The sequence below is a fragment of the Conger conger genome, chromosome 3 (assembly GCF_963514075.1).
Source record: "Conger conger chromosome 3, fConCon1.1, whole genome shotgun sequence".
Classification (NCBI taxonomy): Eukaryota; Metazoa; Chordata; class Actinopteri; order Anguilliformes; family Congridae; genus Conger; species Conger conger.
This window is the reverse complement of record NC_083762.1, coordinates 15,247,963-15,318,762: the sequence shown is the minus strand read 5'-3', so window position 1 is coordinate 15,318,762 and position 70,800 is coordinate 15,247,963. Positions and strand designations below refer to the sequence as shown.

At 45.7% G+C, this 70,800-nt stretch overlaps 6 protein-coding genes across 11 annotated transcripts in view; 2 read left to right on the top strand and 4 right to left on the bottom strand.

The window, feature by feature from the left end:
• The window catches only part of drap1 (DR1-associated protein 1 (negative cofactor 2 alpha)), an 8,299-nt gene extending 7,078 nt beyond the window's left edge, over window positions 1–1,221 (bottom strand). For 2 of the 3 annotated variants that reach the window (XM_061235060.1, XM_061235061.1), the window contains exon 1: window positions 753–1,221. In XM_061235060.1, coding sequence (XP_061091044.1) covers window positions 753–794 — 42 coding nt within the window. In that variant the 5' untranslated portion in view covers window positions 795–1,221. The remainder of the gene's footprint in view (window positions 1–752) is intronic. The other variant, XM_061235062.1, reaches the window with a different exon arrangement.
• Window positions 28–4,192, top strand: c3h11orf68 (chromosome 3 C11orf68 homolog). Of its 4 annotated transcripts, none has more exons than XM_061235058.1 (3): window positions 28–728; window positions 871–936; window positions 2,699–4,192. In XM_061235058.1, the coding sequence occupies exon 3, from the start codon at window positions 2,726–2,728 to the stop codon at window positions 3,470–3,472; it is 747 nt and encodes a 248-aa protein (XP_061091042.1). In that variant the 5' UTR covers window positions 28–728; window positions 871–936; window positions 2,699–2,725; the 3' UTR covers window positions 3,473–4,192. The 4 variants fall into 4 exon arrangements, with proteins under 4 accessions (XP_061091042.1, XP_061091040.1, XP_061091041.1 ...); XM_061235056.1 differs by having other exon boundaries at window positions 614–732; XM_061235057.1 differs by lacking the exons at window positions 28–728; window positions 871–936 and adding an exon at window positions 1,000–1,303.
• Window positions 4,193–6,110: 1,918 nt separating this feature from the next.
• Window positions 6,111–21,221, bottom strand: rela (v-rel avian reticuloendotheliosis viral oncogene homolog A). The gene is made up of 11 exons (XM_061234647.1): window positions 21,010–21,221; window positions 14,625–14,657; window positions 13,954–14,090; window positions 13,068–13,213; window positions 12,135–12,226; window positions 11,692–11,826; window positions 11,206–11,310; window positions 10,060–10,275; window positions 9,269–9,346; window positions 8,471–8,557; window positions 6,111–7,897 (listed from the first exon to the last, which is right to left on the bottom strand). Exons 1-11 carry the CDS (start codon window positions 21,014–21,016, stop codon window positions 7,029–7,031), a joined length of 1,905 nt encoding a protein of 634 aa, XP_061090631.1. The 5' UTR covers window positions 21,017–21,221; the 3' UTR covers window positions 6,111–7,028.
• A 6,195-nt stretch (window positions 21,222–27,416) lies between these two features.
• Window positions 27,417–50,216, top strand: LOC133123765 (serine/threonine-protein phosphatase PP1-beta catalytic subunit). The gene is made up of 8 exons (XM_061234280.1): window positions 27,417–27,568; window positions 43,816–43,947; window positions 46,367–46,597; window positions 46,934–47,038; window positions 47,308–47,379; window positions 48,182–48,333; window positions 48,911–49,045; window positions 49,659–50,216. Exons 1-8 carry the CDS (start codon window positions 27,517–27,519, stop codon window positions 49,761–49,763), a joined length of 984 nt encoding a protein of 327 aa, XP_061090264.1. The 5' UTR covers window positions 27,417–27,516; the 3' UTR covers window positions 49,764–50,216.
• LOC133123764 (equilibrative nucleoside transporter 2-like) lies at window positions 50,213–66,190 on the bottom strand. Its single transcript, XM_061234279.1, has 13 exons — window positions 65,703–66,190; window positions 64,255–64,309; window positions 62,603–62,684; window positions 60,772–60,917; window positions 59,536–59,675; window positions 57,950–58,084; window positions 57,548–57,645; window positions 56,957–57,029; window positions 55,820–55,995; window positions 54,927–55,029; window positions 54,356–54,441; window positions 53,678–53,877; window positions 50,213–52,807 (listed from the first exon to the last, which is right to left on the bottom strand). The coding sequence occupies exons 2-13, from the start codon at window positions 64,278–64,280 to the stop codon at window positions 52,696–52,698; spliced, it is 1,377 nt and encodes a 458-aa protein (XP_061090263.1). The 5' UTR covers window positions 64,281–64,309; window positions 65,703–66,190; the 3' UTR covers window positions 50,213–52,695.
• A 3,934-nt stretch (window positions 66,191–70,124) lies between these two features.
• LOC133123378 (calpain-1 catalytic subunit-like) overlaps window positions 70,125–70,800 on the bottom strand; it is a 31,223-nt gene continuing 30,547 nt past the window's right edge. Inside the window, exon 22 of the mRNA XM_061233824.1 lies at window positions 70,125–70,800. This exon is cut by the window's right edge and continues 186 nt beyond it. The gene's annotated coding sequence lies outside the window, so the exon portion shown is untranslated.

Below are 70,800 nucleotides of genomic sequence, written 5' to 3'. Positions count from 1 at the left end.
AATTATTATAGCTAGCTACATTTACATTTAGTTACAATTTACCCGAGAAGACGTGTTATAAGGAACCATTTTCACGATAGCGAACAGTGGCTGCCTAACATTACTTGTTTTGTCAGAGTTTAGTAGTACCAAGCTAACCCTAAATCGCTTTCTACCCAGATAGCCTGTATCACAGCGCATTGGTAGGCTAATTAAATGTGGAAAGAAGTACAGCAAACGTTAGCTAGCAATCTGTTTAACACCTTCTATCATGCAGACAAGTTGGCAAACTAGCTATAATCGAATAGTTTAAATGTTCAATTGGACCATTCGTTGTAATTTCCACACAAAGAAAGGCCAAGTTCAGTTTTAATGGAGAATTCCCTACCAACACCAAATAGCTAGCTAACAATCTAGTTTACTCCAACTAGCGAGTGCTAGCATTTTTTCCCCCTTTTGGGTAAACCAGCTTGCTAAGATGAAACTTTTTAAAATAGCAAGTTTTTCTGAGTGCAACGATACCCGTTTCATCACCCTGAAAAGTCCTATGTTTCAGTTTCTTATCTTTTAAACGTGACTCGCTTAGATATTAACGATAATTTATGTTTCCAATAGCTAGATTTAACACGAACAGGCCCGGCAAACGTCTTAATAGAGCCCGTGGCTCTGAAGTGGACGGCTAGCTAACAGAGGCTGAACTAGGCCTGACGACTATGCCCACCCAGGATAATGTTTTTCACGTCTGAAAAGTGTGTGCGTTTCCGCTTACTCACCGGAGGAAATCTGGCGTTGTATTTCTTTTTTTTACTTGGCATTTTTCATACAAAAAATCCGTATTTTCTGAAGATTTAGGCTTTTATTGTTATTATTTCCCCTTCTCTTCGAACACAGTCCCAAACAGCGACGCCTCCTCTCGGGCAGTTTCGGGGGACACCGCGGGATCTCGTCGCTCGACAGGTTTGGATATTTGTCTGTACCGGTCGGATTGGACAGGGATAAAACAATCAGTAACTACAGGAGCTGAGTGATACCCTCCTCATAGTATCTAGATGGTTATCCATTTCGTTTTGTAACTTATCCCGAACATCTAGCAATTTATTAGACGATGTTGAAAAGTTTTTTCTTTTTTCTTTTTTTAAGGAAATGCGTGTGTATTCTTGTGTTTACGGTAGAGTGGAGCCGTATGTTCCAGATTCAGGTTTCAATAAAGTTTAGTTATATTTTAAAACGAAGACGGGCCACTAATGTTAGCATGAAACTGAAATCAAGTAGCTAGCTGTATAAATTTAGAGCGGTATGTAGGAGAGTGACCCATCACGACGTTGTAAGTAGCTACTACGTTAGTATAGCCAGTTATGAAAAGAGGAGTGAATGCTGGCTTTAACTTGGGTTTGCCAGATAGCTAGGCCATAAGTGTTTCAAAGAAAATGTGGCCTTGGGTTTTATTAGTGATAACATTCGCTTAGTTTGTTGGCATTTACAAGAGAGATGTAATATCAGCGAGCTAATGTTAATTCACCAATTCATTTGCTACCTTCATAGTTTGCCCAACACTTAGCTCACAAATGTAAATTAGCACCTTGTCGTCATATCGGACGTTTGGTCGAGTTAGACAAAACATTTTACTATTAGCTCTAGCTAACTATTAAATCTTTTGTACCTAAAGAATATTAGCTAAAGCAACTACGGATTGTGGAAGATAGGCCAGAAACTGGTGGTTAGCCAGCTGGTTGCTGACTAGAAATTCTCTGCTATTTTAAGTAACGTGTGGTTTAACTTAATTTAACCTTAAGTAACATTAAATGCAAAACGAAAAGGCATAACACTCATCTTATGAAAATAAGTTTGCCGCGTGGTAATGCGTTAGCTAGCTAGTAGCAAACGGTGACAATATTTTGACTTTTTAAAATTTGGCAGTTGCTACATTTCTGTCGAACGTTAGCTCGGCCGGGCAAACGTCATCTGAAATTTTCATCAACAAATTTGGTATGTTCAACAATAGATTGAGCCAAAAATACTTATCAGTGGACTAAAGTTAAACAAATGTGAAAACGCTTTGTTTTGTGCTGTATTTTAAAAAGTATATTCTCCCGAATTTATTTTTCCCTTGTTAAAATCACTGGTTTGTTGTACGGCGCTCTGGATAAGAGCGTCTGCCAAATGCCTTTAATGCAATGTAATGAATGTAAAATAAATTGGACATAGAATGAAGACACTTTAGCTAGTGTTTAGCTAGTGAATGCTAAACTCGTAACCAGTATTTTGGAATAAGTAATTTAACATTACGCTGCATTGTTTCCATCGACAATAAAGTATCATTAATGCCTGGTGCAAAATCCAACTATCAGCGGTTTCAAAACGGTTTGAGCTGGTCAAACCATGTTGAGTATGGAGCTGCTCAGAACTGGTCTACCAACTGTTTCAAAGCTTGATCAGTTTTTTTCAGCAGGGATAGTGTAAATCAAGTTTTATTGAGATTGTAGAATTTGTCGTCCTGAAGTAAAGAAAGGAGTCACTAGACCCTTCATTATTACTGATGTTCCAATCATGTTTATGTAGGTCCAAATGCCACACAACTAACTTTCTATGACTTTCTACAAGTGTCTCTCTAACTTGCTTGACTGAAGACTGGGTTATCGGGAGCCTAGAGTTGTGTATAACCAATCTTGGGAGTATAGCTGTGCTCCCTCAAGCTACTATAAACGATTTCTTTCCACAGTCTGATAGAAGACCACTCGAAGACAAGATGGAGGAGGAGGTTGGTGCAGAGGGCGAGATGGAGAACGCAGAGCCCCTCTCGGCTGAGAAGTATGCTGCTGAGGCAATGGCAGCCGACATGGCCCCGTGGATCGTGTTTGACGCATGCAAGACCCCCCGCGCTGAGTTCGAGGGCTGGCTGGAGTCCAACCGGCCCTCGCAGGTGAGCCGGTACGGGGATGAGGAGGGGGGGTCCAGTCCAGTGGGGTGGATCTCCGTGCACGGCCCAGAAAACTGGCCCAGCATGGGGGACGTAGAAGGCTTACAGGAGGGCTGGGAGAGGCTTCTCGCCAGCGGCAGGTCGGTGAGCTTCCAGACGGTGAAGGAGCTGGCGCTGAACTATGGGGTGCTGACGGGGAAGTGGCTGATGCACCTGGACACGGGCTTCAAGGTGGACCACGCCTGGGAGTGCATCGCCAGGGCCGTCCTGGACGGGAAGATCCACTCGGCCAAAGTCAGCCCCCGCAACCCCAAACCGGACAACCGGCACGTCATCTGCGTCTACAACCAGACCTTCACCGAGGAGGACCAGGTCATGAGGCTGGACGCTCTCATACGCGCGGCCGGGGTGAAATGTCCACTGTCCTACAAGCCTGACGTCTACACGTACCTGGGAATCTACCGGAACAACCGCTGGAAGCTCTGCCCGACAATCTACGAGAGCAAGTTCAACCTGGAGTGCATTCCTCGGAGGTCCCACATCATCAACAAAGTCACCGGTATGGAGGTCAAATAAGATGGCTGCAAGGGATGACTTTGGGAGCAGTTGTGGGACTGGACAGAGACAGGACAGGAGCTGTATAGTGGCATGACTTTGTGAAAGTTCACTTGTGCAGACGTTGTTTTTACCCCCCTCCCCTTTGTTCCGTTTGTGCCATTAAAATAAAAAATAAAAAAACGCTTCCGATTTCACAACCAGGAATGCACTGGATCCTAGCTTCCCAGCTTCCCCTGCAAGGGATGGTGCTTTTTTTTTTTTTTCCCTGCTTTTTGAGGAAATCGGTCACAAAAAGAGAAACGGTGAATGGAAAGTCAAACTGTCAGCTGCCCCCTTGTTCAGGATTTTGAACTACTACGGGATTTTGGTGGGGTTGAGATTTTGTTCAAGATAATTTTGTTCGCACTTTATAACTGCGTTAACAAAGTTGAAATTGTTCACCTGGGACAGCCTGAAATGAGAGGAGAGGTGTGATTTCTCCCTGCTCACAAGGTTTCAGTGTGAATACAGTCATTTATTTTCTATCCATTCATCCTGAGCTACAGCCCAGCAAACTGAATCAGTTTATGTAGATTACTAAAAACATACATACCAGAAACATTTTAGTTTCAACGGTTTCTTTTGCTCAGAAATCAGCTGACATATTTTTCTTGTACACAAAGCTGACTTTGCTTTCTGTATTGTATTCCATACACCTGTCCAATACATTTGCCAAATAAAAGACAATTTTGAGACCAACACTCGGATGACTTGCTCAATGTTTCACATCAGTCAGCAGAGTGATTCTGTGACTTAACTGGCCCCAGAACACAGACAGGGAAGTGTGATCACAAATCAAGGAAAATGTTCTCATCCCTTGGTAAAGGGCTTGGGGATTTCCCCCAAAAAAGAGGAGGGGATTTCCACACAACAAAAAGCCAGGGGTAGCCTGGAATCTGAGTAGAAAAATATTCTCATGCTACAAATGATTTAACACTGGGAAGTACCTGGAGCCAGTGGAATATTTTACAGGAGTTACTCGGTGCTCACAAATGATCGACATGGGACACCTGGATTAAATGAAGGTGTAATCCAAGTAGGGATCACATCACTAAAAACAAATGACACATAACATTAAATCTGCCCCTTTACTATAGTACAATCCTACACCCCCCTCCCTATTGTCATTCCAAAATGCACCACATGCAGTAAATAAATGACTGCTTTGCAACAGATTACATACAAATCCTATGGAGGCTCCTGATTGGCTCAACCAGAACACACACTAGCTAGGAATGCAAGTCCAGTTTTTGACTCAACACATTGCTTGTTCAAATCTGGGTTATGTCAACAGAACTTGGCAACGTAACACGCGGTGTAGTATGAATACTCAATACAAACATTTAGGCATTTTGTAACATCTCAAGTAAAAAAATCTAATCTCTGGTGTGGTCCGTCAGGTGTTGATTTATTTTTCTTCTTCCATATCAACATGACAAAATAACCTTTCACTGAACAACAAATAATTCAAATAAAGACAGTCCTCGTTTGGTCTATATGTTTGGGTTTAATATGTATATATGCATATACAAATTGCACAAAATATCCGCATAGATTTGTTTCCCAGAAAAGATAGAAGATAATGCTGACCAACTCTGACTACAAACATCTGAAAGAGAAAGCATGTGCAGATTTAGTTTTAGCCAACGCTGCCACAGTCACACTGCATAATCCCCAAAATATATTTTTAGTGGCAACGATGGTAGAAACAAGTTCCAGAATTTTCAAAGCTGTAGACCTGTACATTGACTGAGAAGGGAGAGGCCAATTGGCAAATAAAAGAACCGGATACTATGATATCCGGGCAACGGTTTCTGTTCATGTTCTTCACACGGTATGTAACAAGTCAATGCAACCTCAGTGCATTTACTACCTCGATACAGACTTTCATCTATACTTTGGTATTGTCATAAGATGTGAATTTATTTGTGAAAATATAGCTTGTGTGTGTGGGTGTGAGTGCGCGCATCTCTGTACAGCTTGTACAACTAGTATTGAGGCACCTGTGAGTAAATTCATTTAGTACTTGTATACATGACAAGTTGATAAACACTGGCTACATGTCATACTAACCGGGTTTTTTTTTTTTTTTTTTTTTTTTAATTCAGATGAATTACTCTACATCAAGCTGGTGTTTTTGAAATTAAAGCTCCACGACGAAATGAGACAAATTAAAGACACGGACGCACTACAAAAACATATAAGATATTGTACAAACCACATCTCGCAGTCTCTTCTCTGTGAAAGCAGACGCACCGTTACATACTGTGAAAGGACACGAGCCATCTGCTGCGCGAGAGGAGACAGGGGTTTCGTTTCCCCTTCCTTTCCCTTTCAGGAAACCGAGCTCCCGCTGCGAACGCAGTCTGGAACAGCTTCTCTCAGTAAAACTGTACACTGGGGTTGCTCCTCTCTAGTCCTGGAGGGAAACGGTGCCCACATAGTTTTGGTTCCCATCAGGCTCTTTGATTGGTGCACTTCCTCCGGGGCTGGGGGTGGGTAAGGCACACTTATCTCTTCCCCTGAAGAGAGTCTCTCTTGAACTGCCCCCCCCCCCCCCCCCCCATCCTGGAAGGAATAGGAAATCCGGTCAAACCCCCCCACCCCCACCCCCACCCGACTGAAAAAGCACCAACGGATTGACCGGGATCCCCAATTTAGGGGATTATTCCTTCTCTTCTGTCTTGAGGGATTGTCAGCGTGACGACAAGCTTCTCTGGAGCTCCTGCAAAATGTCCCAAAGGGCGCAGAGGACCGTAAAGGTGAAACTAGGCATGAGTTTCGCCTCACAGTTTCCTCCCAACATGTTCACACTCAAACCCAGGGTACGGATTCAACAGTTGCCACTTGGTCTGGTGACCGTAAGGACGCTGCTAGGTAAGCCATGTTATAGGCACCAGGGACCCTCCAGTGGAGAGATTTAACTAGATGAGTATTGTGGGGTATCTTCTCTTGACACACTCAAGAACAATGGGGTCCATCCTGACACCAATGTATGGTCATTAAAGCATTAAAGCAAGTTGCTTAAATCATCCAGTTGCCTTCCATAAATGAAATGCCAGCTGACTTCCTTCAATCAAGCCCTGCCTACAATTCTTTTATTAAAAAAAAATTTTTTTTGGGGAGCATTGCATATTTATATTTGACTGAAGTGGGCATGACCTCTCTGGTTTTGAAGTCACATGAATGTCCCAAGTTCTCTGTAGAGGTAGGATTTCCATGCCCCGTATGTCTGAACTGACCTAAATTTTGGAGGGTATGTTCCTCCCCCCACAATGCTGGAATTCCTGTCCAAAAGGTCCCAGCATAGCTTGAGAAGTCCTGACCAAACCACACCTATACAAGGAGAAACAAACCCCTCGTCTGAAAGATCTCAAAACAGCCCCAATTTCAACCGTTTGTTGCCCGTGCCCCTCCGGCACCATGGCAACAAGAACCCAGCCAAAGTCGCTGGTTGAAGAGAGAGGGGGGAGGGGCGGGGAATTGGTGGAACAGCGCAGTCTGGCCAATGAGGGAGCGGGAGAGTGGGGTGGAGCTAAGTGTGGTGACCGGACATGAAGCCGGGCGTGGTGCCGTTGTTGAGGATGGACATGAGGCGGTCTTCGTCCATGGAGCTCAGGTCGTCCAGGTCGTCCAGGACGGGCATGTTGGTTGGCGTGGCGACGGGCCCCTCCATCATGCTCTCGTTCTGCAGCAGACTCATAATGCTGTTGGGGTAGTTCATCCACGTGGCCCCGCAGATGTGGTTGCCGGTGGACAGGTCGGCGGGGTTGTGGGTGGCACTGGAGGACGCCGAGGAGGACTGGGGCACGGTGCAGGACCCCCCGGCGTTACTCAGACCCAGCCCGCCTTCGCCCACCAGCGCGCTCTGGCCCAGCAGGGCCCGAAACTCTTCGGTGTTGATGCTGTCCAGAGTGCCAGAAACGTGGCCCTCCGTCAGGCTGGGGAACTCGTTCAGCTCTTCGTCGCCCAGGGTGTGGTCTGTCCTGAAGCGCACCCCCGACCCGATGGCCCCGAACGAGGGCCCGGGCTCCGACAGGGGGACGACCTCAGAACTGCCCGCCCCGATCCCTCCCGCTCCCCCTCCTCCCCCATCCGCAGCTCCCACCTTGGATCCGGTGTCTTGGCTACTGGGGAAGCCAGTGAAGCTGAACCCGAACAGGTCGGACAGGTTAACGGTGCGGTAGTCTTGGGAGGCAGCTGTAGAGGTGGCGGGGGCGGGGCTAAGGGCGGAGAGGCCGGGCAACGGGGAGGCTTTTGCCTGGGACTCTCGAGCGCGGAACGGCCAGGTATCCGAGAGGGGAGGGGGCTCAGATTTGGGCGGGGTGGAGAACAGCTGGCCCGGCTGCTGGCTGAAGAACGGGGAGACCTTGACGAGAGGCACTGGGGCCACGGGGTTCACCGCTGCAAGGGGAACAAAGCAAAGACAGCCCGCTGAGGAAAACCAGAATCACCAGCTGCCAGCAGTTTCAAAACGTAGCTTGAGCTGGTCAAACCATGTTGAGCTGGGATTGGTCTGAACCGGTCAACCAGCTACCGGCAGTTTCAAAACCTAGCTTTAGATGGTTTTCTTTCTTTCAGCAGGGCCCTTTACATTCAACAATGACGTCGCAAAATGCAGCAAAGTGAAAACAAAAATCTTCTGTATCCCAGTTCATGTTGAGAAATTGTATGTTTTAGTAAATGCGGGGGCAATAACAGTATTCAGGCCAGTTTGTAGTTGATGCGCAATGGCTGTTGCTGGATACAAACCACATTTGGTTTATACTCTGGGCGACTGGACTGCGATTATACTTTATGTGAAGGACAACGAACACAGTGTACGTCTGGTGACAATAGAACATTCACAAACGTTGTGTCATTTCAGTCGAGTGCTACTCTGGACTATAAACTGGCCTTGAGTCACACTTCTGCCTTAGTATTTTATAGCAAAGCCTGTTCTGAAGAAATCAATGTTCTTGCAGGTCGTTGGCTTACCAGGGAGTGCCCGAGTGGTTGGAGGTTTGGCTGCAGGCACTGTTCTCCGGGCTGTGCTGAACGGTCTCCTCTCTCCAGACACAGGCCCTGTAATTCCCAGAGTAACCGTTAGATGGGACCCACTAAATTAACCATTCCTGCTGCTCCCATTTCCTGTTTTAGAGACAGGCCCTGTGCCTCGGAATTACATTTTTTATTTTATTTATTTTATTTTAATTAACCTTCATTTTACCATGACAACATAAAACATCGAAGTATCATAACAGCAAAATATTAAATAAGAGGAAGGGACAGCCTTTGACAACAGCAAAAGTTTTCTAATTTCAAGAGGTGCAAACGCTGCAGAATCGTTATAAATCGTTTTCTTATCTTTTGTGCTTTAAGTTTCACTTGCTACAAGTAAACAGTTTTTTGCCTGACTTGATGGAAAATCTGAAACCACTGAGATTACTTCTGCTCGGTTGGCAAAAACAGAAATTCTAGTAGCAGTTTGTGGGAGGTTTTTTCCATCTTCCAGGACTTAAAAGGCTTTTCATCCATCAGACTTATTGTACTTGTTATGACCAGTGTTACCAAAGAACTTAACTCTAATCAACCTTCATCAATATAATATTAGAATCTGTATCCTTCCAAATCTGTAGTTTTAGTTGAGCATTAACATTATTACTCTGCTCTACTTGCATCAGGGTTTGTCCAAAGAACACAGATCAGGTAACCATCACCTTTATCACCCGCCAACTGCTAAAATATAGCACCTAGAATACAAATAAATAAATAAATAAATACTGCAAAGCTCACCCGGCAGGCTGTTTCCCAGCTTCAGGTTCTGGAACATTCCCTCGGTCCGTTTCCTCTTCTCCATCAACCTGAACTCATCTGTGCGACAGAGAAGAGGTCACCATAATGAGCCATACCTCAGTGGCCAGTTCCATAATCCTCACAGACCTGGGTCAAATATGTAATATGTTTTGGATTCAAATACTTTTCTACGCTTTTCTGAGCTTGTCTGGTGGTATTGAACCTACGACACACTCAAAGTACAAAGTACTCAAGTACAAAAAAAGTACCTACTGGTCCTCTAAAACATTATTGACATTGGGCGGCCTGTAGTGTCGTGGTTAAGGTACATGACTGGGACCCACAAGGTCGGTGGTTCGATCCCCGGTGTAGCCACAGTAATATCCGCACAGCTGTTGGGCCCTTGAGCAAGGCCCTTAACCCTGCATTGCTCCAGGGGAGCATTGTCTCCTGCTTAGTCTAAAGAACTGTACGTCGCTCTGGATAAATGCCATTAGTGTAATGTAATCAACTGTAAGTCACCTCTGAAACATCAGCTAAATAACAAATTATTATTATTAGTATTATTATTCTTTAAATACCTTCGTGTAATATTATGAATGGTAGTTCCCTCAATTCGTCATTGTATGTAACATTGTATTTTGACCGCAATTGTACCATTGACTTTAAAAATGAAAACGCATCTTATACTGGAGCCGACCGCAGTAGGGCACTAGTGGGCACTGTCTCTCAGCGTGACACAGGGAACGAGCTTCGGGAAGGAGGCGCGGTACCGGCCGCTCGGCACTGACCTTGGTCGCCGGGCAGGTACTGGAAGTCCACGGGCTCGCTGACCTCGCGGTCCGAGGGCCGGCGCAGCTGCATCTTCACCCGCACGGGCTCGGTGAGGTGCGGGTCGCTGTAGGGCGGCGTGCGGAACACGATGGCCACCTGCCGGTGCACGTCCGCCTGGGAGAAGGACCCCTTGCCCTCCCAGGAGTCCAGGTAGAAGCGCACCTCGATGTCCTCTGGAGGATGGAGGTGTGGGGAAGGGCGGGTTAGAAAGGGCCGGCCTGGAGCCTAGCGGCTAAGGTACACATGACTGGAACCCGGGAGGTTGGTGGTTCAAGAGCCCCAGTGTAGCTACAATAAGATCAGTGAAGCTGAACCTTTGAGTACGGCCCTTAACCCCACATTGCTTCAGTTAAAGCCTAGTCTAATTAACTGTAAGTCGCTTTGGATAAAAGCATCAGCCAAATAACACTATTTAAAGGGTGAGAGGTGGAGGGTGGCAGTTAGTTTAAGGCTGGGTAGCATTAGCAGTGCTAGTGGATTATAGCACTACGCAGCCTGTGTAACAGCTATAATCCACTAGCATGGGCGCCGAAAGGAAGGAAGTCTAATTCTGGTCTAATTCTAGCCTATCAGATACAACTACAGCAGTTTCACATCAAACACCCAGGAGTACAGCAGACAAGCAGCTGCCTGCTTGCGTTTGTTTCTTCAACAGAGCCAGTAATCTGCGACAATCTTACTTCCTGTCTAAAGGGTTAAAGAATTTGAATAGAAGAATATCTGACCACTGGATCTCAAAGACAGAGGCTGATGGAGGAAGACAGATGACGAGAGAAACTGACAGAGATCGATATGGGGAGAGAGAGATTGAGTGTGAGAGACAGAAAGAGGGAAGAGAGACATAGAGATAGATATGGAGAAAGAAAGGAAGACCGTGATCAAGGGAGAAAGAGAGATTTATAGTGTGAGACCGAGAGAGGCAGAGAGAGAAAGATGTAGAGATAGGGGGAGAGAGAGAGAGAGAGAGGGAGAGATGGACAGAGATAGAGGAAGAGAGAGAGAGAGGGAGAGATGGACAGAGATAGAGGGAGAGGGAGAGATGGACGGAGATAGAGGGAGAGAGGGAGTGGGAGAGATGGATAGAGATAGAGGAAGAGACGGACCTTTCTGCACTTTGTCGCAGAGGAGGAAGATCTCGTCTCCTCCTCTGCAGCTGCCCGAGTTTCTGTTCACCCGACAGATCTTCAGCTCTGCGGTGTTGGGGGCGCCTGAGAGAGAAAGAGGAAGACAGTGAAATGTTTACCTTCATAATGACTCATCTTGGGTCAGCATAGGAGGATCACTGTACTTACAGTATTGTGTGTGTGTGTGTGTCTGTGCATGTGTGTATATGTGCGTGAGAGCGAGTGTGTATCTGTGCATGTGTGTGTATGTGTGTGTGTGTGTCTGTGTGTCTGTGCATGTGTGTGTATGTGTGTGAGAGCGAGTGTGTATCTGTGCATGTGTGTGTATGTGTGTGTGTGTGTGTGTATGTGCGTGAGAGCGAGTGTGTATCTGTGCATGTGTGTGTATGTGTGTGTGTGTGTGTGTGTGTGTGTGTGTGGGTGTGTGAGTGTGTGAGTGTGTGAGTGTGTGAGTTATACACTCACGGTTGTCGTAGATGGGCTGGGACACCACTGGTTCCAGGGCACAGAGCTCCCCGGTGGGCAGGGAGATGGAGGCCTGAAAGCAGAGCCTCACGGCGTTCAGATCATACTCCTCCGCCCACACATCCGTCTCCGAGACTGCAGGGAGAAACACACATACATACATAAACACACACATACATACATAAATATTACACATACACACACATACATACATAAACATTACACACACACACGCACAGACATAAACACACACACACACACACACACAAGCACACACATAAACCCACACAGACACCCCACGCACACAAGTGTACACACACACAGGACAAACACAGACATGAAAGCTGAACAGAGCAAAACACCATGTTCTGCCAAACATGACTGCAGCAAGATGTTTTCCAAGGCGTGACACAAGGTGACACAAAATGGCACCTGATACTCACTGTTGTAGGGATTGTTGTGTGTCTGCAATCTGCAGGAAATGGCCTCAGTCACGTCTTTCTTCTTCACACACTGAATGCCGAGGTTCTGAAAGCTGATGGCAGGGAACAGAAGGGCCAGCAGAGGGCGCTTTAGTCAAAACAGGAACTGCAACGCTGGGCACAGAGTGGTGGGAAAATGCTGCATTCTGGGAGTTATCTTTTTTTTTTCACATTACAGGCATTTGGCAAATGCTCTTATCCAGAGCGATGTATGGGCATACTCACATTGTCTGGGGTCTATGTTAGCAGTGTACCTAAAGCAGAAAGACTATAACTGTCTATACTTCAATATTTGTTTATTTATCGCAAGTCTTATTGTCATCGCTATATTCAACAATCTTATCACATACATTCCTCATATCGTGCAGCCCTACTAAGAGTACAACAAAGATAAGAACTCAGGCCTTGTAGAATAATCTGACAAAGGATTATATCTATAAAACCGTATAATGCTAAAGAATAATATACACTCCAGAACTGCACTTCTGAATTCCCAGAATGCAGCATTTTCAGCCCTCTTTATACACTAGAGACAGAACTTAAATCTTAAGGGGTTCAATCAGATCAAGTTGTCCATCTGTTCAAATGCTGCACTGGGCCTTCCTAATGGTGTTATATTAAATAAAGTTTTATTGACCAACTGGGAGGGTAGGCAATTAAATTAAATACCAACTACCTTTGCCAGAAAAAAGAAATAATGTTTTTAGCATGCATTTGTATGCATATGCATGTATGTGTGTACACACTTTTTTTTAATGGAACAACTCCCTCCTTTGTAGCCTTTCTGCATAGTTGTTAACACAAGTTGTCACTGTTTCTTTCAAGCACTTCCTCTTTCACTTTCTAGCCTTCGTTCTCACACGCACACACACTGACACACACACACACACCTACCTGTGCACACGTCTATCCTGCAGGTCAGCCTCGTAGTAGCCATGTTTGCAGTCCTTGCCAACCAGTTCATGGGGGTGCGGCTTGTAGGGTGGAGTTTTGGTTACTAGGGAAATTCGCACACGGAGGGGGCCACTGTAGTTGTGAACCTGTTGATAAGGGAGAGGAGAGGGAATACAACTACCAGCATTCACTCTACACTGCAGCCAAACATCAGAGGGGATATTCAGGGCGGCGTGTGATGAAAGGGTTACTTGGTCACTGTACAATGTGGGTTGTGATTGAAGGATCATTCTCCTCACAGTGTAGAGTGTGGTTGGTAATTGGAGGTCAAGGTACTCACAATGTAGGGTGTGGGTTGTGATTGGATGATCACAGTCCTCACAGTGTAGAGAGTGGTTTGTGATTGGATGATCACAGTCCTCACAGTGTAGAGAGTGGTTTGTGATTGGATGATCACCGTCCTCAGTGTGTGGAGTGTAGTGTCTGATGGGGGCTTTTTCCCAAAAAAAAAAAAATAAATAAGCTACGGATGTAACTATGGTTCTATGGCAGGGGTCGGCAACCCTGGTCCTGGAGAGCCGCAGGGTGTGCTGGCTTTCGTTGTTACTCAGCACGAAAACAAAAACCAGCACACCCTGCGGCTCTCCAGGACCAGGGTTGCAGACCCCTGTTCTATGGTGAAATTCAGATTTTTCTGTCACTCAGATAGGAGTCGAGGGCGGGCTGGATAGGTCTCTAACGGGCAGGTTATGTGACCTCCGCCCGCCCGCGACTTCTTTGTTGGTATGCGTTACTCGGTCTGCGCATACGCATGTCCAGCAGACAGACGGCCCTCTGGCGGTCTGGAGGGATGAGACGGAACAGGGCGTTTTGTCTGCGCTCTCACCTTGATGGCGGGGTGCGTCTTGGTCGTGTCGTTGCTCTTCTCTCCCGGGATGCTGCCCGCTGACCGGCCCTCACACTTGTACCTGAAGCGCATGCCCCTCTGCTTGGGCTGCTCGATGATCTCCAGGTAAGGGTTCCCTGTGGAGACATTTTAACTTTGAACCCAGCTCACACCCAGACATTTTTACTTTGAATCCAGCTCACACCCAGACATTTTAACTTTGAACCCAGCTCACACCCAGACATTTTAACTTTGAACCAAGCTCACAACCAGACATTTTAACTTTGAACCCAGCTCACACCCAGACATTTTAACTTTGAACCCAGGTCACAACCAGACATTTAAACTCTGGACCCAGCTCACAACTAGACATTTTAACTTTGGACCCAGCTCACACCCAGACATTATAACTTTGAACCCAGGTCAGACACCTCTCCCCAAAGAAAGAGGGGATGAGAGCGGTTTCTGACACGACCCAGGAATAGTCCCTGATTGGACATGCCACAAATGCAAGTTATTGATCTAACCAAGTATCAGCCAAGAACATTCTTGCTGCACATTAACTTTAGCACAAAAGCTAAACACAATTGCAAATGAATGAGTACTCTCCATCATCTCCATACAGCTCCTTCAAACCATTTTTTTCATGTTTTCATTGCTTTTATCCTTACCTTGGTTCATGGTTGGACCCCATCCAAACATTCCTACAGACACAGAGAAAACACAATATTTTAGACAAAATCTCCATTACATCTGTTCAAAATGAACAGGGTTTCCCTGGCACATAGGTCAATACCAATCTTAATAGTCCCCAGGCAAACTTCAACACACAAAACACTCACTATCACCTGTACACTAAACGTAAAACAAACAAAACCAGACCAGACCTTAAAAAAGTAGCTTTGCAGAGGATGAGTCATGACATTTGACATCAGATATTGTCAATGTCAATAGTTGGCCACATTAAACAAACCCTGTGTGGTGAACTGACATCATATCATACCATGAACCTGTCCTTAACACCAGATGCATTCGTGTACTTTCCTTATCCGCCAAAGCTCTGATTCTATCAATGGACGGGGGGCGTCGAGTGTCGAAAGCGCTTACAAATGCTGCTCTACGTGTGTCTTATCAAGAGCCGAGCAACCCTGATAAGGAACACAATGCACCAGGGCTTGACGGTCTGTTTCCAGAAAAAGATCCTGTACTGCACAGGCCTGGAGACTGTGGAGCGGCTGTATTCAAGTGCAGACTGAAGACCCATCTCTTCAAGCTACACCTTTCCCTCCCCAACTCACAATCACTGTGATTAGCCTTAGACCGTAATGGCACTTATGTATATATATTGTTACTTGTATAGGTATTGTTGTTTTTATTGGCTGTTGTTGTATTCTAGCTGCCAACAGTGGTGTGCTAGTTTGAATGTTGATTGTACTCTTCAAGGGTTCTGAATTTCTGTATGTTTACACTAGGACTCGGAACTGTACTGTCCTCTCAGGTCTACTTTTGCACTTGTTCTTGTGATTGATTTGCACTTTGTTGTACGTCGCTCTGGATAAGAGCGTCTGCTAAATGCCACGTAATGTAATGTAATGTAATGTAATGTAATGTATTCCTGCCCTCCACCGCACCCTGGGGGCAGACAGTGGGGTGAAAAGGGTAATCTCATGTTGTAATCCTGTGCCTGCATTAATCGGGGGGAAAACAAATGATTAAAGAGAGAGCAGCCATGTATACCGAAAAAGGCTTTGGCGACCAAAATATTTGGTGTGGTAGTCTCTTACGCAGGAGACGAGGGTTCAAAGTACCCACCTGAACCTTCTTTTGTTTTCGCTCGCTTTTATATATATATATATATTTTTAGGCCTTTTTCAGCTTTATTGGACAGTATATAGAGACAGGAAGAATGGGGGCGAGAGAGAGGGAAAGACATGCGACAAATTGTTAGACGGTCGGATTCGAACCGTTGACGTCGCGGCTCGCAATGAGCATGCGGTCAGGCTGCGCCACCGAGACACCCCGTTTTCGCTCGCTTTTAACAAAAAGTATCCAACTCTCTGTTTACAGTTCGGTAGTGACATGGAGTAAAACGCTGTTGAGGGGCGAAACACCGCATGGAGCCGCCGGAGCTGGGCCGAGCTAACACCACGCCACCGTCGCGTCCGCTGCCCCGGCCTTGTTGTCACGTCAGGTGTGGCCGATTTCGCTCGCTGCCCCGAGGGAGGGCACGGTCCAGAGACCCAGAACGGGGTCAGACCGCCCTGTACGGGCCGCGCTGCCAAGTCAAACACTCTGGAGAGGAGTCGCGTTACTACATGTTCCAGTTACGGCACAATTCTCGCAAATATTCCAAAAACGAAAACAAAATAAGACTACACAAAAAAAACAAAAAAAACAACAGCCGCAGCTCAGATTTCCGTTGAAGCAAAAAACAGAACAGCAGAGGTTTAATCGGTACGGGCAGGCCCGCTGTCAAAGGGGGGGGTGGGGGGGGGGGGGGGATTAGCGGGACAACAGGGTACTCTGTCCCCAGCCCTGGAGGGGGAGGGCCCAGTGGTCTGTGAAATTGGGATAGATATTCATCAAGTGATCCACAGAGACAAAATGTGGGGGATTTTCTCCCTGCAGTCCTAGGTACAGATACTTCCCCCACGGTTTGGTATGCAGACCGCACACCACAGTCCTGCAGGTCGACCCATCAATAATAATTTTCATAAAAATAATAATAATAATAATAATAATAATAATATCGTTATATCGTCACCCAAGGACAAGAGCGCTTCCTTCAGACAGGACGACGGTCTCGTCACACATCGCCGACTCCCGGCATGCAATTGGGCGCCTTCACGCCTTCATGCACACGCGTCTTTCTCCAGCTTGTGTCTGTGCGAGCCTGAATCACGCTCTGACGGGAAATGGCAGTTTTGGCAGGAATCCCTCCTGAATGGGCATAGCTTCTGACAGCGAGCGAGGGGGAAAAGGCCTGTATCTCTCACCATATCATTTGGTCACCTCCCTCACCCTCTCCCCATCTCCCTGCCCCTCTCTCTCCCTCTTCCCTCCCCTCTCTCCCTCTCCGCCCCTCTCTCCCCTATCACCCCCCCTCTCTCCCCTATCGCCCCCCACCGCCTCTCACAGTTCTTTTATTTTCAGTTTGAATACAGCTCCTCCTCCAATGCTTAGTCATGTCCCCGCTCAGACTGAGGTCCCAAAACAGGAAACGGTGATCCATGGAGGCAGCCCAGTTAGCAGGAACTAGCTTCTGTTTCTGTGCCACCACTGACACAGGCAGACACAGGCTGACACAGGCAGACACAGGCTGACACAGGCAGACACAGGCTGACACAGGCTGACACAGGCAGACACAGGCTGACACAGGCTGACACAGGCTGACACAGGCAGACACAAGCTGACACAAGCTGACACAAGCTGACACAAGCTGACACAGGCTGACACAGGCTGACACAGGCTGACACAGAACCTAAAAAAAATGTGCTACCTATTATCCTATTAAAAGGTCAGATGGGGGCGGCTCCTGGAAACGTTTGAACCTGCTCCCACTGGCTGATCAGAGATAACAGACAATCTGCAGGGGCGCCCCCTCCACTTGGCAGCGACCGGCGCCAACAGACCTGACCTGAAAACACGTCCGTTTCCTAGAGCGAGACAATGCGCTCGCAGTGACCCGGTCAAGCTTTAAGCTGTAGGTGTGTCACCCACTTAACCCAAACATGGAGATGTGTGACTGAGTTCCCGCTCCCCACCCACACCCCGTCTCACTAATCGCAGATCAGAGCCCGGCGCATTGCTGCAAACGGCAGATTTTGGCTGCTGGTTTTGGAAAAGGGGGGGAGGCAGGGGTGGTAAGGAGACCAGCCACAGTCCTGCACTCCCGGCACAGATGTTTCCTCCTTCCTCCTGGGAGACAATCTGCCGGCGGAGGCTAAAACCGGACCTGGTAAAATATGCAACGGTTCTGGATTCAAATACTTCTCTACGCTTTGCTGAGCTTGTATGGTGTATTAGAAAAGTGCAAAACCCTACCTTCTGATCATCTGGGTTCGCTCATGGTAAATGGCCGGCATTTATATAGCACCTTTATCCAAAGCGTTGTACAGTTGATGCTTCTCATTCACACATTCACACACCAACGGCGATTGGCTGCCATGCAAGGCACCAACTAGCTCGTCAGGAGCACTTGGGGGTTAAGTGTCTTGCTCAGGGACACTTCGACACACCCAGACCTTACCACCTGAGCCAATGTCACCCTACTATTGATGGCATATCTGTCTATTAACTGAAGTTAGCAGAGTGACTAAATCAGACCAATGTCTGACTGTCATTTGTCATACGCACTGTTAACAGTACAGCAGTTTAAAAAAAAAAGAAAGAAAACGTTTCCACTAATGCGCACTAATTACTAATCACTAATTTGCACTGTTTTCACACATGACTCCCAGGTAAAGGGTGGGTGAATCCAGGAATTAGTGATACAAAACTGTGTGTGTGTCACTCATATCCCTGTTACGTTTCATTTAGGCATAATATGATATATGAATAAGAATACCTATACAGTGATACAAGATATACATTGCTCTATGACCTACAGTAATGGAGATCGAGCAATTCAGAGTCATAGAATCATGTGAATTAGTGCAACTTTGTTAGCTTGTATCTCCAAAATTCATAATCAGAGACGAGTGTAATTTCGGTTCCAAAGGTTTCTTTTAAGGCCAAATCTGCATACTAAATCTCATTAAAATCTGGGCCGATACGGTCCAAAGGTGTGTTGAATGTCCATGCGAATACTTTCTAAAGCCACTATAAATTCAAATGCAGAATTACATTGCCATTTTACATATTGCATTTTGATTATGGGGGGAATTTTCCGTCTGTGTTACGTTTCCATACTGGTGCCTCTACTGGTCAAGATGCTCAATTGCAGCCAGCAAATTAGGCATGACCAACAAACAGAGCGCTCCTTCCAACAATATTGAAGCACTCAACAACTGTGACGTCTTTTTCTAGTATCCGACAACAATCACAGCATGCTCTTTGAGAATATTTGCAGACGTGGATATTTGTATGCATCACCCCGAGACAATATTCTCACAGCCACAAGAGTTGATATTTGCACTTTCAGTTTCAAAACAACCCCCTGTTGTGGCTGGGAATGAGATTACATTACATTAATGGCATTTGGCAGACGCTCTTATCCAGAACGACATACAGTTAATTAGACTAAGCAGGAGACAATCCTGGAGCAATGCAGGGTTAAGGTCCTTGCTCAAGGGTCCAACGGCGTGCAGATCTTATTGTGGCTACACCGGGGATCGAACCACCGACCTTGCGGGTACCAGTCGTGTACTTTAACCACTACGCTACAGGCACTACGATCATTACGATCAGTCCCCTCAACGTGAACGTAAACGTCACTAAAAGCACTTGTAGCTAAAAGCAACAATGTAATTAACAGAAATCAATGTAACTCCTAATGGATTTGCACGATTGGTGACACTTTACAATAAGGTTCATGAATTGGAATTAACTAATGTAGTTGTAACATGTAATTCAACATGAATTATTTTTTTTATTTTTTTTAATGTACGACACATGCCGATGGGTTGATCTGTACACAAAGTAACCAAGTCCAGGTTCTGCTGTCCACACCAACAGGTCGCCATATGTACCACGCACATGACAGACAAACATGATCAAATATTCTAGTGTCCACAGAGCAAGAACTGAGCAAAGACACCAACGCATATTTCGGACTGGCCTGGGACACACCCACACATTTCACTACACATTATATTTACGGTATCGGGCACAACTGTCTTGCCCCACCCACAAAGACTTATTGCCCACATAACTCAGCTTATCTCATACGCTGTGACATATAAATCCGCTAAACTGTATACAGTGCAAATCAGGAAATGGGTTAAGTGACGAAGGACATTCAGTGGAGATGCATAGAAGCAAGACGGGTGCATCCTTGATAAATGAAACCGTAATCTAATCTAACAATGACACAGGTGCACAACTGAAAGTTGTAGAAGTTAATTTAGGTGGAAATAACCTATAACGAGCATATTTCCATTATGCACATGGCTACACTGCGAGAATATATCTTCAAACAGACCACAATGTGACCAAACATCAGACACAGCGATAATAACTTGGAGCCAGCCCTCTCTCCCCATGGAGAAATGATAGTTTCTTAAGCAGAATAGTGCCAGCTGCAGTTTTTGTTTGCGATGACTCACGTGTCATTGTCAAATTAACATAAATACCTGAACACAAGGCCCAGATTAAACGCGTTTAGCCGGGTTTGTAGGACAGAGCTTCTTTTTCCATTAGGATTTGTCACATGCAAATTTGCGTCAATAATGTCGCGTATTGTGAACTGAAACATTGGATTTGAAGAGGCATATCATTGATCTGATATCATTAGACAGTAGCAGGACAATCCTTGAAATGTATTGTCGAATTGCAATATTATTTCTTCTGCGATGCATATGGCGAATGCATTTAAGGTGGAGAACAGCGAAAGAGGAATGTACGAGCCAGTAACTTCAAGCATTGCACTTTGAAGACACATGGCTGGCTAGCTAACGAAGTTAGCTAACTAACTACATAATCGTCCAGTTCACCTGGTACCAAGTTGTACCATGAAATGAACAAGGCCCACTGAGTACAGTGTTACAAACACTGTTATTCAATCTATTCATAGTAAGTTACATCTTGAATCGGTGCCAGCTATTATGGCGTTAAGAACAATAATTATCTGCGCAATACGTCACTCCTAGCCAAGCAGATAACCAAGCAAACTAAAATAACCCGTCTGTAAAATACTGTTTCCGATCAGGCATCGAAGGCTCCGGTCTCCATTAATTTTGTTGCTTTGCAGTGGGTGTACTCGCTCCTTTAAAACCTGGGGGATTTCCCTGCAGCAAAACAAGTTGGTAGCTAGCAAGCAAGCTAAAACAAAATGAAATCAGGCTACTTCAATTTAGCAAGCTAGCTTGTCCAGTTCATCTAGCAGGAATAACTTACCCTCCATTTTTCTACTCCAAATTCGACCTCAAGTCACGATTGACTGGAGCAATCGTATACTTGCGTGCGTTTTGTACAAATTCGTTTTCTCTTCCTTCTCAGTCTTCAGAAGATTGTTTTCGTGTCTCTCTCCAGCTTGACGAAGTTTGTCGCCGACTCTCGCTTTCGGCTCCCCCGCCCCTCGTCGCAGGTCTGCGATCCTGACGACACCGTCGTTCCACCCCCTCCAAAAAGTGCGGAAATACCCAATTGACGTAATTTAAAGAAACACGGGGAGCATGGGGCTCAGTAACTGCACCCCACGACGGACAATATTTACTGTGCAATCAAAGGAAGAGGTCAATGGAGACAACGCGTATGATTGGAAGTCTTTGACCTGTCTACATAACCGAGAGCTTCAGATTCATAAATGGGAAGCTATTGATGGTGATATTGAAAGTACTGCAGCTCTGGGTGATCTAAGGAGCTAATGTAGCCATTGAGAAACCAGCTACAGTAGAGTATAGCCCATGCCAAAACAGGACACGGATGGCCCTCCAGCCGTGGAAAAAAAAGGAGCAACCAGAACAAAAAGAAAGAACATGGAAAACTATATTGTGAGCTACTCTCCCCCACCCTAACTGCCCCAACCACCCTGCATTCCAGTGGTTGGCAGACAGCTGGTCGACTGACCGAGCAGACCCAGCAAATATGGGCGACAGTTCAACAGACATAACACTTACTGGAACTGCATAGCAGCACGGAAATTTCCTACGTTCGTTACACTGCCCACACCCCCGCAGCCCCCCAAAGCTGCTTGCTCCTAGCGGGACTAACAAATCCTTTAAAGCCACCTGCCCCTGTCAGCATGGGCAATGTTTTGGGGGGCCTGGTTTCTCTCTGTGTCAGAGGGGACTTGGCGGGCAGTCTAGGGCTGTCTCTCAGGGACACAGGCAGAGGAAACATTCGGTCAATTCGGGCAGCGACGTTCTGGCACTGGGTGCCTTGGACTAGCAACCTGACAAGGGTCTGCTATGGGGGACCTGGACGTGTGGATGCAGGTGTTGGGGAAATGCTGCAGGGGTCCAGAGTCTCTGGGGTTCTTGCTGGGTAAGCACTCCCTCTATGTGGGGTAACTCTTACTCTGTGGAGTACAACCTTCCTCCCCCTGGGTGACAGCTGGTTCCAGTACACCACTTCCCCCATCCTCTCCAGGACCCTATAAGACCTCACCCAGTTTGAGTCCAATTCAGGGAACTGGCTCCTCTTTCTCTGGGGGGCCGTAAAAACTCAAATCCAGCTCTCAAAGTGGTGGGCACGACTGGCAAGTCCTGACAGTTAAAAGCAGGTCACACAGATAGCAAGCACCATAGCAAGAAGCTCCAGTAGAGAAACACAGTAGCGGCATTCTGCTTTGTTTGTCCTGCTCTAATACACCGCTACTCTCTCTCCCGTTGGACCCACCTGGGCCAGTAATGCACCCATACCATTGTTACCACATGCATCTGTGTTCAGGACGAATGGCAGGGTGGGGTCAGGTGGGGGTGGGCAGGAGCTCTTTGAAGGCACATAAAAACCTCCTGTCTATCGTCCATCCATGTGAAGTAAATGGTTGGCATTTATATAGCGCCTTTGTCCAAAATGCCCGACAATTGATGCTTTTCATTCACCCATTCATACACACACTCACGGTGATTGGCTGCAGTGCAAGGCACCAACCATGCCTAGGTTGTTCAGGGACACTTTGACACACCCAGGGTAGGGTTGAACTGGCAACCCTCCGACTGCAAGACAACTGCTCTTAGCGCCTGAGCTAATGATGCCCCTGACTGAGGCCTTCTTGTAAAACTGTCCATTCTGTCAGCTTCTGTGTTTTCTGTTTTCCCTAGTCCCTAGCGTTTTGGCCTCTTGTTTTCCTCAGCTCCTTCATCCATTTGTTTCAGCTGTTCCATTTCTTGTCTCTGCCTCCCCAGTCCTTATATGGACTTCCTTCCTGCCATTTCTGCCATTCCTCTCACCTGTGTCTCATTGTCTGTCAATCAGTAGCCTATTTAAACCTCTCCATTTCAGTTTCTTGTTGCTAGTTTGTCTTTCTGTTTCACACCCCGGTTCTAGCTGCCCTGTGCCCTGTGCCCTGTGCCCTGTGCCCTGTGCCCTGTGCCCTGTGCCCTGTGCCCTGTGCCCTGTGCCCTGTGTCTTTTTTAACTCTGCCTGTCTCATGATTACGCTCTGCCTGCCCCATATGTACCTGTCTGCTATTACGTTATCTCCGATTCTGCATTTGGTTCCTCTGTCTCGAAACCTGATACATTCACACTCTCACACCATCAGTGATTGGCTGCCATGCAAGGCACCAAACAGCTTGTCAGGAGCAATTGGGGGTTAGGTGTCTTGCTAAGGGACGCTTCAACACACTCAGGGCGGGATTGAATTGGCAAGCATCCGACTTCCAGACGACTGCTCTCACCGCCTGAGCCAATGGCGTATGCCAAATAACTGTAATGCTGAGGCCCTCAAAGCCACCAGCTTGTGCCCCAAGAACCTCACCTCCCTCTGTGTGAAGTGACACTTCTCAGGGTGGTGCTTCAGGCCCACAACAGCCACACTGGAGCAGTCCCCATCACCACCTGGAACGAGCACCTGTGGATGAGGAGGTGGCCCAGGTACGCGATGCACTCCGAGCAGCGACATCAGCCAGCACCCTGTCAAATAACCTTGCAAATGTGGCTGGGGCATTGCAGAGGCCAAAGCCAAGCACACGGAACTGATAGAGTCCCCGACTAGTGCAGCACCCACTTTTACCCCTAATCTCAGGGGAGAGGGGAACCTGGCAATAACTGCATTGGAGTTTGATAGAGTGGAACCAGGAAGAGCCAGACACCTAACAAATCTTTATTTATGTACATCTTTCCCATTTTCTCCCAATTTGGTTGCCCGTTGTACCCTATTTAATTACCCGCTGCCCCTCCCACTGTGCTTTCTCTGTGCCCTCCTAACAAACCCAGGGAATTTTTATGGGTTCTGCGTCACCACCAGTGTTAATGTCATACTACACCAGGTGAGTCTGTCCCACATCCCCCTTTCCCTCAGAGCAAAGATGTCTTTGAACTCCGATAAGAGCTGACACAGAGCCTCCTGCTGCTAGGGTTCTTCACCATTGCAGCTCTTCCTCCATGTCTCCCTGACTGCAGGTAACCTCTCCTCCTCTCCCATCTGTGGCCAGTGGCCAGGGGCGTGGGGGCCAGGCTTGCAGAGGAGTCTGTTGAGGGTGTGGCAGGGGGGCGGCTACAGTGGGCAGGTGACATTCGAAGTTTGACTTAGACAGTGGTTCTCAACCCTGTTCCTAGAGATCAAGCATCCCGTATCACACCTGATTTTACTAATTAGCATCTCAGCGAGATCCCTAGCTGTTGAACAAGGTGTGCTTTATTAGGTTTGGAGTGAAAACCTACGGGACAGTAGATCTCCAGGAACAGGGTTGGGCAGCCCTGCTCTAGCTGTTGAATGGGGAGTGCTTTATTAGGGTTAGAGTGAATACCTATGGAATGATATATCTCGAGGAAAAGGGTTAGGCAGCCCTGCTCTAGCTGTTGAATGAGGTGTGCTTTGTTAGGGTTGGAGTGAAAACCTACAGGATGGTAGATCTCCATGAACAGGGTTGGGAACCATTGGATTAGGAGATAGGCACGTACAGGGCAGCCGCGTGGGGCAGATGGCAGGGGGGTGACATTGCAGATAGGTAGAGGGGTTGTGAAAAGCGGAACTGGGGCCATCTTGACTGTGGGGACCCCTGGAAAAGCAAGCGTACCTCTCCTGAAGGTCCAACATTACATTACATGGCATTAGTCATTCAGCAGACGCTCTTATCCAGAGCGAAGTACAATAAAGTGCAAATCCAAACCAGGGACAAGTGTGTTGAAGACCCTAGGGGAGTGACACACAGCCCGTGTTTCTCAGGAAGGGGTCCTGCACCCCCAGCAACCCACACAGAACACACTGACCTACCTCCCGACACTAAACATTCCTTTCCCTAAACGTGGGGCTTCGGTCCCCTGTTACAGTGCAGAGCTGTACGCTAGTCTGTTCCTTTTTCACTGTGACCTTTTTCGTACAGGTCTCCCTAATGGGGCTGTGGACCCTCTGTCGATGGGCATGGAGAATGGGATCCACAGTAACCAGGGCCTGGCAAAATGGTAAATGGTTGGCATTTATATAGCGCCTTAATTGAAAGTGCTGTACAGTTGATGTTTCTCATTCACCCATTCATACACACACTCACACACAACGGCAATTGGCTGCCATGCAAGGCACCCAACAGGTCTTCAGGAGAATTTAGGGGTTAGGTGTCTTGCTCAGGGACACTTCAACACACACAGGGCAGGATTGAACTGACAACCCTCAGACTGCCAGACAACTGCTCTTACCGCCTGAGCTAATGGTACCTAAATGTGGCCAAAAGTCCCCAGCATGCATCCAACCCAACGCCACTGGTTCCTGCTGTGTGCTGTCGTCTACTAAATTATGGAGGCCACTGTACTCAAAAGAGTAAAATCACATCTCAGTAGATTCTGTGAAGTATGTAAAAAAAAAAACCCAGTGACATTACATTACATTATTGGCATTCGGCAAACACTCTTATCCAGAGTGACTTACAGTTTATTAGACTAAGCAGGAGACAATCCTCCCCTGGAGCAATGCAGGGTTAAGGGCCTTGCTCAAGGGCCCAACGGCTGTGCGGATCTTATTGTGGCTACACCGTGGGGATCAAAGCAGCAAACTTGCATGTCCCAGTCATGTACCTTAACCACTACACTACAGGCCACCCTCTACTGCACAAGCTGCCTTCTGGATTTACTTGTGGCGACATTGGTAAGAACAGTCGTCTGGCAGTCGGAGGGTTGCTGGTTCAATTCTTCCCTGGGTGTGTGAAAGCGTCCCTGAGCAAGACACCTTACCCCTAAATGCTCCTGAGGAGCTGGTTGGTGCCTTGCATGGTAGCCAATCGCTGTTGATGAGTGAGTGTTTGTATGAATGGGTGAATGAGAAGCATCAATTGTACAGTGCTCTGGATAAAGGTGCTATATAAATTCCAATCATTTACTCGAAATGTTTTTGCTTTTGGCCTGTCCTGGTTGCCGTCACTGTAAAGCCATCATGCTTCTCAGAAACGTCTGGTAATACAAGCAGACTGTTGGCTTGTAATATTGGCACTGAAATCTCTGCTCTGGAGTTGAGACAAAGGTTAGGCCAGTTTGATCAAAATCAGCCTCTGATATAGTAACCGATACTAATTATAGCGTCTGTGTCATTAGACTTGAAACACGACCCGTGAGCAAGACATGTACAATGTCGCCACCCACTGGACACAGAATCTATGATCCGTATTTTTTTTCATGAGCAGCCAAAAATTTGGAGTGGTCTCAGCTTGACCAATAGAAAAGTCTGATTTTAGTCGCCCAATGAGGTAAGAGCCGGTAGAATAGGCCTTCGTCTTTATCACGGGGTTCGCATTTTGTGCGCCCTAATATTTTTTCATGAGCCTGTGTAGACCTGTGGCACAGGCCTAGTTTAATGCGACAATTTGCTATCAGTTAGCAAATTTTGCAAAGGCAAAATTCTCATTAGTAAAAACCTTCGATTATGGACAGCTGTTAAACTAGTTACCCCAGTCCTAGAGTAGTAAATACCAAACTTTCAATGACAGTGAGAGATAAACTAAGCATAGGCCTATGAGTTTAGAAAGTGTAGGCAATTTGAAAGTACCGAACACAGGGATAGTTTTAAATTGGCCGAGGCATTTTGTTTATGGTTCAATTAAGTGTATATTTGCCATTTACCGTCAATGACAAGTTCTTCAAACGTGCATATGCAATAATAGTAATAATAATAATAATAATAATAATAATAATAATAATAATAATAATAATAATTGATCCCTCTCAGATCATATAGATAGCTACTGTTATGGCTTTAGAAAAGTACGTACTTCACAATACATAATACGCTACAAAAAGTTACTTCTTATTTTAATCAATAGTCTAATCGGTTCGAATAATCAATCAATCAATTTGTATTTGTATAGCACCAAAAATGCTATGAGCCACACAGTAATAAAAAACAACAACAACAACAACAAAGCTTGTTATAATAGAAAAGAAGTGACGACCATCGTCCCAATTATAGTCGGCAATAGCCTAATTGTTTATCCGTAGCCTAATTTGGGAGTATTCTGCTTACGGAACTTTAATAATTGTAATTCTTCAATTCATACAGTGTTTTATGTAGTGCTTGAAGGAATAGAGCCAAAAGCAGCTGTTTAGACAAAAAAATCTAAACACTAGGAAAATGTTGGCAATAGACTGTGCAAAGAGTTGTTCGGGCAGCGAGACCCAGGGGGGGATTACATTCCGTTGCTGCGGGTGGCTGTTGCAGCTTGGCAGTGCCTGTGTGTGTGTGTGTGGTGTGTGGTGTGTGGTGTGTGGCTGCACTGAGAGAAACGGCTTTGACAGCACCTAGTTATACACAGAAATGGCGGAGGGAGAGTTGGACGTTGACTCGTTGATCTCCAGGCTCTTGGAAGGTGAGTTCTTATTCCGATTCCTGTCAGTGTGTTTGCATGACTTAGCTAGGTAGCTAGCTACGAAACACAAATCGTCACTGCCGCGTTTATTTGCGTTGCCAGCGTTCTGCAGGACCGATGGATTCGCAATAAGAGGCCTGGTTTAAGGGAAGCAAACCCCGGAATTTGAGTAACATTAGTCTGATGTCTGACCCTTCTGTAACGTTAGCTACATGATTAGATCCTATGCAGTTAGCTTTCGCCTGCTAGTGCTAGTAATTCCACTTAAGTATCAGAACCGGAAACCTAAAGTCCCTGATCAAATTCATAGTTTCCACTGGGACAGGCGAGCAAAAAAAAGTATCAACCAGTTAACCTAAGTTACTTAGCTTGTTAGCCATTTGGCTAAGTTGATGTTGGCAAAGTTCCTGAACTCTTTCTTACTGGCTAACTAGCACTAACGTTAATGTATGCTAGCAGCCAGTCTGCGATCTTCTTGGAGACGTCTTCTAAGTTAAGAGTTATTTTGACTCTTCGTCAAAACATCCAGCTATGTAACTTTTGATAGTTACATATACAATAGTTTTGATTACTTTTTCGATGTAACGACGTTAGATGCTTCGTGAAACTTGTATTTGACGCTTTGTCTCACATTAGCTAATTCTCTGAGTATGTACCAGCTACAGGAATAGGAAACCAATAAGATATGATATCCATAATTTACCCTACACGGGCACGGGAAATTAATTTTAGATGGAACTGCAAGCCAACCTTTCACAAAGCGTACCTCTAGCTATGTAGCTAGCGATACAATGTCTGATTTAATTAAGATAGCGTTGAAAAACTTGCTAAAAAACTTGTTGGTAGCTAACTTGTTTAGCTAGTTTTTGAAGTTTTAAATTAAATGTTAGTTAGCTGATACGGAGAAACACGACACGCTGTCCAGTATTATATCGAAAACTAGCCTAAGTCTGTATCAACGCACCTCATCATAGGTTATCTTTGGCGCTTCCTACAGTCTTATGTTCCTAATGGAGCAAAATGTTTTAATTGAGCTGGATTTAGCTGTCTTTACCATTAATATGCAGCCATTATCCCGGCTGGACGCGGCATCATCCGCACACGTAAACTTGTCTTTGAATGTGAGCGAATTACACCACCTCTTGTGGAAAGCTGCTGCAGTAATTAGCTCACTATAATTAAATCGCTGTCGCTCAGGGGTCAAAATATTTGGATACAAGTCTGATGTTGGGCGAACGATTCCAAAGAACTCTTGACAAGTGAAGATTTGAAGCCTGCTGCTAGCAAGCGTTGCTACGACATGACATCATAGTTTCCTATAATCTGTCTACATTCTTAAAAGGTTATCGAGATTACTGAATAGCCCATTTAAACATGATCACGAAAGATTTTTTATATGTTAATATATTATCATTTTTGATATTTATAAAATCAGACTTAAAACTGTACTAAACGGTGATTTTTCCACCAAGAATTGCTACGTCTTGGATGGATTGATGCTGTGATCTATTTGCTTAAGTTCCTGATTAATGTTTATGTTCTCTTTCTTGTTACGTAGGCAGCTTAGACTTTGTCACATTAGTGAAGTCACTGCAGCGAAATGCAAAATAGCAATACGCTATAAACCTCATTTTATTTATTTATTTATTTATTTATTTATTTATTTATTGCCACCTTCGCCCACTGTCCATGCTTGATTAATACTTTTCAACATATGCATAGTGTAATACTGAATTTATATCTGAGAATGTCTGATAAGTCTAAGCACAAATGAGGCATGTTTTAAATCACATATGATATATTGTGCAGTGTAGTCTGCCTGTACCTCTATGTTTGAATAGCACCAAGGGTGGGAAGAACAAATGCATATAAGAATGATTTAGGCTATGGATTGAGAGGTTTTAAAATGATGCAAGCCATATAACCTCTTCCCCAATAGTAGTAGTAGTACACATAGTATATGTAGTAGTAGTAATTCCAGGTAAAATGATCATCATAACTAACTACTACAAGTGTTTAGGCTACATTTATGTCATTTACCAGACTCTTATCTATAGGAATTCACACCGCTTGCATTCCTTTACATTCAAATCATTGAGACACCTTGATTACTGAAGCAATTCAGGTCAAGCACCTTGCTTAAGGGCACAATGGCCGTGTTCCATCGTAGAATCGAAACCTACAACCTTGAAGTTGCATGCCCTAGTCCCCCACCATTATGCTAGACTGGCATTACCCTATTGCTGAAAATAGTCCAACCTCTGCGATTATTCTTAAAGCTTTCGAAGAAGCTCCCTTTGTTGTTTAGTTTTTTTGTTGTTGTTCCCGCTACTTTGACACATCCTAACCAGCATTAATGTGCCAATTAATTAAGTACCAATTATCTGTAAACTGGCCGTAACAAAAACACCTGCCTAAACGGGGAGTCACTTCTATAACGAGGCCATTGTCCTGTAAATACAAAAAGTCATTTTCTCCCCACTTATAGTATGTGTATGTCGATTAGCATGTTTCTTTCTTGTGGGCAATGTTGTATGCATGCAGTGAGGGACTCCATGTTAGAGTACTGCAAACCTGCATGCAGTAGCTGCTGCCCCACACACACGCACGCACGCACGCATGCACGCACACACACGCGCGCGCACACACACACACACACCCACACACACACACACACACACACACACAGAAGCAGAACAGTAAGATCCCTGAACTACAAATGAGAGCCTTCTTTGGGTCTAACGCAGGGTTACGCAACCCCTCAAACAGAATGTCAATGTGTACAGTGCCGCGCTGAATGCATTTTTGGCTGTGCATTCCGCGGAGCTGGGGAAATGTTGGAAAGTGGCTGGCCCTTTTGCTCTAAGGACTTCCAGATGTACTCTATCCAAAAAAAGATCTCACCCGGGCACCTCGTTTAGCATTTTCCCACTAGAAGCAGATTTGGATTGACGGAGCTCGGAAAGGATGCAATAATAGTTTTGCATGCTGCAGGGCAACCTGTAGAGTAGTGGTAAAGGTAATCTATCTACATTCTGACATGACTGGGACCAGCAAGGTCAGTGGTTTGATCCCCGGTGTAGCCACCATAAGATCTGTTGGGCCCTTGAGCAAGGCCCTTAACCCCACGTTGCTCCAGGGGGTATTGTCCCCTGCTTAGTCAAATCAACTGAAAGTTGCTTTGGATAAAAGTGTCAGCCAAATAACATGTATGTAAATGTAATGTTAGGCCTGTTTTTCAGTTTATGAATGAAATCCTGTAGAGAGATTGAAAATCTAACTCTTCTGGGGAAAGAAAAGTAGAGCTTTACAAAAAGGAAACATGGAATTCACTTTTCTCTCAATTGTTTATTCATTGGAGGTTTGTCAGCTGCTCAGTGGTTTACCATGGTCTGTTTTATTACCCGGGTTTTGTCAGCATGACAATGCATGACACGTCCTTAAGCGTTTGCCTGCAGATGAACAGCATCAGTACTGAAATATTAAGCTTCATGATAAATCAATTTATTGAAATTCGGTTGCTGCTCTTATTTAAATGCCCCTGTTAAATTTATCCCCCTGTACAGTTAAGTAGGCCTACCATCGCTGTGTAAATCTATATAGTAAGGGTACCTTTGAAGAAAATAAAGGATTATTGGTCTCCGGTTCACACTGCTCTGCCCTTTGCTTAGATAGTGATTTTACAATAGTTGGATTGGGGGGATCTATTCTGATAATAGTTCGACGAATAATAGTGATTGTTATAACTTGATTAGTGGTGCTTCTACCAGTCTAGAAAAGTCAGCCTCCTTGCCTTCAATATTAAAATAGAAAAACTAGTGTTCTAGCAGCTTTCGACATTTCGTTTCACTCCGCAATAGGCCTATGAAAACACACCGGAGCGTATCGCCCTCGATTTCAATCCTAAAACCGGTCTGGATTTTAAGGCGGGGGGCGGCGGGGCGGCTGTTAGCTCACGGCTAAAGGTCCTCCTCAAAGTCCTGTCGGGGTTTCTTCGACCGTTGCATATCTCTTCCTCACCAGTCACTCATTAAATGTCAACAGCCACAGCTGTCTCTCGTAGTAATTACTCGTCTTCGTTTTTTTTCCACCTCCTGCTTGGTGACACGCACGTAGCCGAAATGGCAGCAGCGGCCAGCCAGCGATAGCATAGCACTTCGAAACAAAACCGATACTCTCGCCTTTTCTATTTTAAAAGGGCAGGATATCGAATGTCGAAGGGGAAAACGCTTCGGTGATTCAGTCTTTGCAGCCGTCTTTCGAAACGAGGCTGACTCTGCGAGCGTGCGTGGGCTACGCGTGTACTTGTGTGTATGCGTGCGTGTCTGCTCTTTCTGTTCTGCCTCCCACTGGATTTTTGTGCTAATAATACTGTCCTCCCCACTAGTTTGTAAGGGTGGTCTGGCCTTTTACAGTTCTCTAATCTTGTCCACTCTGTCATATTTATTTATCCTGTACGGCTGTAGTCTGTTATAACCGTCATTTTTTTCTTGGTGGAACCTCAGCCTCTATTGAGATGTCTGCTCGGCCCCCAGAAATATGCTGATTTAACCTCCTAAGACCTGGCGTACACATGCGTGGACTCCACATTTTGGGCTGTACAACCATAATACTTAATTCTTAAGACCGAGAGTCCACATATGTGGACATCATTTTTCTCAAAAACTACATCATGTCAAAAGATGATGCTTAGTTTTTCTACTTATCAGGTCCCAATAAGCCCAAATAGCAAAGAGAAATTAAAAATGCATACCAAAAAAGAGTGCGGGTCTTAGGAGGTTAATTTAATATTTACCTTATTTTTATAAACCATTTAATAGAGACCGGGCCCAAAAAGGCAGTACATAGAGTTTCAGACAGTGTCGTCATCAAATATCAAAATATTACAGTAGAAAATGATTAGACCTATAATGAATGAAATTATTATTTTTGTTTTTTAAATATTTGTAAAGTATCAGATTTGAACATTTTATTTAAAAAGTGAATTTATGATTACCTAATGAATAAATCACTAACATCCGTCCATTTAATTCAGTGTCTTTGACCCTGGCTCAGTGCATACCCCTGCACCCCATCAGGCACCATCCATCCAACATCCTACAACTTCCCTGTTGCACTCACTCATCCAGTGATGCCCTGCGCTGCATTCTGTGATTAAACTCCCTCTAATCCCGCATCTAAACCCTTTAATCCAGGTGTGTGATTAGAATATGTGATTAGAGTGCTCTTAACTGAACACTCGAATGCTGATGTAACAATCACTTCCGGCAATTGAAAGCATCAGAGTTCTAGAACACAACGGAGTTCTTGACTTAGAATTCTGTCAAACAACATGTATTAGGTTCAATAGTGTGGACAATATTATCTTAAGTACCTTTTGGTTTTGTATAATACAATTTGGCATTGTAAATCATTGGCCGAAGTCTTGGTAAGATATTAATATTACGCGTGAATTGTCACAGTGATAAGGCGACATTAAAGTAGAATATAAAATTTAGATTAAATGAATGTGTCGAGGCCTATTCATTAGCTAGGGCTGCCTATTTTCATTATCAGAGTTTTCTCAAATTCTGACATAGCCTGAACAGTATCGCGTGGCATTAACAGAGAAATGCGGTAGCTGAATACTTACATTATGTCATTCAAAGGTTTTCGGTTGACCAGCCCTGTGAATGGATCCATTGTGTGGCTGCAGAACTGGCCTCTCTCCACGGTCTCTCTCGAAGTGAACTATCGCCGACCCAAACCCATGTGCCCAGCCTGTGCATTGGAAACTTTGACTTAAGTCACATTCATGCAGTAGCCCATGACTTTCTGTGTAAGTAATAAGCTGAATAAAATGTGGCATCATTACATATTGGCATTTGGCAGACGCTCTTTTCCAGAGCGATGTACAGTTGGTTAGACTAAGCAGGAGACAATCCTCCCCTGGAGCAATGCAGGGTTAAGGGCCTTGCTCAAGGGCCCAACGGCTGTGCGGATCTTATTGCGGCAACACCGGGATTAGAACCACCGACCTTGCGGGTCCCAGTCATGTACCTTAACCACTACACTACAGGCCGCCCCGTAGGAATCGTGAGCTGAATATTATAGTGAATGAAGCCTGGAGAGTAATGTGAAGTGCACTGTAGCCAGGCGGTTAAGGTACATGTCTGGGACCCAGGTGGTTTGTGGTTCGATCCCCGGTGTAACCATAATAAGATCCACACAGCCGTTGGGCCCTCGAGCAAGGCCCTTAACCCTGCATAGCTCCAGGGGAGGATTGTCTCCTGCTTAGTCTAAACAACTGTACGTCGCTCTGGATAAGAGCGTCTGCCAAATGCCAATAATGTAATGTCATCAACTGTAATTCACCTCTAAAGCATCAGCTAAATAACAAATTATTATTATTATTATTGTTATTTTTATTCTTTAAAACCTTCATGTAATATTCTGAATGGTAGTTTCCTCAATTTGTCCTGGTTCATGCCCCTTTTACACACATATATATATGTATATAGATCAGAGCGCTGCTGTGGTTCTTACGGTTTCCCACCCCGTCCCCGTTATAAACACCGCGCTGCAGCCCGTCTCTCGCTCTTGTTTTTGCAGGTGCTCGATGCACCGCCCGTCCCGCATGGCGGCAAGCGGCCAAGTGTTTTCCGATAACAAACGCGGCGAGTGTTTTCCGTTGTCGTGGCGACGCGGTCCCGTTGCGAACCGGCCGGACGAGGGGAGAGCTGCGCTCATTGGGGGAGAAACCAAGCGGCCAAAACCGAGGCTCGTTTCCTGGTCATGCTGAGAGACGGCGCTCGCTAGCGCCACTGCGGTCGGCTCCAGTGTCGGTCATTCAGACCCGTTTTCAACGTAAAGTCAATGGTACTGCTGCGGTCAAAATACAAAGTCAATAATTTTTTTTCTGCTGGAAACTTTAGGCACAATCTGTGTTTTTTTCCCTTCATCTAATGTCTCCCCATGTGATGATTTTCTTTAAGTTATTGTCTTATTTGGACAGTGCAGCAATACTCTATCTTGCACGCTTAGTGGGGCCTACTGTACAGTCTCGGACTCCAAAATGGTAGCACCAGTAAACTAGAGTCACGCGGTTTCAAACCGCCTTTTCACGAGCCCGTGGATAGTCAGTGGGTGACGTAACGGGCACTTGGTCCATATTTCTCCTGCAGTCTATGGGAGACGCACACAATGGCTGGGCCTGTGCGTAGGCCCGACTCTGCCTGGCACCACTGCTGAGGCACGGAGGGGGCTTCACGGAGGGGGCTTCTCAGCCCGAACCGCAGTGAAACACGACACAGCCTGGCCCTGGACAATGAGGGGGATTCACCCCCTCTGATAAATGCCATCTACTGCTGGACATCTCATGATACACACACACACAACATACACTCACGCACACACACGCTCATACACACACACACTCTCTCACACACAGACACACGCACACACACACACACACACACTCTCTCACACACCACAGACATACACTGACATGCACACAAACACACACACCCATATACACACGCACAGGCAGACACGCGTACACACACACACACACTGACAGACACACACATACATACACACACATTCTCTCATACACATACTCTCATACCCACATGCACACAGTCCGCTTGTGGGAAGTCTTCAGGGTCATAGTTTTCCACTGTCTTTGGGGGGGTTGGGTGTTGCTGAGGCACACACTGGCAGTGTGCCAGTAGTTCAGGGCGGGCTGGGTGTGTGCGCAGAGATTTAAAATAGAACATTTGTTTATACTGGAAAAAAACGGTACAAAAGTGAACACTGGGGGCAAGCATTTCACTGGATTTCACGCACGCAACCAGTAGCCCAGTCTGCTTTTTACAAGGCTCGACACCAAGCTCACACTTTCATTTGAGTGCTCTTCAACGGTCAATGCTAATGCTCATAAATGCTAAAAAAGCTAATTTTAGCAACTCAACATCTGGGTGTCTGGCCACCATTTCCTTGGGCCTATTCTTGGCTTACTTGCCCGAGAGGTGCCCCTCCTCCAGTCAACCCAGTGCTCTACCAAGCCTTGTTGCACCCTGTTAAAAAACACATCTCAGGCTAGGTTTTGAAACAGCTGGTAGCTGGTTGACCCATTCAGACCAGCTCCCAGCTTGGCATGGTTTAACTGATTGACCAGTTCAGACCCACTCACAGCTTGACATAGTTTGACCAGCTCAATGTTTTGAAACAGCTGTTAGCTTGTTGACCAGCTACCAGCACTCAGAGAGGCTATCAGCACTAGCTGGTTGACCAGCTCATACCCAGCTTGTGACCAGCTCACTTTTTAAGCTGGTCAAGCTGAAATAGCTGGATTTTACAGCATTTTCGGGAAGGCTTGTTGGGGGTGTCAGCTGGGGAAGGAGAGGGGCAATAAAAACGAGGTCAGGAGGAGGTGTGTGGACGGCCTGTGGTCGTCCGGGCAACCCCACTCCCAACGCCATTTTGTGACTTCATCGATGAATAACGTTTTTTCTGGAGCAGCCGCTCTGAGGGTTGGCTTTAGCATCATGAATTTGAAAGTCTGTAGAAGGGCTTGATTCATTAAAAAAACACCTGGCAGTGCTGTACGGTCCCAGGAAATTGTGCCAGATCGTTTCACGCTGTTTAGAATGTGCTTCATCTCTGACTGAGGGTGATGAGGGCCTAGAACGGCATCTGAGGACATTCGGAGTCTGCTGGGGACGCCACTGGTTTTGAAAGATGTGGGCACAACAAATACGATTTTTTTCGTTTTTATTTTAGTTTTATTTAACCTTTATTTATACGGGGTGGGTTGACTGAGCACTGAGATACCCAGCCAAAAACAAATACTCAGTCTCCAAATTTATCATAACCAAATAATAATAATAATAATAATGTATTGAGTCACTTTTGATAATCACAGTGAAAGGATTGGGGAGGGGGGGGGCACGATTAGCTGGATGATGCATGGACGCCATTTTGTGCCAGAACACTCGCTACACATTAACTCAGAGATTAACTAGGTGGGGAAAAAAGGATTTTATAGAGCCAGTCGGTTGGCCAGGTTAGGGGGGGGGGGTTGGCTAAACCCTAAACTCTCAGGGCTGCTTAGGCTCCTTTTCAGCGGTCATCCTCTGCGACTGCTTCACTCTTCCTCTGAGTTTCCCCAAACAATGACCATATACGGTCACTGCTCCAGCACACTTTCCATAATAGTGGTTTTACCATCCACCTCCCTCCCCCTCCCCCTGCCCCTCCTCCGCTCCCGCTTCTCCACAGCCGCCGAAGGAACATTTGGGCTAGAAAGACCCTGGTAATCACGGGCCGACCCTGAGTAGATAATTATGTTTTGGTAAAATGGGAAACGTGTGATTGTGAACGAGATTTTACCTTATTTTCTCCATCAGACGCTTTCAGTGGCTAGAAAATGAAAAGCTTTTGTTTACAATCGTGTCTCTGAAGTTCTTTGTTTTGTGAGAGATTGGACTTACCATTTCTGGACAAGGTGACTAACCACCTATACCTTCCCATCACCTCATTTGTACGGTGTGTGTGGAGCAATTCATCCCATAGAAGCCTCGAAATGTATTTCTGTGGGTGGCTGTGTAGTATAATAGGTAGGGAACTGGGCTTTTAACCTAAAGGTTACAGGTAGCACTTTTGAGTAAAGTACTATAATCTGTCATGCTTCAGGATATATTCAGCAGAATAAATGGATATTATGCAAGAATGCAGTTGTGTAAGATTGTGTAAGTCGCTATGGATAAGGAATGATCCTGGTTACTCAGGAAAAGGTTTGAACATGGATGGAATCGATTCTACTTCCATACTAGCCAATCGTCACCCACCACTGTGAAAAGGACCAATGGTAACCTGTGATCTGAGCCATATCCGGCATGGTTCTCTAACGGGTGCATTATCTATATCTATGTGTCCTGCACTTTCGTGGCTAGTCCGGCAAGTTTTATTGTCTATCAGTCAGTTTAAGAATGATCTACGTACGTGTAGGTTATAGAATGAGTAAACCGGCGCGTAGCCTGCCGTTCTCAAAACCGGTTAGCTATCTTAACTAGCTAACCAGAGCCACGTTCAGCAGATGAATCGCTCGCTAGCCTAGTTCTGCGCTAGTTTTAAAAGAATGCAGTTGTGTAAGTCGCGTGTGCTGAATGGCGGTTTCTGAACGGGGAAGGTTTGAGGCCGCTTGTGCCAGCCCTGTCAGCAGCGGGCGGGAGAGGAACGGAGCTGTGACTCATTTTGTACACATCGGACTGCCGAGGGCTACACAAAGAGGGTGGCTGAACGCACCTTGTGCACATACCCGGGATGGCCGCCCTCTCACGGATTCATCTGGAGAGGGAACGAGGGGCACAGAGAGGTCAGCAGGAAGTGAGAGAGATCGGGAGATGGAGAGAAATGGAGAGGAGGAAGCAGTGAGAGAGAGAGAGAGAGAGAGAGAGGGAGGTCAGGAAACCGGAGTGAGACGGAGAGGTCAGGAGGAATTGAGAGAGCAAGAGAGGGAGAGAAAGAGGGGGGGGGTCAGGAAGAAACCAGAATGAGAGGGGGGAGGGATAACTGAGAGGGAGAGGTCAGGAGGGGGGGGGGGAGAGGGAGTTGGAGAGAGAGAGAAAGTCTGAGAAGCAGGGAGGGAGACGGAGGGCGTGAGGGGGGTGCTAAACACCACTGCAGTTATGGCCTGAGCTGAGCACTGCATCAATGAGAAAACAACAAGTCTCTCTGTCCCTCTCTCCCTCTCTCTTTTTCTCTCATTCCTGACCTCTCTCCCTCTCTCCTTCCTGACCTTTCTGTCTCTTTCTCCCTCTCTATCTTTCCCTCCCTCCCTCTCTCTATCTCTCCCTCTCTCTCTCTCCATCTCTGTCTCTCGTTTCCTCCAATTCTCGTTGTCTGTTCTGTTCTGCTCCATTTTGACTGTTTACACTCCAGCCTCTCTCCTCCTCCTCCTCCTCCTCAGTCTATTTCACTGCCATGGCCATGTTAGGTACAGCTATGCTGTCCAGCGGGACACCGTCTGGCTGAAAGCAGTGACGATGTTGTCCAAAACAAATGGCACTCACAAAATGGTTTCACAAGACCTGGTGAAGAACTGAACATTTTGTGAGTTATGAGGACATCTTTATTACCAGAGTTAGTCATTCACAGTTATGACTTAGCCTGCACCCAAAAAAGGTTAATACTATCTTTTACATTGATGTATTTCTCAGAGCAGGAAATGGGAGTGTTCTTTGGAATGACATCACAGGGCATTTGATTGAGACTTAGGATACTGTAAAAGAGTACACAGATTGCATCATGCGTCATGTGACCACATCAGCCTGAGTATCTGAGTGCTTGTGACAGGGATGAGGGGGGGGGAAAAAACAAAAAATAAAAAATAAAACATGGAGCTACTCAACATTTTAAATCGATTATCCCCTTCAGTCCCAAGCCCAATATCAAGTGGCTCCACCCAAGTCCCAAGGCCTTTTGGCTTCGGTAGAGGAAATTGTGAAAGTTGTGAATGCAGTAGCATCACTCCTAGGGTTTATCTTGAGAAGCAGAGACACACCTCACCTGATGCTGCGCTGTGTTTGATATATGGGCTGGTGATGGCTGTGTCTGGACGTGTGCGTGGCTCGCAGGAGCGTGGTGCAGCCGATGACGCAGCTGCGTGCCCTCTGCGTGGAATGCCAATCAATCCCCCGCTGTGGGTTAGTGATGCGGGAACACCCACCTATGAGAGGGCGGGCTCACGTGTTTCCATGGCGACAGCCACACCCCCCCCCCCCCCCCAATATGGGCTCACGTGTTTCCATGGCGATGGCTGATCACCCCCCCCCCCACAGTGCTGCACAGTGAATAGGAGGAGTCTCTCTCTCTCTCTCTCAGCAGTGTAACTCGTCCCTTTGCCGTAGCCAAGGTCACAGGACCTGTGTTTTTCAACCACCTGCTGTGATGTGTATTGGGCAGGTGTCTGTGTGTGTGTGTGTGTGTGTGTGTGTACAGAAGTATGTCTGGGGGTATTTTTGAGTTGCCTGGCAGTGCTGTACTGTGGATTGAGCAGGGGCAGGTGTGGGTGTTTCAGTGTGTGTGTTTGTGTGTGTGTGGGTATAGGCTACATATGTACCGCATGTCTGTGTGTGTCTGTCAGTGTTGAACTGTGTATTGGGCAGATGTGGGTGTGGGTGTCTGATGGTGTGTCTGAGGGTGTCTGTGTGTCTGTGTGTGTGTGTGTCTGTGTGTCTGTGTGTCTGAGGGTGTCTGAGGGTGTGTGTGTGTGTCTGAGGGTGTGTGTGTGTGTATTTGCATCTGTGTTTGTGTATATTTGTGTTGCCTGGCAGTGCTGAGCTGTGTATTGGGCAGGTGTGTGTGTGTGTGTGTGTGTATTTGTATCTGTATCTGTGTGTGTATATCTGTGTTGCCTGGCAGTGTTGAGCTGTGTATTGGGCAGGTGTGTGTGTGTGTGTATTTTTGAGTTGCCTGGCAGGGGGGAATGGGGGGTCCCTGTTTACCAGTGTAACACAATCTGGTCATGTCTGAAGAAGCGCTGCTCTCAGCTGCCTTCTCATTGGTTCTTCCACGGTCAGGTGGCTGGCCCAGCCCTGTACACATGTCACTGCAGGGGTGAAATTCCTTGGCGCGGCTTGTATTTCCGACCGTGACGTTCGCTGGAAAACCAGGAGAGGCGATTGCGGCTCATTGGTACTTCACACACATCTCAGTAATAATAGTAATATTCTTAATATTCATATTGTATATTCGGGTGTATGAGGAGAGTGATGTATTGCTACTTCAGTAGTTCAGTGCCGAGTTTGTAGATGAGAAATGGATTAGAGTCGATTCGATTCAGTTTTATTTGTATCGTGTTTTTAACAGAAAACTGTCACAAAGACAATTTACAGAGAAGCAGACCAGGTACCAGGTACAAAACATAAACTCCCCGGTGGGAAGAAAGAGTGGAGGCCCATCCATAGAGTGGGGGCCCATCCTCCACTGGCTGAGAGATTGTCAATGCGTATGTGGAGACATTAGCTCAGGAGGTCGTCTGGCAGTCAGAGGGTTGCCGGTTCGATCCCGCCCTGGGAAGTGTCCCTGAGCAAAGACACCTGACCCCTTATTGCTCCTGACAAGCTGGTTGGTGCCTTGCATGGCAGCCATGAGAGGCATCAATTGTACAGCGCTCTGGATAAAGGTGCTGTACAGATGCAGAGATTTCACCATTTACAGAGTTACTGCAGGAGTATATTCACCACAGACAGAATGCAGGATCCTCTGTGCTGCTACCTGTCTGTGCGTGTCGTATCTCCGGGCTGGCCGACCTGTGTCTGGACAGGGAGGGCTCTGTTCAGTGCGAATAAAAGGCAGGAATGGAGCCGCTCCAACAGTTTCCATGGATTCAGGTCACATGGGAGAGGTTGACTGGGGTTTGAATGCCCCCAAGACAGGGTGAGTGCACCCTGTTTCAGGTAGAAACGCATCTCGACCTGACCTCCCCCCATCTGCTCAGCAGCTCTCCTGAAGAGTGTACAGCACACAGACTAAAATGTACAACGTGTTTGTAATTCACATTAAAATATACTGCAAATCTTTGAAAATGTTAAATAAGAAAAAACCTGCTTTGAACCTCCACTCACTCGATTTCAGATGTAGACTATTTTCTGGTGGTTTTGCAAAGACTACCATGGTTCACATGAGGTTAGGTTAGCTTAATGTGTAATTTGTTTATTTATTATTGATGTAACACTTTTCTGTCATAATTGCAAAGGTATCCGTCTTGGCCATTTTTGGATTTTGTGTCAATGCATGTACCTTTTAAACATACACTACACGACACACAGCACAATATATGAACCATATCTTTTGGCGTTTAGTCTTAATTTAATAGTTTTGGTCAATTATTTTAATTGGAAATATTTTCATATGTATTTCCTGCCAATAGAGCAATTGAAATTAGAATTGAATTTCGAAATGTATGTAAGCCGAGATATTAAACTTTATTATTTCCTGAAAGTTTATTAAGGAGAATTATGATTCCATGTTCGGCCGTGTATTATTTAGCATTCCATAGGGCAGCAGTTCATGAACGGATGACACGACGCAGGAAGCCTTTTGAATGCAGAACGACTTTCCTGATTTGCCGGGTCACACATCCCAACAGTGATTGGTCGTAATTGTCCCCCTGTGTTAACGCACAGGAAATAACACCTTGGACCTTTAGCACGGCCCGTTCAGGGAGCGCGTCTTTGTATTTTAGACAGAGCTCAGTCAGTGCGGAGTGCGCTTCAGAGGTCTCCTGGGGTTGAGTTTGTTTTCCTGACTCGCGCAGGTGTGGCTGTTTGGGCTTCATTGTTGCCGCTGAGCTGACTGATGGGAATCGGTGGTTAAATATAGCATGTGAATTTCATCCAGTCGTCTAATGCGAAGCGAGGCATGTGACCGCTAATGGCGCTAAACGGGCCGTAAAGTGTTTACCTGAGAGCAGGGCGCAGGGCCCTCAGTGTGCCACTGGGACCCATTATGTAAAGAACTTTTATTCTTGTTATCGTAGCATTTCTTTCAGGGGTGCACAACTCCGGTACTGGAGGGCTGGTCTGCGTGCTGGGCCCTGGTTCACAAAGCAAGAGGACTGAGTTTATTGTCCCATGACACTCAATGAGTAGGGGGTTCCCCGGCGTCCTGGCTAAATTCCCAACCCTGGCTCTTTCAAACTGCCACCTAATCATCCCCTGATTCAATTGGCAATTTATTTATTTTTAATCTCCCTCTCCACCTCAGCTGGTGTGTGGTGAGCGTTCTAGCGCAAAATGGCAGCCGTACCAGGTGGGTGCTACACATAGTTGGTGGTTGAGGCGAGTTTCCTACTGATCACTGTAAAGCGCTTTGAGTGGCTAGAAAAGTGCCATATAAAGTTTAACTGGATAATTGCACTCCGATTAAAACCCGGAACTCTCCCAAATCTGGAATATGGACTGAAGTAAAAAGAGCTGTTCTGGGTTTGACTCTGTGCAGTTATCCAGACAATGACCTTAGTTTTAGCTTTCTGACAGCTCTATAAACTGCTGGTTCACTTGAGCACAGTGAAATCGTTAGGACACTCTTGCAGCCTGCGGGTGTAGCTGACAGAGCTTATTCGAATCTCACGTCAAGATGTGATCCAGACAAATAATAATGAAGAGCTGAAGTTGGCACAAAATCCTAAAACGGATCGGGCCTTGCTGTGCACCCCTCATACGTTTGGTGTAGCACGTGCCGTGTACCTCCTGTTGATAAAACCAAGCCCTGATATTGACCTTTTCAAGCAAAAGAAGAAGAAGAACTCTGGTTCTGGCATTCCACCTGTTTTTGTTGCCATGACAAACACATAAATTCCTGGCGATATAAGAAATGGGAGAGCAGGAAGTGTTCCCTTGGGAACAGAGACCGTATTTGGGAATGTTCCACCCGACTGGAGCCAGAACCGTTTGGCACACACTGCGCAATTCGGCCCTCTCCGTCAGAGAAGACCTGGCCTCCGTACACACTGTAAGAATGTTTTATGCCAACCGTACACTACACCCTTTTCTGCTGTGATTTGGCTGTCACTGACACATTTCCAATACCACGGGGAAACGGTTCCTGGTTTGACGTCATCGGGGTGCTGACAGACCGGTGATTTAGAAAAGACTGGCGTAAATGTGAGAGGGTATCCAGCCCCAGCCGCCTGAAACGGGGTAATTTACGGGAGGGATTACTCACGTTTCAAACGCAACACCGCGGGGGTATCAAACTCCCGGAACTCTGTAGAATATTTTAGGATTTACCCTCTCTTTAAATCTTATTTGGACACTGAAGATGGTCCATGAAATATATAAAACAATATTTTAATCCATTGGTAAAGATTAAAGCCTTTTTTTTTTGTTTGCTGTTTTGTTCTTTATATTCAAATAAATGTGAAGGTCAGGTTTTTTTTATCTGTTGGCCTGTTCACCTGCTCTGCTTCTGATGATCCAGTCTTGGTCTCCTCCCACCTGATCAGGATGGTAAGAGCAGACCTCGGTCAAATGTGTAATTGTTTTGGATTATTTTCTGTGCTCGATTGGTCTTGCCTGGTGCAACAGAGCCAGCCGGAAGGCTGGGGTTTCACTTTTTGAGAGTACTTATTAGGTTCCAATACACCAGCCAAGCTCAGTAAAATGTATTTGAATCCGAAATGATGACGTATTTGACCCAGGTCTGGGTAAGAGTACTGACCCAGGTTACCCTGTCTGTCTGTCTGTCTGTCTGTCCCTCAGTGCGGGGATGTCGTCCTGGGAAGATCGTGCAGATGACGGAAGCGGAGGTGCGGGGGCTGTGCATCAAGTCCAGAGAGATCTTCCTCAGCCAGCCAATCCTGCTGGAGCTGGAGGCGCCACTCAAAATCTGCGGTGAGTCTGATCCTCTGCCTAACCACGCCCCCCTATACATCACCACGCCCCCCTATACATCACCACGCCCCCTATACCTAACCACACCCCGTTTGTCTAACCCCACCCTCTACCTAACCACACCCCAATCTGCACACAACCCCACCCCCTCTGCTTAACCACGCCCCCTATACCTAGCCACACCCCATCTGTCTAACCCCTCCCTCTACCTAACCAGACCCCAATCTGCACACAACCCCACCCCCTCTGCCTAACCACACCCCCCCATACATAACCACTCCCCCATCTGCACACAACCCCACCCCCTCTGCTTAACCACGCCCCCTATACCTAACCGCATCCCGTCTGTCTAACCACGCCCCCTACCTAACCACACCCCAATCTGCACACAACCCCACCCCCTCTGCCTAACCACCCCCCCATACATAACCACTCCCCCATCTGCATAGCGATGCATCGTCTACCTCACCACACACCCCTCTGCACATAACCCAACCCCCTCTACCTAACCACACCCCCTATGCACATAAACACACCCCCTTTGCCTAACCCCACCTTCTACCTAACCCGAGCCCCATCTGCACATAACCGCACCCCCTTTGCCTGACCCCGCCCCCCTTCTCCCCAGGCATTGGTCCCAGGGCGGCTCAGTCTGGGGGAAAAGCTGGAAGGCTGAAGTGTGTGCAGATTTTTGTTTCAATTACTTGCGCATTAATTAGTTCACTGTGTGATTAAGTGCTGGTCATTAGCGTGGCGCATGTGTGGGATTGTAATTTATGGGCTTATGAAAGCGGATGGGCTCAGCAGAAAGCAAATGTCCACATCAGCTCTTCGGGAGTTTAACAAGCCTGGTCTTCAGTTTCATAAAAGATTATTACATCCAGGGTGCCGCAAATAGCAAACGTTCGTTGATTAGCTTTTAAGGGTGATCTACTTGCACAAACTGAATGAACACTTCCTGGGTTTCTTTTATTTTTATATATATATATATATATATATATATATATATATATATATCTGTCTGTGTCTGTGTCTTGTGTGTTGTGTGTTGTGTGTTGTGTGTTGTGTAATGTGGGTGTGTAAGAGTGCTGCACACAGCCCTGGAAAAGTGAACAGACTAATTCACAGGAGTGTGGGCCACAGTGTGGGTTGCAGAACACAAGTCAATGATCCAATTGTTCAATTCCCAACTGGACGAGTAAACAGGGATGGCACTGCGGCAGCGTTTGATCCGGACGCTTCCGTACAGCAGCAGCGAGAGACGTCAGACACACACCGTCTGTCAGGACTGTCACCGCCCGCGCGTCTGTAAGGGGCTTGTGTGTCTCCAGAGATGTGTGTGAAAGAGAGGGAATCCCTCGCCCCACCCTGAATGACACTGCTGGAGAATTCAGTGTTGAAATGGAATTTGACTGCATGGTCCATGCGGATTTTTTGATTAGTCACGTATCATCATTTTTAGGTGCTTTAAAATTCCCGTTTAATACCCTGCTTCATGTCATTTAAAAGTGACTTTGACTTCCTGTTCTGCCAGTTTGGAATGGCCAGTGATTCTCACGTGGCAACACTCCTGGCTATTGTTGACGTAGTGATGCATGTGATCACTTCCGAAGCACGCCATGCTGTCTGCTGCTTCTTATCACAGTGAGGCTCACACAGACATGAGTCAGAGGAAGACCGAGCCAACTGTGCATCAGCGCTGGCCCGGTCCGTCTTCAGATTTGATTAAGGGGGCGACATGGCTCAGGCAGTAAGAGCAGTCGTCTGGCAGTCGGAGGGTTGAGCAAGACGCCTAACCCCCAAATGCTCCTGACGAGCTGGTCGGGGCCTTGCACGGCAGCCAATCGCCGTGGGTGTGTGAGTGCGTGTATGAATGTGTGAATGAGAAGCATCAATTGTACAGCGCTCTGGATAAAGGCGCTATATAAATGCCTGCCATTTATACGTGACTGTGGGGCCCGAACAGGATGAGCCCCCCAGCAACTCCTGAGACCCAGTTCAGTTCTACCAGACAGGATCATGCTGAGAGGCACACAGTCTGTGATGAGCTTGGCTTCCGAAGGCCACTTCCTCTTCCATACACTGTATTCATTTACCAGACCCTCTTTTCTGGAGCAACCTAACAATGGACAAGAACACAGACAAGTATACCACCTGAACTATATGATCAGCATTCCCAGACCTGGAAAAACAACATTCCCAGACCAGCCATGTTATATTCAACATCACTAAATCACAGTCAAGGGAAACTGTTGTGTATGAAAATGTCGCGTATAAATTCAGTACTGTTCTTTTATTGTGGTTTTCTGGGGTTTTTTTTCACTTTGAATTATTATCATTTTCCCTATTCATAAGTTTTTAGTATTTAATATCTTTTTTAGATGTAAAGCGTGAGCTCCTATTGCGTGTCCCCCTGCAGGTGACATCCACGGGCAGTACACAGACCTGCTGCGGCTCTTTGAGTATGGGGGCTTCCCTCCGGAGGCTAACTACCTGTTCCTGGGGGACTACGTGGACCGGGGCAAGCAGAGCCTAGAGACCATCTGCCTGCTGCTGGCCTACAAGATCAAATACCCCGAGAACTTCTTCCTGCTGCGCGGGAACCACGAGTGCGCCTCCATCAACCGCATCTACGGCTTCTACGACGAGTGTGAGAGACGCATGCACACACACACTCACTCACGCACGCACGCACGCACGCACGCACGCACGCACGCACGCACACGCACACACTCACTCACACACAACTGCATCTACGGCTTCTACGACGTGTGAGCGCGCATACACACGCGCACGCACGCACGCACGCACACACACAACCGCATCTACGGCTTCTACATCGAGTGTGAGAGCGCCTACACACATACATTCACACACACACACACACACACACACACCAGAAGTATCCAGGGCTTTTGGGATGAACGCGAGGCACAGGACTCGTACACATCTCTATTGTATTTACTGTATGCGTTTGCTGTTTCAGGCAAGCGACGCTTCAACATCAAACTGTGGAAAACCTTCACTGACTGCTTCAACTGCCTGCCCATCGCTGCCATCGTTGACGAGAAGATCTTCTGCTGCCATGGAGGTGCGTGTGTGTGTGTGTGTGTGTGTGTGTGTGTGTGTGTGCGCGCGCCTGAACTGGTTGTACGTCCTGCCTGAATGTCTGTAAATATCTATCTCCATGTCTGTGTATCCCTCTTTGTGCCAGGCCTTATAAGGTGTGCGTGTGTGTCGATTGCCTGTGTTTGTGTCTGTCCGGCCTTGTCTCTTTGGCTGTTTTTGTCCGGTTTCTGGGGTTTGTCCGAGTCCTGCTCTCTGTATTGTAATGGGAGGGACCCTTTGGTGTTCCCGCAGGCCTCTCCCCCGACCTGCAGTCCATGGAGCAGATCCGCCGCATCATGAGGCCGACGGACGTGCCGGACACCGGTGGGTCTGCGCCTCCAAGTGATCGTTTAAGCCCTTCAAACAGCTTCAGTTATAAACAAGGCCGTCTTCATCAGGCCAGAGGGCCCGTGGGGGTCTGTTAGGCCAGTGCCGGGGGGAGTTGGGGGTGACTACAGGGACTGCGGGCCATGGAACCGATCGCCGCAGATGCATAAATAACAGCACTGTATAGTTCAAATGTCTTGCAAAAAAAACAAACACAAAAAAAAACTTTCCACTTGAATTGTGTGGCCCAGGGCGTGTTATGGTCATAAACAACTGCACAGAGTGTTTGTGCCAGCGAGTGGCTGTGTTGAGACACTGCAGCCCTGTTCTCAAGCTGTGTCAGTCAGTTCACTCTGACACCATCTGCCCTGAACGCACATCTGCCAGAACCAGCAGGGGGCAGCGTTCCTCTACAAAACAACTGCAAAACAACAAATGGCTATGTTTGGAATAATGTACAGCACAGACCTGGGTTCAAATAGTATTTGTTTTGGATTCAAACACTTGAATCCAAGAGTCCCTGGTGTATTGGAACAAATTAAATGATCCTAAAAGTGTAAACCTCGCCAATCTGCTTCTCCTAGCAGGCTCAGTGCATCAGACAAGATCAACAGAGCACAGAAAAGTATTTGAATCCAAAACAATGGTTTTGTATTTAAATCAGTCTGGAACAGAACCTATTATCCCAGGTCTGGTGCAGAACCGATTATCTTCTTATTGGAATGAGGTGCATTTGTACAGGCTGACGTTTTAGTGTTGCAGTAGTTGATTTTGGGTGAACCCTTGCCTCCTCCTCCAGGGTTACTGTGCGACCTGCTGTGGTCAGACCCAGATAAGGATGTGCAGGGCTGGGGAGAGAACGACCGCGGCGTCTCCTTTACGTTCGGCGCCGACGTGGTCAGCAAGTTCCTCAACCGGCACGACCTGGACCTCATCTGTAGAGCGCACCAGGTAGGGCTGTCGTGTGTCCTGTGTCCACGTGCACTGAACACGCTACACGCTTGTGTCCTGTGTCCACGTGCACTGAACACGCTACACGCTTGTGTCCTGTGTCCACATGCACTGAACACGCTACACGTGTGTGTCCTGTGTCCACGTGCACTGAACACATTACCAGTGTATGTCCTGTGTCCATCTGCACTGAACACGCTACACGTGTGCACTGAACACAATACCGGTGTGTGTCCTGTGTCCACGTGCATTGAACATGTTACAGGTGTGTGCACTGAACACGCTACACACGTGTCCTGTGTCTACATGCACTGGACACGCTACACGCATGTGCACTGAACACGCTACAGGTGTACACACTGAAACCACAGGCATGTACATGCTGCAAATACACAATTCACACTGAAAACACAGTCTCACTATAGGTGCATGTGCTATACAGTAAACACACTGACACTATAGCGACACACCCTACACTGTAAGCACACTGAATTACAGCAGGACTCTTAAATTAAATAAGCTGGATACACGCCGCACACTTTAAAGACACCGAACAGACACTCTCTCTCTCGCCCAGGTGGTGGAGGACGGGTACGAGTTCTTTGCCAAGCGGCAGCTGGTCACCTTATTCTCCGCCCCCAACTACTGCGGGGAGTTTGACAACGCGGGGGGCATGATGAGCGTGGATGAGACCCTCATGTGCTCCTTCCAGGTAACACGCACACGCGTGCACGCGTACACCTACGCACACGTTTTCCCTTAGAGGATGCGAGGACAGAAAGATGGTCATAGCTCTAAGGTTGGATATACTGTATGCTGACAATTCAGGTTAAGCATCTTGCGCAAGGCTTTGTGTTACAGTCCCGCACATTATGCACTGCTGACCCGTAGAGATTGTTCTCAACTGAACGTTCCAATGATGATGTAACATTCCAATTCTGATCTCACCCCTTAGAGGGTTAGTGACATGGCTCTTCTCTGGAGTTAAATGATTGGCTGGCGCTGTAGCATAATGGTTAGAGGGTTGAGCTTGCACACCACACGGACGGTGTTCAGGTCACTACAACACACTTTTGGACTGCATCGTCACAGATCCTAATGCGATCTGGCATCCTTATTTCACCTCATAAATAACCTCTGGTACAGAAATTTCAGTTCCAGGGGCTTCTTAGAAGACAAAATAAGTATGCCAAATCTCATTACAATCCATGGGGATGAGGGCCAAAAGTGTTGTCGTGGCCTGGACTTAGCCATCTCTGTGCTACAGTACAGCGGAGCCCCATAGTCTATCACCGCTTCCAACTGCCGCTGCCTTCGTCTCCTAGATCCTGAAACCTTCCGAGAAGAAAGCCAAGTACCAATATGGAGGGATGAATTCTGGCCGCCCCGTCACCCCACCCCGCACAGCCACCCCTCCGAAGAAGCGGTGAAGAACGGATAGAGAAAGAGAGAGAGGGATAGCGAGAGAGAGAGAGAGAGAGAGACGTGTGGATGAGTGAGACTTCTGCAGTCCTTGTCGCAGAGCAACACAAGACCTGAAGTAACTTGTGTGATTTTCTGAGGGAAACCCCCCCCCACCCATCCCCTATCTTACCCCCCACCCCCGCCCCGGCCCACTGCTTTTCACTGCACTGCCCTCCCCCCACCGTGCCCCACCCCCCGCCTGCGTTTGACCATGCCCATTTAAACAGGAAGTGTGTATATGCACCGAGCCATCGTTCCGTTTTCACACCAGAGTGTTTCTCCAGACATGTACATCCCAGATACTAGAACCTGTTTGGTTTCCGGTTACATTTGCCCCCCACAACCCACCCCGACTGTACAAAAGAACAGGTAATACAAGGCAAAATGCTGGGTTTTCAATAAATAACTTGGGGAATAAACTTTGAATGATTTTTAATTTTACACACACAACCTAATGGCTACCCTCAAAAGGTAGTGCAGTGATCTGTTTGGTAACAAAGTAATCCAAGAAGACAAGAACAGAAAGGAAGGAAGATATTTACTGTTTATACTCGCACAACATTACTGCTGTTGTGCTAGAACAGAAACTTTGAACTCATAGGTAATGTAGATCAAACAGTAAACAAGCTTCCTTTCTCCCCCCAAAAAAAAAAAAAATTCACAAGTAATGCTGTTGACCATCGTTTACCAAAATTTATAGAAGAAATTCTGCACAATGTTAAATATGTACCAGTGGCACAAAAAAAATCCCATACCCATGTCACATCACAAATTCCAATACAACTGGGGTGGATAAGAAGATGTTCAAAAATCACGCGTTAGATGACTGAAGATTGTAAGTCCTGGATTTGTGCCATGTAATAAACTATTAATACACCACACCATTTAATTCTGACAGTACTCCCAATACTCAAACACTGGCTTTCTGTATCGGTCTCACACACAAACACACACACTTGTTCTGGTCTTAATTGGTTAAGGTTAAAGGTTAAACCTAAAGCCAATTCCTATCACTTTAATCTCCAGAAAATACAACGTTTTCCCATTTACAGTACCCGTTTTATCTAGCGCCTCTAAAAAGTACACAGAACAAGGTTTCTGGCATTACTGTACACTGCATTGGTTTGCTGACACCCTTATCAAGGTGTATTAAGGCCTGTACATACCAAGAAAGATAACTATAAATATGTCATTCTAAAAGTAGTTCCAACTCTGGACTCCGCACCACAACTATAACGACAGTGATGAACAATATTGTGGGGAAAACTGAGCCATTTGTTTGTTATCTCCATCGTCATGGCTACAGTTCTTTGTGTGGACATACCTTCAGCCTAGTTTCCATTAACACCACAGTAGTGCTCCAATCATCATTCGAACATAGACCTTGTGCTTTCAAGCGTAATTGTATAAAGTCTGTTACATTAGTTATAATAATTTCTAAAAGAGAAAGCAGCATATTCTTAAACTTCTCAACCGTCTCACATTTACTGCATGTAAAATCCATGTCATGAGTGCCAAACTCCAGTCCTGCAGGGTCACAGTATCTGCTGGTTCTTGTCATTACTATTACTATAACACATTGATTGGCTAAATAATCCACACACATTGTTGCCCAGGCCATAACTGGCTAGTGATTAAAAGAAACTACAAATACTTGCAGACACTGCGGCCCTCCTGGACTGGAGTTTGACACCCCTGATCTACATCACTGACAAATCCTGAATTAAATTTCTGTTCTAGACAGGCAAAGCAATCAACTGACCACATACTAAAATGTGTTTTGGGGGTGGGGGTAAGCAAGTCCTGCCATGCGTTTCTTCCACCCATGAACTCAGCCAGCTGATTTCACCAATTCTAGAAAAATGGAACAATATCTCTACACCCTGGGTAATAGAATTGTGCTAATTAGCAAACTGGAAATAGTGGGGGAGGATTTTCTAAATCTGGATTTTCCACCTCTCGAGCGAGAAAGCTGAAGTCACAGGTGGTATTGGCTGCATATCAGTGGATCTACAGAAACGGCTGACTTATATGACATGACACTACGACCTATACCAAGCAGTACCTCTCAAAGCGCAAGTCCTCCGAGATTAGTTTAGGGCGAGAAGATAAACGTGAAGGCATGCGATAAGTGGATAACGAGCTTATCACAGTATCGCCAGTGTGGAAAAGGCATGGTGTGAGGTGGCGATTATGCTAATGAGTTCCCCGTCACTGATATCCAACGCACCGATAACCACCGAGACCGACGTGTGACCAGGAACACGGACAGAACTCCAGGAACCCCAGGAGAACTCAACCGGAATGCGCTTCCTCGAAATACCTCCCGATTTCGACGCACTGCATTCTCAAGTTCGCATTAAGCGTTCATTCATGATAAAGGAGTCTAACAAAGACGCAAGCTAATTCCCCCCCCCCACGTGGTATTCTGTAAACGATTCTATCTGCATTCTGCGGTTAACACAGATATAAAATGAACAAAATAACCAGAACTGTGCGTCAAACGGATTCAACCAAGGTAACGGCAGCATTCAAAGTGTGAAGGGTGGAATTATGACAATAAAAACGACACCATGTGGCAACAGTACAGTACAGGCAGAAATTCTTGGCTCAGAACATGTGACAAATAAATACGGTTTCCATGGTGACCTGGCAGCTGTGCGACAGACCTATATGTCCCTGTGCAACCCGTCACTGATACAACTGTTCCACATGGCTGCTCCCCCGTAGGGTAATGCAGTTCATGAGTACAAACTCTCTGTTGGGTCTAGAAACAGGAAGTCAGCAGCATCTCCGTTGATGGCATTCTTGAAGATAAAAAGGGATGGAAAGTAACAGAAAAGGCCTGTGGATTTTGGACGGCAGTCAGACAGTTCCCTCCCTTGGTAGAGGATGTTGTTATACCAGGGCCCTCAGGAGGAAGGACAGACTGGCTCCCAGGGACAGCCCCAGCGCCAGGAAGAAGGTCATGAGGGCACCGGCCGTCTCTGCGTCTTTGGGCTCCACCAGCCTGAGAGAGCAGTGAGAAAGGGAGAGAGGGAGAGAGGGAGAATGGCTATGGAATTCAGGGCACAATGCAGGCCAATCCTGCAGCTGCATTCATGCGACAGACGATCCTCTTGTTCTACCCCCTAATGGGCACAAACTGAAGAAAAAGGCATTTACTTGCCCCCAACAGCACCTTGGGGACCGCGTTTTGCTTGATGCTCCTGCTGAAGTGATCTCCGTTCTGCCCTCTAAACCAGTGTCTCAACTCCAGTCCTCAAGACCCACTGGCCAGATGCTTGTTGTTGTAACCAGGAACTCACACACCTGATTTTGCTAAGCAAGGGCATTTTGACCAACCAGGTGTGTGAGTTCCTGGTTACAACAAAAACTTTCTGGCAAGTGGGTCTTGAGAAACACTGCTCGAGAGTTGCACCAATTTGGACCAATTTCAGTTGAGATTGCCTTTCTCCAAACCCCCGGACTGAGTTGAAAAATATTATTTGCTATTGTAGAATTTGAGGGAAACAAGGGAGGAAAAAAAAACAGTTGAGCCTTAGACCCTGGTCTCCTACATGACCGCAACACAACACCGTATCTGCTGGGAGCCAAACTGCCCTTTTCATTACGAGGCTGCTCTCTTTTCATTATTAATTTTCCCGATTAGCAAACATGCAGGCTTGAGATTGCAACGCGAGACCCTTTCGACACGACCGTCCAGGGTGCTGTTGAGTTCAAATATATAGTGAGAGGCAGGGCTTTGGCAAAGTGGAAATGTACGTTAATAACATTTTTGGGTGAACTGCCCCTTTAATGGTTTTTTTTTGTGTATGGGGGAGGCAGTGGGTCGGTGCCACCGTGGGAGATCGGGGGGGGGGGGGGGGGGGGGACTCACATGGGCGCGTAGGACATGGACAGACAGACGAAGTATCCGCTGGAGAAGGAGAAGAGCAACATGATGACGACGAACGCAGCGTCGTGGGGGAAGACGACGGGCAGGTAGGAGCGGTACTGCACGTTACACAACATGATCAGCGGGATGAAGACCACGCGGCTCACCACCAGAATCGGGAACAGCACACTGTCCTTCGCCGGCTGGGGAGGGAGGGAGGGAGGGAGAGGGGGAGGGAGAGAGAGATTATCATCTTTGCTTATTAATTTATGAATTTACCTTTTTCTTTTTACATTTATAATATTTATTATATGTTGTATTGGAATGACAGATGTGATGGAGGGCTCTGTCCCAGGCTGCAAGCGGCACTCAAATGATCTCACACTGTTAGTATGTGAATATATCCCGGTTACAATAACGCACTTTCTTTAGGGGTGCACACCTAAAGTTAGTCGCTGGTTTCCCTAGTTCAAACACATGAACATATCCACAAGGATTAGCATGAGAACTTGCAGAGAATTCTGTATCAAGCGGAATTCGAAGACTAAGAGAAAGTTCTACAGCCCACACAAGAAATCTATCAGAAAAGGACAGATTCAGAACACAGTCCTAGGGTTTTTGAGTGACGCTTACTGCTGATGAAGGTTTGTGTCACCAGACAGGCCACTGTTACACACTCACCCACTGAACGACCGAAGTGGCTGTTCTGCTGAGCCAGTCCATCAGGTTGAAGTTCAGGAAACAGCACACTGGGACAAAGTACGTCTCTGGAGAGGGGAGAGGGGAGAGGGGAGAGGGGAGAGGGGAGAGGGGAGTGAGAGCGAGAGCGAGAGGCGGGGTGAGGCAGAGAGAGGGAAAGAGAAGGGCAGTTGACAGACAGGGACAGAGAATTAATCCCATCAGCACCATTCATCTGCACCTCTTTTTACTTCATATTTCACATTTTGGAGAGTTCTGGGTTTTACTCTGCGCAGTTATCCAGCTAACTCCGTGATCCAGGGGAGCGTTTCACAAAGCAGGATTACCGAGTAAGCTGGATAACTCCGCCGAGTAAATCCAAGAACCCTCACAAATCTGGACCATTGACTGAAGTGAAAAGAGCTGTTCTGGGTTTTTACTCAGCGCAGTTATCCAGCTAATTCAGTCATCCATCTTAGAAATGCCCCACTGGTGTCTCATTAATGGTGCGGATACTCCACTTCTCAGGGGAGCTGTTCAGGCATTGATGTTCGTAAAATGGCCGTCAACCTACCCCACTTCCCGCTGAACTTCGACTTCACGTCCACGGTGATTGCGGGGAAGACTGACAGAGTCACAATGAACATGAACGTTATGCAGAATGCCATCACCCAAATCTGCGAAGAGAGAGAGCATTAACACATAATTAGATAGATCGATCATTACATTTACATAGCGTTCTTCCAGACACTCAAAGCGCTTACAGTGATGAGGGGGAAATTCGCCTCAACCACCACCAATGTGTAGCACCGACCTGGGTGATGCACGGCTGCCATTTTGCACCAGAACTCTCACCACACACCAGCTGAGGTGGAGAGGGAGGGAACAATGTTTTTGCCAATTGAATCGGGATAATTAGGTGGCAGTTTGAAAGAGCCAGGATTGGGAATTTAGCCAGGACACTGGGGAACCCCCTTCTCTTTGTGAAGAGCGTCATGGGATCTTTAATGACCACAGTGAGTCAGGACCTCGATTTAACGTCTCATCCGAAAGACGTTTACTGTACACACTGCTGAACAGTTTGCTATGCTGCTATGGCAACACAGCTGGTCTCGCACATTAAGCTCCGACTGAACGGACACAGAAAGGGAGACAGGAGAGAGAGGAGTGGAAGAGAACGTGAGATTGAGACAGAAAAGAGAAAGAACATGAGACAGAGAGAGGTATACATTAATGAGGACAGGTGCCAAGAAGCCATTCACCCGATTCTACAGATGTCACTCCGTAACCATCCACTTCCCATGGATCCAGTTTCTACCAGTCAGAGATAATGCCTGACTGTATTCATGTGACCCTGTCTGGATATTTTCATTCACAAAACAGATGGGGAGGGGGAGGGGGGAGAGATGGGGGACCAGTCAGGCCAAAAGTGGTCTAAATCTGGCCTGTGTGAGGGGAGGGGGATACCTTCTTGAAGACGTGCATGACGGAGGACTTTTTGGCCGGGACCCTGGGCCCTCTCTCGGCCCTCTCCAGTGGGAGCAGGGCCTGCTTGCCGCTGTCGGGCTGCGCTGGGCCCAGCCGGTTTCCCGAGGAGAAGCCACTGTAGCCGTTCAGCCCACCGCTCTTCAACAATGGACTCTCTGTCAGGGGAGAGGAGGGTACGTGGGTCCATTACATTACATTATTAGCATTTGGCAGACGCTCTTATCCAGAGCGACGTACAGTTGATTAGACTAAGCAGGAGACAATCCTCCCCTGGAGCAATGCGGGGTTAAGGGCCTTGCTCAAGGGCCCAACGGCTGTGCGGATCTTATTGTGCCCACCCCGGGATTAGAACCACAGACCTTGTGTGTCCCAGTCCTTTACCTTAACCACTACGCTACAGGCCGTCCACAAACCGACACCGGGGGGAATACGGCCTGTTAAAGGGCGATTACGCTCACTGTTTCAGCCTGGATCTGCCCACAGCACAGTTTCGAAAAATGCGTCCTGGGGGGGGGGCGGAGTCGATGTCCATCTCATTTGCATAAAAAGTGTTCTCTGACCAATCGGGTGCCGGCAGTGTTCCGTTTCGTATTTATCCGTAACAGTTGGCTTTATGACTTGAGCCGTTAAAAAGTGAACTTGTGGGCGTAAATTTTCCCCATTTTATATCTGGATTGACATCGATATGACAAAGGTACCCCTGACATCGTGATTTGGCCAGGGGCCAGAGTGGACTGTTGAAAGCATTTTTCAAACTTTAGAGGGTGGCAGGAAATGTTTTTCTACCAACTATTTCTGCCAAAATGAATTTAGAAATAATAAAGAACAAATAATGGCCTGGATACAAATGCGTTTAGAGCTAAAAATGTGAACTAGAGTGTAATCAGCCTATAAACACATTTTGCTTTCAGTTCTCTGCAGATTACCTGGTAAAATCTGAGTTTTAGACTTTACTGAGCTTGTCTGGCATATGAAACACTCAAAGTGCAAACTTCTGGTCCTCTAGGTGGGCTCAATTGCACCAGGCAAATTCTGTGTCCAAGGCAATTGGACACAGAATTAGCATTTGAATCCTAAACAATCACCAATTTTGACCCCGGTCTGCACCGAACCCACCTTCGTGAAGCGAGGGAGTGCTGCTGTCCAAGTCAATTCCTTTGCCTTTGTTAAAATAATAGCGTGCGAACGGCTGCAAGAGACACGAGACGCCACCATTAGTGCAGTGACATCATCAACACGAGACGCGAGACGCCACCATTAGTACAGTGACATCATCAACAAGAGACGCGAGACGCCACCATTAGTGCAGAGACTTCATCAACTACAACGTACTGGAGTAATCAGATGTGACAGCATTTCCAGGACACGGACAGTAGAGCTGCTATGTCTCAAAGGGCTACTGTACTGCAGCTACTGTGCTAATGTGAAAAGATAACGTCTTTGCAAAACATGAGCTGCTGTTTTCGGGGGTTAGATGCTGACTGCAGCAAGAGTGCACTGGTTAAATCTGATCAGATTAATCTGCAGGGTCCATGTTCTTATCCATGTGGTGGTCACTTTCAGCACTTGGAACTGTACTTCCCTCCAGGGGTTTCAGCACACTTGTCCCTGGTTATGGTTACGCACTTTGTTGTACGTCACATCTGCCAAATGCCTGTAATGCAATAGTTGGGTATTGGGTATAGTTGGGTATATGCAAACTCTCACCAGTTGTGGCAGCAGTAGGTAACATGACAGGGTGACCACAGTTCCCCCACACGGGGTAATGAAGTACCCCAGAGCAGCAGTGTCTGGATCCGTCCCACCTACACACACACACACACACACACACACACACACACACATATATGTATGCATAGAGACACGCATGCACGCACAAACAAAAATACACAAACAGGTCTGTGTAAAATGGCTCAAAAACACCTCGCTCACACAGAGCATAGCTTTCATACTTGGGTATTCCAACTGTGATCTGCAGATTGATTATCCAAATATTCACTCTGTGACCTCCCATTTTAGTACACAAATAAAAAAAATAAGGTTCTTCTGTAATTACACCTAAGGTTCCTGCATCACAAATCAAACAGAGCACAGGTCAGAGGCACTCACTGGAGATGGCTATCAGCATCGCGATGGTAGCGAAGGTTCCCGCCACCCCCTGGCCGCTCATGAAAAAGACGCTGTACTTCTGGGGGAACTGCCCCACCAGCCCGAACAGACTGCCCTGCATGACCGCCCCGAACGCTGCAGAGAGACGGACACTACAGTCAGTACTGCACCCATAATCACTTACACACGTCAGTACTGCACCCATAATCACTTACACACGTCAGTACTGCACCAATAATCACTTACACAGGTCAGTACTGCACCCATAATCACTTACACACGTCAGTACTGCACCCATAATCACTTACACAGGTCAGTACTGCACCCATAATCACTTACACAGGTCAGTACTGCACCCATAATCACTTACACAGCATACACAGGTCAGTACTGCACCCATACACACGTCAGTACTGCACCCATAATCACTTACACACGTCAGTACTGCACCCATAATCACTTACACAGGTCAGTACTGCACCCATAATCACTTACACAGCATACACAGGTCAGTACTGCACCCATACACACGTCAGTACTGCACCCATAATCACTTACACACGTCAGTACTGCACCCATAATCACTTACACAGGTCAGTACTGCACCCATAATCACTTACACAGCATACACAGGTCAGTACTGCATCCATAATGCCATTCACAGCATACACACTTACACAGGTCAGTACTGCAGCTCACACACACTCCCACTACACGCCCTGCTACAGAGAGAGAAATGGGTCAGTACCAGAACTGGGTCAAATACACAATTGCTTTGGATTCAAATACTTTTCTACGCTTTACTGAGCTTGTCCGCTTTTTTGGAACCTATGAAATACTCTCAAAAAGTGAAAACCTCACCTTCTGGTCTGCTTGGTTGGCTCAATTACCCCAGGCAAGATAAGTTGAGCACAGAAAAGTATTTGAACCCAAAACAATTATGCGTTTGACCGAAGTCAGTACTACACTCACACACTCCTACACTACAAGCCTGTAGAGAGGACAGTACTGTACTTTATATTTATATTACTATATCACTATATTACTATTTATATTACTAACGAGCAAACGCATAGGTAATAGGACTCTAAAAACTGACCATACAAAAAGAGTACCGACACCTTTCTCTGCATTCATAAACACTGACTCTGTACGTGAAAGAGATTCAAGTGTCAGAGAGATTCAGAGAGAGAAGCCAGAACACAGGAACACTGCAGAAAGACACAGGTCAGTCCTGCGTTCACACACTCCATCTCAGTAGAGAAACTTGGGTAAGAGCTATAAACTCTTCACATTTCAAAACAGAGTGCCAGTGACACAAACACTAACACAGTTTGTGTGTGTGTGTGTGTGTGTGTGTGTGTGTGTGTGTGTGTGTGTGTGCGTGCGTGTAGGTACTGTAATCACACACACTCACTGTAGAGATGCATCCATACTACACTCAAACAGTGACACAGTAACAGTGGGTGTCATTACTGCAATTATATACAGTGGAACTGCAGAAACAAAGACTACCGATATCGTCACACCTTTAAAAGTTACTTTAAAAGATATTCATTGCACACAGACAAGGAGATGTGACTCACAGTTGATGAACCAGATGGTTGCCATGGTGACGGAGAAAAAGCAGTCGTTTCCCATGGGCACCCTGACCAGCAACGCGTTGAGCATGAAGAGGAGGAGGATGAAGATCAGGCTGCCACCTATCCTCACCTTCTCCGAGATCCTGACAAGGAGAAACAGGATTTAACACACAGTCCTGGAGCATCATCCTGGAACTGAGTCTCACTTCCCATTGATAACAAATGATGCCACTTTCCACATTAGACAGCTAATCAAGTAACAACTCATGTTAAAAAGTCGGTGTTGGATATTCTGATGGGTAAACAAATCTAATTGTTCACCAAAGCTCAATAGGCTGGAGCCTATCCCAGCATGCATTGGAGATTCAGCAGTATGCAGAGGCAAGAAGCTACAGTACTAAAGATTTCATATTTCAGCATCTGAAATATCTACAAGGATTTAACAACATGATTTGCACCAATTATAATAAGCTTGGATGGAACAAAAACAGGAAATATTGCTAAAACCCCCACGAGTGGACTCTTACACGGATAGGACATGGCATCATGCGTTTTAGAGTCAGTTTATATGTGCAAACACCCTGTTGACAAAACACCCACGACTGATTCAGAATCTTTACTAAATGTAAAGAAATGTAAAAAAACCAATAAAACCACATGATTCAGAATCAGGCTGGCCAACCCCGGTCCCACCCCCATGCACAGCCTCTACAGGAGAAGGCTGGGGTCGAGTTAGGGTCAGTTCAGTGCAGAGCCAATGGGCTCTTTCCAATCGCTTATTTTTCTCCACTCTTTTCTGTTCCTTGCTCATGAACCAGAAAAATTGATCGAGGTCCATCATCTCTAAGGACATTTCAACCCGTTAAATGTTCCTTCTTGGAGCTAGAAGTAGAAGTTAGGAACTCCCAATATTTCCTTTGAGCAAGAAGCAAGCTTTAAACATTTTTTTAAAGCTTGATGTTTAAATGATCGACCTGTGGGTCTGTAACCAATGTGGCTTCGAACAGATGTTGAATGCTCCTTCAAGCGACATCAGTTACAGACATGGCAGATGGGGTGAGCTGGACCTTGTTCCTTGCCTCACCTGGACGATCAATGTCAAACTAAGTGACTGGAGTGAGCCCTGTGTGTGCGTTCGTGTGTGATTGTGCCTGTGCTTGTGTGTGTGTGTGCATGTGTGCATGTGTGATTGTGCTTGTGTGTGAGCGTGTGTGTGCGCACACGGTTGCGAGTCCTCACTGCTGGTAGAGGATGGAGTTGAGCAGGGTGAAGAGAAGCAGGGGCAGCTGGGACAGCAGAGTCAGCCAGTTCCCGAAGTGGTACTCTGTGTGCGGGAGTGCGGTGCCGTTGGACCACTCTGTGGTGTTGAGCCGAGACTGGAAGTACTGCAAGGACAACATCACCAGTACATTTAGAGAGAGACAGAGAGAGAGAGAGAGAGAGAGAGAGAGAGCATAAAGGAGTTATGCTTGCTGACATTACTGTGAGTGAAAACTGCTGAATCAACTCTCCCACCAGCCTGACCACTGTAACAAGGTGCAGAGCTAATTATCGGGGCACGAGATGCTCTCTATGCAGAATGCTGGGTAGGGCTGGCCCACCGACAGAGGCCATCAGGAAGATTTACATCCCTCCCCGGAACGCCGGGGCCTCAGCTCCGGAATCTGCTCCCGCTCCGGTTGAAATGCCACACACACGGCCGTGATGGGACAGAGAGGGGGAGTGTGGGAGAGAGAGAGAGAAAGAGAGGAGAGAAACTGAAAGAAAGGGAGAGAGAAAGTGAAAGGAGACAGGAATGACAGACCTCAGGAGATATTCTCCATTATCTCCCTTTATCTACTTTGTTTTCATCCTTTTACATCATTTTATGACATAACAATGACCAGTACAGGCCGTTCAGCCCAGCAATGCCCACCATTATCCTACCAGGAAAGTGTACCTAATGCTTAGTTTATAAGATAAACTAGATGGTATCCAGCACTGTATCAAGCCTGGTCTTGAAAACCCCCGCTGTTTCTGCCTCCTCTACCCGACTTGGCAATCTATACACAGTGACCACTCTCTGGAATAGCTTGCCAGGTCATGTAGTGGAGGCAAAAAACTCTGGGGGTCTTCAAGGTTTCTCTCAATTACTTCAGCACCCATCCAACTGCATAAATGACTTGTTACAACCTATGGAAGTTTCTGTGGATTAGAATGCCTGCTAAATTAAATTCATTTTAATCAAAAAACAGGAATTTGATGGACCGCACCAAGCTCAACCCAAAAAGGTAAAGTACCTAATAGCCTGATAGATACAGATTAAATCCATCCAAACCACTAGATAGTTCATCACCAGCAGAGTGTTAAGAGTGTGTCTCCTTTAACATACTTTGACACAGTCAAACACTACAGCCCAGCTTCAAGGCACACAGTTAACTCAATAACACACATGACGACACAATTACATGGTAAACACTTTAGAGCCATTGTCCAGTGCTGATCAAATCAGAGATCTCAGCCACATCACGAGGGCTTCAAACTAAACGAAACTTAGAGCAGAGAGGAAAGAAGTCTGGAAGCAAGGGCCTTGAACAAAAAATCCTCTAACATGAATGAATGTAAAATTAATTCTTAACTGAAATTAATATAAAGTCCAATTCATTTTAGAAGCCCAGTATCTGAAAATGTTTACATCCATCAACTGCATATTTTCAGGTTTCAAGAACCTTTAAAATAAAATAACAGCAGCTGCAGTTTAATGGTTTCAAATGTTACTTCAAAATTACACTCGCATACCAAATACATGTCGCCGCTTTCAAAACAATTTCTTTATAACCCTGATGTCTTTAAGGTACAGAACGGTTAGCATAGAATTTCAATAACTTGTATGATGGTACATCCTGCAGGAAAAAGAGGTTATTACAATAACAAAGATACATGATTGTTACAGAAATTCAGGGTGAGAACCTTACCGAGGAGTAAAACAGGACAACCCATTATGGAAATTGAACCCACAATCCCCTGGTTGTAACTATGAACTATGGCACGCTGCTGTAGAGGTGGAGCTGTGCGGGGGGGGGGAGGTTACCGTTATGGCGGTCATGAAGAAGTTCCATGGTAGGAGAGTTCCCAGGCCCAGGATGAAGAATATGACCCCCACCAACAACCATCTGTCGGGAAGAGAGAAATTGTCAGAATGATTACAAATGAAGAGTGTGAAAATTGCAAGTTATGTCAAATACAATGCCATCTACAAACCAGACACAATATAATCAATCAATAATTATTGCAAATGTTTGCAGAGGAAGAAAACCACTCAGAAAGAAAGGTACACAAAGAAAGTGCTGAAAATGGTACAAATGCTTATCACAGGAGTGGTACCCTATAGGTACATAAAACTGTACCCCACGCCATTGGATTAATAATTATTCATTCATAATTTGGTTTGTAAAAGGTACTTATTTCTACCCAAAAGAACAGTATTGTACCTTCCATGGTACATTTTGTAAATGTGTTCAGTGAAGAACAAAAATGTACCTTGACTGTAGCCTTTTTTCTGAGTGTAGGAATAATGAGGGGAAAAGGTTTTAAAAAGAAAAGGGAAAGGAGTACAGGGTTTATGATTATGACTCAGTAAATGCTGATATCTGAGACAAATGTCCAATATATACATACAGGATTAAAAATGAATACGGCAAACAAGAAGGCTACTTGTTGCATGCTAATCAACAAAGAGCTTGTTTGTTCAAAACAAAAAATAAAGCTGGAGGTAAGCCTCCATGTTGGCATTAACGAGAGTGGGTAGGGGTACTATTTTCAAGGTTACAGCTGCATTTCAAAGCCAAGACTACTACACTCAAACTGAAACACAATTATGGCCTGAAATAAACCCTAGGATGCATAACTATGGTGTAACAAATAAGAGAATCACACTTGAACAATTACATTGTATGAATATACACTCACAGACCACATTTATGTACACCAACGTGTTAATGCAAAGATCTAATCAGCAACTCAGTGCACAAAGGCATGCAGACATGGTCAAGAGGTTCAGCTGTTGCTCAGACCAAACATGAAAATGGAGAAGAAATGTGAACCAAGTGACTTAGACCATGGAATGAGTGTTGGTGGTTTGAGCATCTCAGAAACAGCTTATCTCCTGGGATTGTCACACACAACAATCTCAAGAGTTTACAGAAAATGGAGCAAAAAAACAAAAACTCCAGTGAGCAGCAGTTCTGTGGGTCAAAACATCAGCTAAAAAGGTCAGGAGATTTTTCATTGGTTCAAGCTGACAGGAAGGTGACAGTAACTCAAAGGATCACACATTACAACACTGGCACGCAGAAGAGCATCTCTGAACACACAAGTCAAACCTTGAAGTGGATGGGCTGCAGCAGCAGAGAAAGTCTAAAAAATAAGTCTAATGGATATCCAATGAAGCAGTCAATGAGTATGTAGAATGTATGCTTAGATTTTATTATAACCTCTACAACAGAAGGCTACTGCATTACGAGTTCATGGCCAGGGTACAGGTCAAGGGTCAATCCCTGGTATTCAGGAAATTCAGGAAGTGAACTGGAATTCAGTCATTTAATGAAATGAACTGAATATCAAATAATCAATTGAACAAAAACTGCATGGGAGTGTTCTGTGAGGACTCATCAATTAAATTGATTTCCATACATTTTCTGAATGGACTGATTGAAATGGACTGACCAAACAATCAGGACTCACCGATCCACTGGAGCATCGGTTTTCATCCTGCACGGTGTTCTTCAGGGCCGGAAGGCTAGTGACACAGAGATGGAAAGTTTTGATCTACAACCGACGGAATACACAAACATAATTTCTCTGGTATTTGTTAATGAGGAGTGCTGCCAGTTTTCAATGTGCACATTAATCACGTTACTCCCACGACATCATACTCATAAGACAATCTGCACACTAAGCGTCAACTACTATATAGCACTCCGTTTCACACGGGACATCTGACTGAAGATCTTACAAGATAAATACTCGGGCAAACAGTTGAGGAAAAGGCCACTTCAGAAATGAGCTCCAGGCTAGATAAAACAGAGGCAATATTATTCCTCCGACCAATTTTTTTAAAACCGACTATATAGCGTATGGGTCTTACTCCTCAATAGGCTACATGTCTGTTTAATATTCCAGCTTTTGTTCTTTTATCGTGAATCACAAATACAGGCCTCGCTGAATTATATTGCAAAAGAGTAAAACTTGCATATTCTTCTTCTGCCATTCATTTTATAGCATTATGAAAAGGTTCATAGAGGCGAAGAAATTACTCATGTCCTGAACCAGAACTGTAACGGATGACTCCACTTTTGTCAGGGTATGTTAGCTGCCACGAGCTACATTTTCAGACACGCATGATAACTTCATAATTATCGCCACTACGATAAGGGGGGGAGGAAACCGATTTTTTAAATGCTATAGTACTACCTCCATCCAAATATTTGGCGTGTGTTGTCGATCTGAAATTTCCATAATCAGGGTAAAGCTAAGCCATTTTGCCAAACATTCTACCCAGATGTATTGAAAGAGGCAATGGATGAATAACGTAGTTTGTCCAAAAAGCAACTTCAGACTTCGCACTGAGAAGCATGTTAAACGGAAACGTGAGTAAGAACACCACGCATGTCAATATTCGGCTATTAAGTGAAATAATTAAGCAAAATACATTGGTTGCTCGTCTGCGTATCCAAAGACTTCAAACTGCTAAAAATGAGAAATGCGTATCCAAAGACATTAATGGTATTACGTTGAAATGCAAAACTACATAATAACATCGCTGTATAGGCAACTTAATTTACTTTGGGGATTAAACACCCTGAATCACTCAATTCAGTTATCTTCACCTGAGTTAAACTCCAGTAACAGTTAACCTATACTTTTAGTGCCATTTTACAGCTCTATCACCAAACAGACCTTACAGAAATAAAGGAACACCATAGGCTACTTCTAATAAATGATGTGTAGCTATAGCCAATACACAAGAGGTCTACAATAGTTTAAAGAATTTCACCTGAATAGCTTACTCATTTAATATGCATGTTTGAGAATAGGTATAAGAACATTGTAGCCAGTCTACAACTATGACTGTTTATATTTAACCAGATTAATGAACTAAATACTCCGCCCCCCGGCTGAAGAACACTCACCTGTTCGGTATTGTGAGAGAGCGGTGGTGTGAGTCAGCAGGTGAGCAGCGGTAAAATGAAATCCAGAGCCAGGCGAAGTTGCGTCTGAGAGCTGAAGCCGTGCCGTGCTGTCTGGAGGGCAGCGGCTGAGTAAGGGTTCTCCGTGAAATTCCTGAGCCTTGGAATAAGTGAGAAATGTGCTCGGAGGTTGGGCCGTGTCCGGGGGCAACTGGTTCCGAGCACCAGGCGTTCGGACTGGTTGTCAAGGCGCCGTGCACGTGCAGCGCATGCGGCGGACTAATTTCAAGTAGCGTAGCGTAGCAGCCTATACGGCTATTTCAGTATCCTTCAATGAAATCACTTATGCAGCGGAAACCATGTCATGCTATTGCTCAGAGCAACGGTAACACAGAGTAGCCTATGCTAAATGGTCAAACTGACGAGCAGAACTCCAGTTCAAAGAAGGACTGCTCACCTGACATCTTAATTAGTCCTATAGGGTACGCCAATAACTTGTTTGCCTCGATACGATATGCTATTAGACGCAGTTTATATAGCCTACGAAATTATAGATAAAAAATAAATAAATACTGTTTTGCTCTTGATTTTAGCCGTATGGGCCAGTTATATATGTTTATATATAGCAAATGGAGAAACTGCAATGCTAAATAACAGTAGGCCTATGTCCGTTTCGGACAAAGGGGGCCTTTTTATCTTGCGAATCGCGAACCACAAGGTAATTGAAAAACAAGAACAACTTCTTTCACTCGAACCGAACTGACCAAATTCACAGAATGAGTAACCTCTATGATAAGGCCCGTTGTTGACAAGTCAGAGATGAAAGTTGTCTTCATTTCTGTCCAGAAGTCAATATTTAGCAGTCGCCAGTGTTGAGGGCTGGTAGTTACTCAGGTTTCTCTGCCCGTTTAATTAGACATATTGGCATTCTATACACACATCTTTGTGTTACGTGTAATGATTTTACACAGGAAAATATTTATGGTGCAGTCACTACAAACGTCTGTACGAATCGCTATAAAACAGAGTTGAATTATATACGACAAGGCATTTAGAATGGATCCAGAATTACAACTGGCTAATGCAATCGGATTTACAACATACATTCCCTCCTCCTTTACAGCAACACAGGAGCATTGATGGAGTAAACACTCATAAATAGACCAGTGAAATGTAAACTACTAGGTACTGTACAGTGTGTAGCCCTTGACCAGAGCACATGGCAAGCGAGTAGGCTATAATGTAAATACTTTCTTCTAAAGTAGGATTCAACTGAAAAGCAATTAAATTGTTGTTAAATATATCCTTTCTGTTAAAATGCAACTTGTCTTTGTACATTTTTCCAAGACAAGATAACCTCAATTAGGCTCAATATAGCTAACGTGGTTCCATACATAGCATTAGGTTTACCCAGTTTTCCATGTAAGGCCATCATAGAATGATTTTCTGACAGTGGAAACCCTTCACATGTTCACTCGATCCCATCCCCACTAGATTTTTCTAAAAGTCTCCCATTGCATTTTAGAAGGTGTCTGTAACATCGTTAATTGCTCATTATCAACTCGTAGTTTTGTTTTCCTTCGGCTCTGAGAGCAGTCCTTGTGAAATGTTTCCTTAAGAAGAATCATTTCAATTCTTCTGACACAACCTCTAGAAAGTTTGACATAACATGTCAAATTCCAGAGGGATCCATTTTGGGACCTTGCCCTATTCATGTTACCAACGGGTCAGTTAATTAGACAAAATGGTGTCAACTTCCACAGTTGTGGCAATGACTCTCAATTGTATAGCTCAGTTGTACCTGGTAAAAGCAGTCCTGGCAGCTCTGTACAAATGTGCCTGACAGACTTAAAGCTTTGGATGAAGAAAAACATGGTTTTGGTCTTTGAGTCAAACATACAAAATGAAAATGTATTCAGTAAACTCAGATCACAGGTTTATAATAGTAAATCTCATGATACAAAAATGGGTGTTGTCCTTCATTCTGAACTGAAGCTCATGACCAAAGCGGCTTTCTCTTAAACATTTCTAAAGTAATTTTTTCACATCAGTGTCAACTGGTGCTGAGAGAATGGTGCAATATTTTTTGACAGGTAGGCTAATTTATTTTAATCCACAACTCTGCGGTATTCCCAAACATAATCTCATTGGCTGCAACTCGAAATGCAGCCGGGAGAATAGTGACAAACTAAACAAAAGAAAAGATCCCACATTGAGCTTAACCTCTCAGCCTTGCCCTGTCTGCCTGTTCGGTTTAGATTTGATCCTATTACTGGACTGGTTTTTAAAACACAGCATGGTCTGCCACCCGCATTCATTACTGACATGTAAATAAGATATCAGCCTGCACCAAAATTGAGCTCTTCGGATACCAGCTTAATATTGGGAGTAGTGGTGGATCTCCCAAACTCAGGAACACTTTGCCCTCCCTGTCTTTTACTATTACTACTATTTATTTTTAAATTTATTTTATTTTAATTTATTGTATGTCTATTTCTGTTTTGCCAGGTGTCTCTTTTATACTTTCTACATGAAGCACTTTTGACTGCAATCCCAGAATTAAAAGTTATTATTATTGATATAAAGTTTGTATCACAAACTCTGCTGCTGCTCGAGAAACTGTTGTTGATGTTGCCAGTAGGGGGCGCACTTCCCTCTGGACCCAATAGAAACCCAATGCCCCAGCATAGAGACGGAGACCACTGCACTGTAGAAGGAGCCATCATTCAGGCCAGACATTAAATAGAGGGCTTGACTCACTGCGGTTATTAAAAGATCTCACCGCACTTTTAGAACAAGTCGCAGTGCTGCATGATATTAATTTACAATCGGCATTATGTTACAATCACTTTGCAGATCCACGTATCCATAGCGACTGATAGAAATGGAGAAAACAAGGTTTGGTCTTGGTAAAACATAAGCCCCAAGAAGGCCTTTATCTATCATTCAAGAAGTAAATGGTAAATGGACTGTGTAGCATTTATATAGCACATTTGCCTGCGACTCTGACTACACAAAGCACTTTACAATAAATGCCTCTCATTCACCCATTCAAACACTCACACACTCATGGTAAAAGGACCATGCAAAGAACCAGCCTGCTCATCATGGGAAATTACTGTAAGGGTTCGGTGTCCTGCTCAAGGACACATGTACCCTTTTGCCCAGAAGGCCAGGGATCAAACCAGCAACTCTTGGATTGCCAGACAACCACGTCTGAGCTAATGTCGCCCTATGTTAAGTCATTGCATTCAGATGGGGTTAAAGTGCACAAAGAAAAGCTGGCTATATGCCTGCTATGCCCCCTCAATTCAGTGGCCTTAAACTGGGCTCTATGAAGCATAATCTCATCTCTTTAGCACTATCTAGTGGTTGCTAACCATCATGAACATTCATTCTGAATCAACCAGGTTGATTCCAGGTGTTGACCAAGACCAAGCTAATGACTACCAAGTTGGATTGAAATTCCTTTTTCACACCAGAATGGACATAGTTCATCTAGATTACACCTACTTTGATTCTCTTTGATTTTTAATGAGTATTTATTTAGAAACCTGTGTTTACACAGTGCTGGTTGACTGAACATGCAGTCTATTAAGCAATGCCCTGTTAATGTACCCCCCCCCCCCCACCCACCCACCCTTTACTATAGTTTACCACCTTTTGAAACATGGGACTACTCGCCCACATGTCCACAATTGATGGAAACAGGACATGCTGACTTATCGTTACAGTTTGCCTCGTAAATGTTCGATTCGTTTCAGACATGATGACTGAGGTCATGACTTATGACATGGATAATGTCGGTCATGCATCTCTTTGTCTCGTTAGCCATTGTCATGCTTGTCATCGACTGACTATTCATCCTCCGAGCGCTTAGTGCTCTTAAGTAACGGTCGACATTTCCCTTGATCCTAAGGGTGTGCTTTCTAAGAACAGTCAGTGGAATGGCCAGACCCCGTGTTGGGACAAATGTTTGTTTTCCCCTTTCACCAGAAGAGCAGAAGTTGTATTGGTACCCCCGGTCCCCCAAATGTACACCTAGCATGTACATCCTGTGACCGCAGGCTTGGAGATTCCATTTAGCAGTAGTAGTCTATGTGCACTCATTCACATTACATTTGTACCCAAAGAAAATATTACTTAACTTTCAGGGTTCATTTGGGAAAATTGATCCTTGAAGAACAAAAATGTACCTCCATTGTCACTATTCTGAAATTGTAGGTGTTACAAATGATACAATATTATTCATATATATATAAATTATATTTTTGGCTTTGATTGCATTTGCCATTAACAGTGTGCTCAGAGGACGAATTTCTCAGTTTATCGTTTTCGTTCGAGTTTCTAGTTCAAAATCAAGCACCATGAGCCCTTCAGATTAGAAAAAAACACACACAATACAAATAAATAACAACAATAAAATGGCCTTCATGTGTATTTATTTAATTTTAAAAATGTGGAAAAAAGACAGGAAAAAAACTATTTGACAATAAAGAGTTGCAGCATTCACAGAGATGGCCCATGCATAGTTGTAAAAAACAGACACGCCGTGTGAAAACATTGCAGAAAAGATTATACTGATTACAGTGGGGTGGGGGCAAGGTGGGACAGTTTTTGGCACACTCCTTCCATGGAACTAAGCTACTGTAAAAGTCTGTGGTGATCCCTTTTGATTTGGATTTTTTTAGCATTTTTTTGTGATTTTCTCTGTATTATCCACCCCTCCCCCCACCTCACACCCTGACCCCCCACCTCTGACCCCCATCGTGATTGGGTCTGGCTGTTCTGCAGCCTGTAAACTCAGTGTCTCTGTCCCTGTAATGCCTGGAAACAGGCAGCAATACTACATGCAGGTTCTGTGATTATACTGGACACCTTTATCTGCCTCGCCAATGGCAGTACCAAAGAAGAACTCCTTCGCTGACAACTGACCGATGGCGTTGGCAATGACAACGGCGATCCGTTTGGCACCAAACTGAAAGGTTTTGGCAAGTGAACCGAAATTTAGCTCGTGTCGTTTGCTCTCTCCGTGATCGTTTTTCTTAAAGACAAGGTAACGAGCAAAGCGGTCCCTTTTATGCGACACTTAAAAACATTT

Bases quoted from the DNA above. Each gene is read 5' to 3' on its own strand.
- c3h11orf68 (XM_061235056.1), top strand. From the start codon at position 709: ATGTTTTTCACGTCTGAAAAGTGT. The intron at 733-870 runs GTGCGTTTCCGC...CTTCGAACACAG, and splicing joins TTTTCACGTCTGAAAAGTGT to TCCCAAACAGCGACGCCTCC. The intron at 937-2,698 runs GTTTGGATATTT...TTCTTTCCACAG, and splicing joins GGGATCTCGTCGCTCGACAG to TCTGATAGAAGACCACTCGA.
- rela (XM_061234647.1), bottom strand. The intron at 11,827-12,134 runs GTGAGTATCAGG...TTCTCCCTGCAG, and splicing joins ACACAACAATCCCTACAACA to TCTCGGAGACGGATGTGTGG. The intron at 11,311-11,691 runs GTGAGTGTATAA...TTTCTCTCTCAG, and splicing joins CCAGCCCATCTACGACAACC to GCGCCCCCAACACCGCAGAG.
- LOC133123764 (XM_061234279.1), bottom strand. From the start codon at position 64,280: ATGAAAACCGATGCTCCAGTGGATCG. The intron at 59,676-60,771 runs GTGAGGACTCGC...TCTCCTTGTCAG, and splicing joins AACTCCATCCTCTACCAGCA to GATCTCGGAGAAGGTGAGGA. The intron at 54,442-54,926 runs GTAGGTTGACGG...TCCCCTCTCCAG, and splicing joins GAAGTTCAGCGGGAAGTGGG to AGACGTACTTTGTCCCAGTG.
- LOC133123765 (XM_061234280.1), top strand. From the start codon at position 27,517: ATGGCGGAGGGAGAGTTGGACGTTGACTCGTTGATCTCCAGGCTCTTG. The intron at 27,569-43,815 runs GTGAGTTCTTAT...TCTGTCCCTCAG, and splicing joins GATCTCCAGGCTCTTGGAAG to TGCGGGGATGTCGTCCTGGG. The intron at 47,039-47,307 runs GTGCGTGTGTGT...GTGTTCCCGCAG, and splicing joins GATCTTCTGCTGCCATGGAG to GCCTCTCCCCCGACCTGCAG.